The sequence below is a fragment of the Chelonia mydas genome, chromosome 9, assembly GCF_015237465.2.
Source record: "Chelonia mydas isolate rCheMyd1 chromosome 9, rCheMyd1.pri.v2, whole genome shotgun sequence".
In the NCBI taxonomy this organism is placed as follows: Eukaryota; Metazoa; Chordata; order Testudines; family Cheloniidae; genus Chelonia; species Chelonia mydas.
The window spans coordinates 18818491-18879438 of record NC_057855.1 but is presented as its reverse complement, the minus strand read 5'-3'; the positions used below and the strand labels follow the sequence as shown (position 1 = coordinate 18879438).

Below are 60948 nucleotides of genomic sequence, written 5' to 3'. Positions count from 1 at the left end.
CCATAGTTTACATTTAAATTTCATTTTCCAAATATGAATTGACACAGTGTTGTTTTAAGTATCAGAGGGGTAGCCGTGTTAGTGTTGTTTTACTAAGTCTGTTGATAGATAGAAACAATGACCCAAATTCTATCCGTTTATGTGTTTACAGAGCAACAATCACTTTGGTACCTAGGCCTGTGGCAACACCATGATGAAGTTAACCCAATTTCTCTGAGCTAGGTGTCAGCTGACCCCACTCAAGTCAGTGTGATGTTAACTCATAATCGCATTAATTTAAATGTCTGATGGCATTAATTTAAATGTCATCATTGTTAATTGCAGGGCTAACCATGTTTTCAGAAACTAAAAACCACTCAGGTATGGTAGTCTTTGGATCCTGAGAGGGTGTGTCAGTAGAGTAGCGGCACATCTTCCCCATCAACCCCTGGTTGCAAGCCCCCTTTGAGCCAATAAAAATATCATTAACCATAATACATACACAGTGAGATCTATATTAAGGTATCTGCCCAATAGGCAATGACTGTCTTAAGCAACTACTTTAAAATATCCTTATGCAATTTCTAGTACAATTTTGTTCAACATTTAGCTATAAAACCACCTACAGTGGGTGACTGATTTTTTGCTGTTCCCTTCATTAGTCACTTATGACAGCTTTTATTGTATTTGCATAAGTGTAGGATAGAGACATATGACTAAATGAAATCAGCACAGCATAGGAACGATGTAGTAATGGTATTTTACAAAATCCTTTTCCAGGGCAAGAAAAATGAAAGCATACAATATATTCACACCAACAAAGTCAGCAAGCCAACAAATGAATGGGTTTAAGTTTCATTTTATTCAGTTTTTCTTCCCCTCCCTTTCTCCAACTTCTGTTAGGGTTTCATGTTACAATGTCCAGCTACAAATTGTAAAAAGAGTTTTATTCTTCAGATACACTCATCCAGCCCCACGCTGTACAAACAGATGAAAAATACTACATATCTTTTAAATGCTTAATTTAAAAAAAAATTATGCTTGTTAGCCCTGAATTTTTTTAAAAAAAGTGTTGTTGCTTGTCTCATTTTCAGAAACAAACTGAAAAGGTTTGAAACAATGACACCAAGAATTTGGGTGTGATTTTTCAGAAGTACTTAGGGTTGACCTTACTTTGCTTCCTTTGAGATTCACTATTGACACTTTTGACAGCGTTAAGCCCACACTGAGCCCTTTTGAAAATCATACCAATTAAGTCAATAAAAAAGGACTGCCTTCTGAACCAAAAGAACCAGCTGGGTGATGCACAGAGACTCATAACCTTTTGGTAAATTTTTCCAGTGGTCTGAATAGCAGGGGATAGGCAGATAGCAGGTGCTAAACATTCAATACTCTGTACATCACCACAATCCTGCATGTTATAATATTATCATCAGTAACAATAGTAATTTATATAGTGCCATAAATGTGTATATACTATAAACATGATACACTATACACAGGGTTTTTGCAAAATATAGGGCTTGTCTACAGCTGCACCTCTGTAGCTCTTCAATGTAGACACTACCTACTCTATTAGTTAAAATGGTCAGGAAGGCAACCCCAACTTCTGGCTGCTAGAAGCTGGGACTGGATGACAGGCAATGGCTCACTCGATAAATTGTCCTCTTTTGCTCGCTCCTTCTGAAGAATCTGGCACCAGTCACTGTGGGAAGACAGGATACTGGGCTAGATGGACCATTGGTCTGACCATTCTTATATTCTTACACTAATGCGAGGGGTTCTCCCATTGGTGTAGGTAAGTCACCTTCCCGAGATGTGATGGTTAGGTTGACGGAAGAATTCTTCAGTAGACCTAGCACTGTCTACATCAGCGATTAGCTCGGGTTAATTACACCGCTCAAGGGAGTGGATATTTTAAAACCTGGAGGGCAATAGCTGAGTTGACCTAACTTTTTAGTGTAGACCAGGTCCTAGTTAAACATTTGCATTCCTTACTCTATGTATGGTAATTGCCTGGCCAAAAAAACTGATGGCCTTTTGATTGTGCAGGTTGTAATCCAGGAAACTGGTCTTCCAAGAAATTGTGATAAAAGTTCTGGTACTGACTTCCAAGAATTTGTATAAGAAATTTATATTCCCTTTTCAAAAGGGTGAACATATTTTATCAGCTAAAGTGCTTGTTGCAAAGGAAGCTGTCAGACCTTTCTCTTGGTGTTTACATCTTTATTTTCATCTGCTTCTCCATCATCTCAGTGTTATCCAGATCTCTTTAGTCTGCCAAAATGGACTATAAATTTCACCAAAGCCTGCTGTCTCAGGAAAATTCTGATAATACTTCCTTCTAGATTGGACCAACGATAGCATCTTACTGTGTTTTGCTTCACATTCAAGCCAGAACCAAGAAGTACAGATTAATGGAGAAATAGTTATCTACATTTTTGTTTTGAAGCCACAAAAAAGATTCCTTTGGAGTTTGTGGAAAACATTAGGGGGGATTTTATATGAACCAAATCTGGGGCTCAGTCCTACAAACCTAAGGGCCCACTTCTGCAAAATAGTGTTCTCCTTCAGCTCCCAATAACTTCACTGAGGGACTTGCCTGAATAATGACTACACACTACAGGATAGGGCCCATGATCTACAGATTGTAATTTTTCTACCTAATCAGGAAAACTGAGGTTATATTTCTGGTCTTTGGGAAACTGATTCGACTGACACTATGTCAAATCTAGTCACTTAGGAGTAAATCTGAATCCATCCTTCAATGTGCAGAGAGCTCCTCGCTACAGTGAATCTGGGCTGGTTCCATTGGGTGAAGAAGGACAGAATTATTCAAGGGTTGGGGTGCTCAGTGGGCATTTGCATCACCTATCCAGCTCCCACCTCTTGCACAGGGTAAAGAGGGAGAGATGAGCAGGGAAAGGCTGGCACTGGCTGTGGATCCATTACTTTGAGCCGTTGCTGCCTGATAAGCAGAGGTGCTACACAGACTGGCTGCACAGTGGTTCTATAACATAGGGGAAGGATTCTTTTTATCCTTGGCTCCTAGTAGGGAATATTAATTGTGAGAATACATGAGCTGTGTGGTGATTCCCAGGGACTGGGCCTTAAAGAAGCAATTATTCAAGGTTTAATAACTCTCTTAAAAACCCCTTTGCTTTAACAAGCAGTTAACATTTGTTGTGTCCAGAAAAGTTATCGTCTGTTTATGTCAACTAAATTACAACTGAAGCAAGGTTCATAATGCTGTGACATAATGCTTTAGCATAATGCTGCTAAAGATCTACATCGGCTGTGCTTTCCAGACAATATTATAAAATACTGATATTTCTATTTAAAAAATTACACTTTCTGTAATAGATTACAATGTTTCCTTGAAGTGAGACTTTAAGCCGCTAGTGTTTATGATAACATGTACATCATTAATCTTCATACTTTAATCTCTATAGTCCTATTTGACATACGCTGAAGGGTATGAGTGCCTTATATTGTTTATTGAGATACAAGAGAGAATATAAACTAAAAGATCTGGGGAATCAATATTATATTCATGACATTTTATTTAATTTACAAAATATGCTTTATTGCTAAACATGTTAGATAGTTCCTTGTATGTTTGCCTTGATCAATGGTAATATGGACATTCTCAAAAGGGTAAACCTATTAATTAGAGACCTGCACAGCTTTCCTTCTTGCTAGTGTAATCATTAAATTGATTTTTCCAGTCCATCATGTAATTGTTCCAGCGATGGAATCCTGCTTTCCATTCTCGTTCTGCTTCATCAATATTTCCTGTAAAACACATAATGGGTTGTATTAATCTAAATTTGAATCTTTTTTTACATTAATTGAAAAATAATGTTGATTACCAGTGCCATTTTCTCTAAATGGCACAACAGTTTCTCCTCCCTCTCTCTCATCCCTAACTATTGGAAATTTAGTGGCTAATATTTTAGCACTGCGTCAGAAAGTAGCGAGTTAAAATGAAGAACTATCATTCTGGCATAATCTTAGGTGTTATATATTGATGAAGATGAATTTGTTCTCTTTACATTGAATATATGTTTATCAAATAAACGTGTATTGTTTATCTCAGCTTTTAAAAGCAACCTCTGTTTATTTTCATCAAAATAGAATTATTTAATACGTAGTTTAGAGTACAGCCCAGAAGCCCCAATAAGGATTATATCTCCACTGTGCTAGGTGCTTGTGATGGAGTATATAAACCCTACAGTGGTATGGAAGGGGTTAAGGAGCTGCTTTGGGCTGGAGTGGCACTGCCCTCCTCACCTGCAAATCATTCCAAGACAGGAGGAGTTGTTAAAGGGAGGGAACTCCACTCAGATGGGGTGACACCCTGGGAAGGAAACAGACTGTTGAATTTCTCCAGCCCCAGGAGAGGTGACAGCCTGCAGAAAGAGGGCGCAGATCGCCTGAGCTAAAAGGGAGAGGGGGGAACTGAGACTTGCAGTGGAGACCAGGGAACTCTGAAGTGGACAGTAATTCTCCCAGGGCCCTCTGAAGTAACAACAGCCCATGTCCTGGAGGGAACTGCTGACAGATTTTTCTTTTCCTTTCTTTTGTTTAACCTCATTTGCTGTCTGAGGGCTGTTTTGTTGATTCACCTGAGACCCTGAGAGGGGATGAAACAACCAAGAGGCCTTGGTCGAAGAGATGAGCTAGAAAGATACACCTGCTAGAAAGATACACCTTGCAGCACCTGTTGGGGTGGGGGGCAATTTAACTCATGTCTGCACTCCCCACATAGCTCCTACAGGGGGCACTCTACCACCGACAGATTTATGGCAGTGCTGTACAAAAACTTATAGAGATGTGTGGTGGAATCATGGTTCCATTCAAGTTAAGGCTGTGGCAGAGAAGCTAAATGAAATATTTGCACCTGAGCCATTCTTTTTAGGTAACGTATCAAAGGAACTGTCCCAGATTGAGGTGTCAGTAGAGGAAGTTTTGGAACAAATTGATAAATTAAACAGTAACAATTCTCCAGGACTGGATGATATTCATCCAAAGATTGTGAATGAACTCAAATATTAAATTGAAGAACTACTAATTGTGGTATATTACCTACCACTTAAATCAGACTCCGTACCAGATGACTGGAGGATAGTTAATGTAACACCAATTTTTAAAAAAGGCTCCAAAGGTGATGGCAATTACATAGAATCATAGAATATCAGAGTTGGAAGGGACCTCAGGAGGTCATCTAGTACAACCTCCTGCTCAAAGCAGGACCAATCCCCAACTAAAGCATCCCAGCCAGGGCTTTGTCAAGCCTGACCTTAAAAACATCTAAGGAAGGAGATTCTACCACCTCCCTAGCTAACCCATTCCAGTGCTTCACCACCCTCTAGTGAAAAAGCTTCCTAATATCCAGCCTAAACCTCCCCCACTGCAGAATTACCAGACTGCAGAACAGACTGGGAACAGAATTACCAGACCCAGAGATGATCATGATAGGGAAGAGTCAAGATGGCTTTTGTAACGGGAAATCATGCGTCATCAATTTGTTAGAATTATTTGAAGGTGTCAACAAGCATGTGGACAAGAATGATCCTTGCAAGTTGATATAGTGTATCTGAACTTTCAGAAAGCCTTTGACATGGTCCCATACCAAAGGACCTTAATCAAAGTAACCAGTCCTGGGATAAGAGGAAAGGTCTTCTCATGGATCTGTAACTAGTTAAAAGTTGGGAAACAAAGGATAGGAACAATTGGTCAGTTTTCACAGTGGAGAGGGGTAAATAGTGGAGTCCTCCAAAGACCTGTGCTGGGATCTGCGCTGTTCAACATATTCATAATTTATCTGGGAAGTTTTCAGGCAATAATAAATTACTTAAGATAAATCCAAAGCTGACTGTGAAGAGTTACAGAGGGATCGCACAAAAGTGGGTGACTGGGCAAAAAAATGAAATTTTTTTAAGATGAAATTTAATGTTAAGAAGTGCAAAGTGATATACATTGGAAAACATAATCCCAACTATACATACCAAATGATAGGATCTAAATTAGCTGCTACCACTCAAGAAGATCTTGGAGTCATTGTCGATAGTTCTATGAAAATATCTGCTTAATGTTTTCATTAATGTACAGAATGTTAGCAACTATTAGGACAGGGATACATAATAAGACTGAAAATATTATAATGCTACTACATGATATGCCCATAGGTTGAATACTGAGTGCAGTTCTGGCCTCTCCATCTAAAAAAAAGAGATATATTAAAATGCAAGAGGTACAAACAAGGGAAACAAAAATGATTAGGGGCATGGAACAGCTTCCATAAAAGGCAGATTAAAAAGACTGGGATGGTTCATTTTAGAAATGAGATGACTAAGTGGGGATATGAGAGAGGTCTATAAAATCATGAATGGGGTGGAGAAAGTGAATAGGGAAGAGTTATTTACCCCTTAACACAAGAACCAGAAGTTACTCAATGAAATTAATAATTAGCAGGTTTAAAACAAACATAAGGAAGTACTTCACAGTCAACCTGTGGAACACTTTGCAAAGGGATGTTATGAAGGCCAAAAGTATAACTGGGCTGAAAAAAGAATTAGATAAGTTCATGGAGGATTGGTCCATTAATGGCTATTAGCCAAGATGGTCAGGAATACAACCTCATGCTTTGACTGCTAGCAGTTGGGAGTGGATGATAGCAAAGGGATCATTTGATAATTGCCCTGCTGTGTTCATTCTCTTTTAAGCGTCTGGCACTGGTTATTGTCAGAAGACAGGTTTCAGGACTAGATGGACCAACGGTCTAGCCCAGTATGGCCATTCTTATGTCAGAAGGGATAAAGTTTATTTATTTGCAGGTCAGCTGAATTTTTCCAAACCTGTTTGGTCTGCAAATCAGGTTGGTAATTTAATGATAAGAGACTTTTAAATAAGATTTTAATTCCTTCCTAGTTTCAGTTATAGCAAAAGTAATTCAGTACCTTTGCTTCCGGAACATAGTGAAGGCAAGAAGAATGAAGATGTGCAAAAAATAAAAAAAATAGATGAACCAAACTTTTTGTTTTCAAAGCTCCAAAATAGTTAGGGCTTCACTAGATTTGAGTTTTGGGAAAAGTTCAGGTAATTTCTTATTTTCTCCTGGCCAGTTTTCTCATTATCAAACCCCCCAAAGCTTGGGCTTTCCCAATATTGATAACATTAAAAACTTTTTTTGGTCAATAAACTATGTAAATATGACTCATAAGACCTATAAGGAGCAGATATACTCAATACTAAATGTTCTACTTTTACAGTCACTTTTTTCTAACCATAAAGTGCTGCTCTCTGTTTATATATATATTTTTTACTTTAAATAAGAAATCAGACTCTTAGATAAAGCCAGATTATTTGCAACTATGTCAAATGGATGGGTAATTTAGCTTTGGACCATTACTAGTACTATTTTGAGAAAAACACCTGGATCTTATTGCTTTTCTTAGGCTTGATTATGATTACCAGTCTCATTTATCCATGCAATGTTGCCCAATTATTGATTCAGACAACTGTTACATTTCTTCCTGAATATTTCAGGTACAGAGGCTCAGATATTTCTGAAGTCTTAATGACTGGAAAGTATTCATGCCCAAATTTTTTATAAAATTGAATACATCTCCTGTCCATACATCTCTAATCAGAAATAATTTATCTGGATCATAAATTATGAGACACTTCAGTGCTACCTAACGGACATTAATAAAAAGTGAGTGAGCTATAGAAAATGGAGAATGAGAAATTCAAACTAGCCACCATTATGAATCTAAAAAGGAAAGAGAGACACTAAAGCCCTGAAATAAGAACCTGGGTTCCCATTTGTTTGCTCTTTTTCAGTGATAAGATCAAAATTGAAGTCACAAGTCAATGCATCCCATTATCACCAACATCATCAATCTCTTTGAAGCAACCACCTGTGACTTAGATGGGCTGACAGAAAAAAGGCAAAAAGAGATTAGAGAATTCATCTTGACCAATAATTACAATTCAGAGCATGAGGTTACTTGAATTCACTACCATATAACAAAAGCCAACCAATGAAATAATTAAATACATTTTAACAGATGCAATAGCATAAATGCAGTTTTATATGGCCAAATCTCCTTATATTTGCAAATCTCGAAAAGTTTTGTAGTTGATTATCCAAAAAGATTTGCAGGACATGATTATAAATAAAAATAATAAATTATAAATTTAAAAAATAACAATAAATAATAATAATGAACAATAGATACATAATAATTAACGCGAAAGAGAATCTTTTTTGGATCAGGCCTTTAACACTCATGAAAGGGGCTGGTTTGACAAAGCAAGAAAACAAGGTGTTCAAGATACCCACAGATCAAACAGTTGGCAGCACATCCCTTCCCACATGGCTTTGGTGATGTTACAGTACCCTAATTTCAGTGGAGTTACATCAGAGATAAATTTGGCTCCATGCCCTTATTTGCCCCTCTGTTAAATCTGCCAAAAGGGCACCAGTTGTGAATGTATTTTTGTGTTATGGACACTAGGAGCTGGACAGAGGTCACGTAACAGTTATGATATAGTATAATTTACTAGGAAACATAAGGCAGGAGTAATATTTCCTTCCTACCCAGTTGCTATTAGGTACTGTACCCGCAAATATCTTCCTGACTCTTAGCTCTGATAAATATTAAGAACTGTCCAGGTACAAGGCTCTGCAGGATTAGGTGTATTTTGAAATCTCTCCTGGATATTCTTTAGTCATCCATACAATTTCGGGAGATCTGTGCAGCTTTAACCAACAAAGCAGGTTTTTTGTTTGCTTGTTTGTTTTTAAGGAAATCACCAGATTTTTATTTTCTTCTAACAGTAAGTAGAAATGTTCAGATGATACAATATTGTAAGAAGTTTTACCTCCCTTACTAACTAGGTTGGGGCTAGACAAATTAAATGAATGGACAAAGGACTTTAGGGGCCATATCCTACCTTATATTAAGTATTGCCTTACTCTGAGACTCGTCCCACTGGCATCAATGGGATTACTCAACATGAGTTATGGTTGCTGAATCTAACCCAAAGTAATATGGAAACTGGTTCTGATATTGAACTTTCTGACTTGTGGCATAAGAACATAAGAACATCTTCCTTTTGTTTGTTTTAAACTTGATGCCTATTAATTTTGTTTTGTGACCCCTAGTTCTTGTGTTATGAGAAGGCATTTTAATAATCTACATACAGCTGACTATTTGTCTAATGTATAATGCTTTTGGATACTATTTTTGTACATGTAAGATGTTCAAGCTTAATTCTTAGTTTTCTTAGGATATTTTTCTTAGCATATTCACAAAATCCACTGATAGGACTATTCTGACATTTTATCTTTGTTTTGTTACTTCATAGGTAATATATAATGACACAATCTCACTATAAATTAAATATATATATATTTTTAAAAAGACCAGAGGAAGTAATGGAGTGGAAACTGAAAGTTGTTCTACCTATAGCCAGCTCAAGGGGAAACAGACACAGTGGTAGTTAGGGCTCTGGATGCATTACAGGTTGTTGGAGTATTGGAAGGAACATTCATTTGGATACACAATATTCTGATCATTAAGGTCTTTTAGAACTGGAGGCTGCTAAAGAGTTAACAAACTTCTTTTGAGAAAATTAATCCATGATTCTAGTTCCTATTCCTTACAGTTAAGGACTAATGTCTTCTGGCTCTTAAACCTGATAACCCTTTTAGAATCTGTCATCAGGAGGACTACTGTGAATTGTGCCAGTGCTAGTACCCGCAGACTAATCTTTTTGCCTTTGTGCATGATGAATATTTAAGTCTGTTCCTCCCATGGTGTTGAGCACCCTGAGTTTTTCTTAAGGCCAGTGACAGTTGAGAGTTCTCAGTCCCCTGCTGGACATGTCAGCTCCCGGCAGGACTGCAACCTGAGGCAGCAAGAGTTCTGTCTTCTTCAGAATCAAGAGCACACACCCGACAATTCCAGGGCCCAATTTACCAGGCTACTTGTATTGTCAGAACAAAAATATATATATTGCAACTAAGGCCCTCAATGATAGTGTGGTAATCCACCCCAAAGTAAAGACACTAGAAAACCCACAAAACTGTACCAACAGTAAATACTTTAGAAATATTCAGAGACTGGCACTTCCATTTGTGTCTCTTCCTGCTATCTGGATATGTGAGATTTGTTTTTCTCTTATTAATTTTCTAAATCTGCAGCCATACTATAAGCTTTGCCAGCTCTGGGCATTTTACTTCTCTAGGAAACTGGAAAAGATCCACCCTTGCAGCCTGGAGTCACTAAACATTTTGCTGTCTCTTATATTTTACTTCTTTAGCCAACTGTCTGTCTTGCCTAGAGTGTGGTAGAGCCAGCTTCGCTTACGTATTGAGCAGCATTGGTGCTGGTCATTATGTAGATAGGAGACCTCAAAGTAATAAACAGAATAGCAAAGAAAGATGAGTTAGTGGGTGGCTCAGTACCAAACTGATTCCCCAGCATCGTGACACAGGACACATCATAGCTGGAGGTGCCATTTTTCAGATAAAACTGAGGCTCTGACCACTTGAGGTAATTAAAATATTCAACTGCACTTTTTGCAAGAGTAGACATGTCAGTTTGGGTGTCCTCTTCAGATTCCAGTGGGAATCATTACACTCCTGTCTACCTAAATTCCAGCTGCACTTTCAACTGGATATGATATTTTTCTTCACTTCTGTCCTAATGTTGTGCAGTGTTGCTGTACATTAAAGCAGTTGTGACTTTCCACCTAACAGGTGGCTGTGTTTCAGTGTTGGGTAAAGTGATCTGCAGATGTATCTCTGTCTATGGTATGTAAAGTGCTTTGAGTCCTTTGGGAACTAAAGAGATTTCAAAAATATTATTTTGTACTCAGTGGTTAATTGAAAGGAACCTTTGCAATGAAAAAAGAAAAGGAGTACTTGTGGCACCTTAGAGACTAACCAATTTATTTGAGCATGAGCTTTCGTGAGCTACAGCTCATTTCATCGGATGCATACTGTAGAAACTGCAGAAGACATTATATACATAGAGACCATGAAACAATACCTCCTCCCACCCCACTCTCCTGCTGGTAATAGCTTATCTAAAGTGATCATCAGGTTGGGCCATTTCCAGCACAAATCCAGGTTTTCTCACCCTCCGCCCCCCCACACACAAACTTACTCTCCTGCTGGTAATAGCCCATCCAAAGTGACCACTCTCTTCACCATGTGTATGATAATCAAGGTGGGCCATTTCCTGCTCATGCTCAAATAAATTGGTTAGTCTCTAAGGTGCCACAAGTACTCCTTTTCTTTTTGCGAATACAGACTAACACGGCTGTTACTCTGAAAGGATTTGTGCAGGAAATGGCCCACCTTGATTATCATACACATTGTGAAGAGAGTGGTCACTTTGGATGGGCTATTACCAGCAGGAGAGTAAGTTTGTGTGTGGGGGGGCGGAGGGTGAGAAAACCTGGATTTGTGCTGGAAATGGCCCAACCTGATGATCACTTTAGATAAGCTATTACCAGCAGGAGAGTGGGGTGGGAGGAGGTATTGTTTCATGGTCTCTATGTATATAATGTCTTCTGCAGTTTCCACAGTATGCATCCGATGAAGTGAGCTGGAGCTCACGAAAGCTCATGCTCAAATAAATTAGTTAGTCTCTAAGGTGCCACAAGTACTCCTTTTCTTTTTGCGAATACAGACTAACACGGCTGTTACTCTGAAACCTTTGCAATGAAAGTGCAGCCTAGGAAGTTTATCAGTGGAAACTAAAATGATTTTTTTCTCACAGCTGGAATAGGTTGTGTGTAGGAAACATAAATATACAAAGGTCTAACGTTTCTGTTCTAAAGACTGGCAGTGCCAAAACACCACCACCCACTAGCAACATTCAATCTCCTTCCTTTACTTTTGTCAAGAGTATGTTATGGAATCTTTCAAAAAATATTTTAAGCATGCATATTAAATTAGGGGTTAAAAGAAATGATTTATGGTAGATCAAGAAACATACTTTCATTTTTCTAGGCAGATTGCGAGAGGTGGTTTGTAATCCTTCCCAGCCCAAGGCCATGCAAGGCAACTCTGCTGGCCTGCCAAGAGATGCTGAAGCATGTGTGTTGATATAAATCGTGTCACAGAACATTTGGTATACACAGTACATTCGTATATCAATAACATCATCCAAACAGATGGAGTATACAATTATCATTTTTATGAGTAATGCCTGATGATCAAAACATGGATTAAACCAACTTTGTGTACATCTGAAATACCCACGTCTCACCTGAAAATGACCCAAATTCGCACACAAAAAAATATACTTGCTATTTTGTAAAATCTCCCACGTAGTCGCCAAATGGCGGGGTGTCGTGATAAGAGACACAGCAAAGCGTCACCCAATCAGCAAATAATACTTTGAATTGGTTACAAATGCTGCTTCCTTTCCCTTTTTTATTTAATAAAATGAGGTCTGATGCTGAGAGCTACTGAGCATCACCTACAACATACTGATGAGCCCAACCTACTTCTATTGAAGTGAATGGGAACGTTGCACTCAGATAATGTGGCATAGTTATAAGAACCTAAATAGATCAGAATAGATTAAAGCAAATGGTTTCAACAGACAATTTGAGACCATTCCCATGATCCAGTCCTATCCCTTTAGATTCTGTGATTTCAAGTCCAGTAAACTGCCGTGATATGATCTCAATCGAGTATAAAAATATTGATCTCATCGCACTCCCTTTGAAGTAAATGGGAAAAGTAATAATGACTTCAGTAGGAGCACGATCAGAGCTGTAACAGACCAAAGGGCACAAAATGGGAATGAATTAACCATTTCAGAAAAACAGAACAAAAACGAACTATTGCCGCCACGGACACTTACCCACTGCTAGAGCCAACCTTAAACTGAACTTTATGGAAGGGTGTGAAATTATGATTTAACCTTTCCAAACCCTGATTTGCTTTTCACACACTTCTTTCCTTCTAGGCTTAGATGAGGGTTGGAACTCTGACATTTTTTTATAAAGACTGTTCCTGAAGAACATCCAGAGGCTCACAACCCTAATCTGTACCATTGGCTCATTAAAATGCAAGCTACCAGAACCCTGACAGGAAAATCAGTTTTCAAGAGATATCTAGCCAGGTACTGAAGTCTGAATGGATTTGGATCACAGAGCAAAGTTTCCAAAATTTTCAGTCTTCATAACTAAGCCCAAACTCCAAACCTCCCTGAAACTATAACTCTAAACCTGGTGACAATTATCCATCACTAATAAAAATTTATGAAAAGTGATTTAGAAAAACACTCCTAAAGCACTATGCAGACAATCTTAATTAAAATCCAGTGGTATTTTGCATTGGCTAAACCCTGAGGTCTCTCCATTCTTTTTACACAGTCTTTATATAACTACTGCATGGTTGTCACCAGAGATTGAGCCCTGGAACTCCAGAAATAAATCACAAGCTTCTACAGCGTGGTCCTAAAGAACCAAATCCCCCAGCTGGCAGCAGCAGCAGTAAATTCACATCCTCTGTGGATTAGGTACAAAGGGTAGAGAAAACCCAGTCTAAGCATCTGCAGCCCGTGGCAGTTCAAATCCCAGACAAGCTCCCATTTTTGGCCATCATGGTCATCACTGAGGACCGAACTTGGTACTTCCAGCATTAACAGCCTGCTGCACTATAGCTTCACCAAAAGCCCCTCACATGGAAGCAGACAGACCTGTTCTCTATCAGACACATTTGGGTTTGCATAACACACTGAAGAGTAACAAGGCAAACTCCTGCTGAAGTGAATGAGAGTTTGCTTGAGAAAAGACATCAGGATTTGATTCCATTGAAATAACCTTTTCAAATATAAGCTTGGAGATTCAAATTGAAATACAGTGCTACTATCAGGAAAGTGAGCTTGTATTGAGCAGCATACCCTATGTATGCATATTTACCAAAAGTTTACCTGTTATCTCCAGGACTTTGGGAAAAAATACATTCCAGAATCGACACTGCTGGGCACGTAATTTTGTATATATCTTTGAAGCATCAGTGTTTAATGTTAAGTACTTTTGTTCAGTGGTAGTGAAGATTGGCCATCTGGTTCCATTAATCTGAGTCCCATTTGGAGTTCTAAATGATTAAAGAGAAATATTTCATTTCTCATGGGAAATTACCTGTGCACATCAATACAATAAAATTATACTATTGACAAGTTATTTTATTTCAGACATCAGCATGTTAGTTTGGAATTACTGGAGCACCTTTTGTACATGATAGAAATAAAGCCACTCCCCAAAACAGTAAAACTTTAAATTTTACATATCACTAAGGTTAATTAACAAAGTAAAACTAAATATATTCAGATTAGTTTTTGGTTTTTTCTTATCCTAATGGAAAAATGAAGTTAATAAAACCAACCTACATAAATTGCATATGTTGAACCCAGAAGGTCTGATAGAAGATACAATCTGTTACAGGTGACCCCAAAACAGTAAATTTAGGCGCTTGCATTACATATATTTTAATATAAATGCTAACGTCTAATTCTAATGAGTCCATTGGATTGCATTGTTCAGGTAGATCTGAAAGGTCTATAAGTAAAGGTTTGCATCTGTGTAAATGAAGTGACTGGAGTCCACCTTGGTTAAAGCAAGGTCGAAAAGAGGAAGATGATGTCTTTTGTATTAGAAGAAAAGGCTCTTAACTACAATGTGCTAAATACCCCCATTGTGTTACTGAGCACACTGAATCACAACTCATTCTGAATGCAAAGAGAGTTAAAATGTGCTCAGCATCTAGTACAGGGGCGAGCAAACTTTTTGGCCTGAGGGCCACATTGGGTTTCCGAAATTGTATGGTGGCCCGGCCCCCGACCCCTATCTGACCCCCCCTGCTTCTCTCCCCGGGACTCTTGCCCCATCCACCCCCTCCATCCCCTGACTGCCCCCCCACCCGATCCAACCCCTCCTGTCATTCCTGGCTGCCCCCCCCTCCCCCCCCGGGACCCCTGCCCCATCCACCTCCCCCGTTCCCTGACTGCCCCCAGAACTCCTGCCCCTGACTGCCCCCCCGCCACCCCATCCAACCCGCCCTTCCTGACTGCCCCCCTGGGATCCCTGCCCCCATTCAACCCCCCTGTTCCCTGCCCTCTGACCGCCTCGACCCCTATCCACACCACCGCCCCCTGACCACCACCCCGAACTCCCTGGTCCTTTATCCAAGACCCCCCGCTCCCTGCCCCCTTACCGTGCTGCCTGGAGCACTGGTGGCACCGCCCACAGTACCAGGACAGGCAGCCGTGCCGCGCAGCTGGAGCCAGCCCCGCCACCGTGCAGCACAGAGCACCGGGTCAGGCGGCGGCTCGGTAACTGCGCTGCCCGGCAGCAGCTCGCAGCTCTGCCGCCCAGAGCATTGTGCTGGTGGCGCAGTGAGCTGAGGTTGCAGGGGAGGGGGAACAGCAGGGGAAGGGCCAGGGGCTAGTCTCCCAAGCCAAGATCTCAGGGGCCGGGCAGGCAAGTCCCGCGGGCTGGATGTGGCCCACCGGCCGTAGTTTGCCCACCTCTGATCTAGTAGGATGCGATTAACTTCCAACCGGAACAGGGCCATGATTATTATTAGTTGTAGTGGTGGTAAATATTATAATAGGCCCAAGGGATAAACTGAATTTCAGATGGGGATGTGGTTTAAGGCCACAAAGATTTTTATTAATCTTTTTTTCCAGAGAGGGGTGAGTTTTATTGTGTAGGAACAGATAGGACTTGATGAAAAAGAAGTTGGTTTAAGTTGCAGAAGAGAGGAAGTCTTAAAATCATTTATTGGTGCAGGAGGCCTTTGAGATGGAGTATGATTTACATAAAGATGGATGATTTGTGACTATTAAAAGGCACGGCTATGGCAGCTTAGGGCTTGGCTACACTTGTGAGTGAGAATGCATTAAAGGAGCCCCGGGCGCACTAGCCCACTACCTGTCCACACTGGCAAGGCACGTAGAGCGCTCTGACTCCGTGGCTACAGCGCTGCTGGTACTCCACCTTGGCGAGTGGAATAATGTTTGCTGCGCCCCCGCTGGAGCACCGCGGCGCCAGTGTGGACGCCCTGGTCCTATAGTGCGCTCTGATCGGCCTCCAGAAGTGTCCCACAATGCCAGTGCTAGCCACTCGGGTCATCGCTTTGAACTCTACTGCCCTGCCCTCAGGTGACCAACCGTCAGACAGGCCTTTAAATTCGCTGGGAATTCTGAAAATCCCCTTCTTGTTTGCTCAGCCAGGCATGGAGTGCTCGCAGCGAATCTTTCCAGGTGACCATGCCTCCACGTGCCAGACAATCCCCAGTATGGAGCAATGGCAAGGTGCTGGACTTCATCAGTGTTTGCGGGGAGGAAGCTGTCCAGTCCCAGCTGCGCTCCAGCCGTAGGAATTACAGTACCTTCGGGCAGATATCAAGGGACATGATGGAAAGGGGCCATGACTGGGACGCACTGCAGTGCAGCATTAAAGTGAAGGAGCTGCAGAATGCCTACCGCAAAGCCCGCGAGGCAAAAAGCCGTTCCGGTGCTGCCCCTGAGACCTGCCATTTCTACAAAGAGCTGGACGCGATATTTGGGGCCGACCGCACCTGCACTCCGAGTACCACCATGGGCATCTCGGAGGCCAGTGCAACAAGGCAGGAGGAGGAGGAGCAAAATGGGAGCGAGGGTGCTGAGGTGGAGGAAGACACCCTGGAATCCCTAGATGCATGCAGCCAAGAGCTGTTCTCAAGCCCGGAGGAAGGTAGCCAGTCGTGGTGGCTGGTGCTTGGGGAAGGACAAACACCAGAGGAGGTTCCTGGTAAGTGGCTTTTATTTTGGGAAGGAAGTTATTTGGTGTGGGCTCTTGGGGTGAGGAGGATTAGGGCTGCATGCATGCCTAGATGCGGAATAGGGCGTTGATGTGCTCTCTCACATCGCGTTAATCAGCCTCAGTGATCTCTTCAAAGGTCTCATCCAGAGCATGGGCAATGTGCTTGCACAGGTTTCTCGGGAGAGCCACTGTGGTCCTTGTTCCAGTAGGAATAACTTGTCCATGCCACTGTGCCCTGAGGGGCAGGGGGACCATTGCTGCACACAGGCAAGCTGTATATGGGCCAGGGCGGAATCCGCATTGCAGTAGAAGACCCTCCCTTGCTTCCCAGGTAACCCTCAGCAGCGAGATATCTTCCACGATGAACCTCTGTGGAAAATGTGGGGACAGTGTTCGGTGTAGGGGCCCCCTGCCACTGTTGGCTCTCCCCAAGGCACAGAAACCCAGAGGACGGTACAGCCGTGAAACAGTCAGTCACGCTTGACCCTGTGCTTACTCACCATTTTGGGACTCCCGTGGGTTATGTGTGCTCTCTTTGGGACAGGCAAATTATGCTATTGTGCAGACTGTGTTTGCCCTTAAGTATGGGGGAATTATTGCTCTGTCTGGTGTGAACAATGCTGCCTCTGTTAAGTGTTGCATTTTGCCTTTACAGATGCAACCTTGAGATCTCAGCTGTACGTATTATCACTGGCCAAAAGACTCCAAAGAATCAGAAAGAGGCCACATAGAAGCAAGGAAGATGAAGTAATGCAGCATTCAAGTAATGAAAATCAAAAAGTGCAGGAGTGGCGGGACAGTGAAAGGAGGATCCACCAGCAGAATGAGGAGCGCCGGCACAAAAGCGCGGTGCTCTGGCAGCAAAGCACGGATCAGCTGATAGGTATAATGGAACGCCAAGACTTGATCCAGGCGCTCGTAGCCATGCAGGCAGAACACTAATGTGGGGCCCCCCTGCAGCCCTGGTCCCAAAACTCTTTCCCTTGTGCCCCCATGTCACCTCCAACCCACTTTCCCCAGCATCCAGGTTCTTACCACCACCAGCTGCCTCCAACACCTGTAGCTTCACCACCCAGCCCTGAAAACTACGACCCTTACCCTCTGCACTCAACTCCCATCACCATGCAGTATAGCCATCCTGAAGGCTAGGTGGGCTGGTGCCAGAATTGGAATGTGTGTGCCATCTATCGCCCCTCCACAGTTAGGGAAACTAATTTGTGCAAAGCCATCCACAATGTCATACATGTTACCCAGAGTCACAGTTCTTCTGAGCAGGATGCGATTAATGGCCTTGCCAGCTTGCATCAATACGATTCCAATGGTCGACTTCCCCATTCTAAACTGGTTAATGACCGATCGGTAGCTGTCTGGAGTTGCCAGCTTCCAGATTGCAATAGCCACCTGCTTCTCCACCATCGGGCAGCTCTCAATCTCGTGTCCTTGCACCGCAGGGTGGGGGTGAGCTCCTCACACAGTCCCATGAAAGTGGCTTTTCTCATCCGAAAGTTCTGCAGCCACTGCTCGTCATTCCAGACTTGCATGACGATGTGATCCCACCACTCGGGGCTTGTTTCCCGAGCCCAAAAGCGGCGTTCCGTGGTGGTGAGCATGTCCGTGAATGCCACAAGCAAACTTGTGTCATATGTGTTACTCGAGTCAATATCATTGTCGGAGCCCTCACTGTCACTTTGGATCATAAGGAATAACTCGACTGCCAAACATGACATGCTGGCGAGACTCGTCAGCATAGTCCTCAGCAGTTTGGGCTCCATCCCCGCAGACCAAAAGGGAAGACAGAGCGTGCAATACAAAAAGCATTGAAAGATGGCGCCAAATGTGGACGGAAGCACAGGGATTGCTGGGATGCGAACCGATGCATCACGGGGGGTTGGGACAGGACCCAGAATGCCCCGCACTCCCCGCCCCATTCCCACAAGCCACAGTGCCAGAATAAGAAGAGGTGGTCTGTGGGATAGCTGCCCATAATGCACTGCTCCCAATACTGCTGCAAGTGCCGCAAATGTGGCCACGCCAGTGCACTTGTTTCTGTCAGTGTGGACAGACTGCAGCGCTTTCCCTACTGCGCTCTCCGAAGGCCGGTTTAACTCAAAGCTCTCTACATCTGCAAGTGTAGCCATGCCCTTAGACAGGGTGGAAAAACGGGTAATTAAATATCCTACTTCAGTGCTTCAAGTAGGCAAACACTTTTGCTTTCCTTGCTGGAAACTGCTGCCTAGGAGTCTGGAGTGTCTTCACCTCAGATAGTCAGTACAATGGTGAACAATAGCTTTCCTACCCGGCTGATGCATTATGTACACAGGACAGTCCCCTGCCGCCACATCAGAAGTCTTTTTCATGGTATGAGGGCAATCCCAACCACATGCAGCTTCCTGAATAACTCCTTGAGGAGGAGGAGTGGCATTCAACATGGAAAAGTAAATAAGAGGAGTACATAGTTCAGGCCATAAGTGACCTCTTTCAGAGGACAAAAATAAGTAGAGAATCCCAAAGGGTATGGAATTCAGATGGGTTCTACTTTCCAGTGATGCGGGTGGGGGTGGTTGGAGGATAAGTAATATTCATATTCAGTTATCTAAATATTGATAGAACACCAGGCCTATTCTCTGTATTCTGAATGAATCTAGTTATTGGCCCATCTCTAGTGTTTTGTTTTATTTTAAAGCATCGGGTACTGGCCACTGGTGGAGTCAGGATATTAGACTAAAAGATCCATTAATCTGATCTGGCATGACAATTTCTATGTTCCTAACTTGCTCACTTCTTTACTAATTTTGCTCTTATTAACTTATGGAACCCTTTTAACTGCACATTTATTTGTGGCTTCTGAAGACAGTGACTTAAATAGAGTTGACTTGTACTTCAGTTCAAAATCAGAGAACTAATAGTGCTGTCAGTATTCATTTAATAGCTTTATGCTATAAAATAAATCATGACATTCCAAATTGTAATTTACAGATAATAAGGAGGTTTATGCCTATGAATGCAGATACATTTTACTAAAAATGATTGAAAACATGATCAGATTAATACAGTATATTGCCATACAAGAACATGCTGATTATAACATACTCTCTACATTGCTAGAGCACTTACCATCTTAACAAGAAATGTACTGTAACTCCCTTCTTACTGAAAACTTCCAAAGATTAAAAAACAGTTCCCAGATTCAACAATACAAAAAGACCACAGGATTATAATATTTTCAATCTGAAACAATTATTTAGGGTTGTAATCTATCTGCACACATCACACCTATTTTTCATTCCTTCTTGTTAATAATGTTGCCATGATCATTGTAACTCCCAATATAATCTGGAAAATTCCATGGTTTATGGAGTTAATACAGTTAATACAAATTAACTGTATTAAGATAATGTTATGATTGCATGGGCAAGAAATCAAGTGCCAAGCAATGACAAAGATGAGGTTGTATGCACTGCCTGAACTCTGCCCCCTTGTGGAAGCAGAGTTCCATGTAACTGGTGGGAGCCTGGTCCTGCTGAAAATTTTCTGTGTAGGGCTCATCATGATCCATGGAAACCTGACTCCAGTTTCAGTGGCTGCCTATCTCCAAAGTCTCCTCTTCACCATCTCCCCAAAACTCCCACTCCCTAGTCAATTTCTGATGCCTCTTCCCCAGGAAACGCCACAGTTTGCCCACATACTAAAGAGCAAAGGAAGGGAGACGCCACTCCTATGCTCATGGGCGGCAGGTGAACCACTGGCTCAGGGAGGCTAGCCCCCCAGGCCCGCCCCTTCTATGCCCAGAATCCCCCCCACTGCAGCTGCTGGCCCCCTCACCAGGCTAGTGCCCTCAGCCCCAGAGCACCTCCAGCCCCGGAGCGTCAGGAGGCCGGGCAGTGTGCCCCCAGCCCCCCTAACCCCAGAGTGCTGGGAGGCCAGGCAGCACAGTCCCAGCACCCCCAGCCCTAGAACGTGGCCCCAGCCTCCCCCATCTCAGCCCCAGAGTGCCAGGAGGCCAAGCAGCATGGCCCCAGCCCCTTCCGGCTTCAGAGCGCTGGGAGGCTGGGCAGCATGGCCCCAGCCCACTCCAGCCTTGGAGAGCTGGGAGGCTGGCCAGTGTGGCCGCAGCCCTGGAGCACTGGGTGGCCGGGCAGCACGGCCCCAGTGCTGGCCCCAGCTGGGGACATAGCACAAGAGAAGAGCCACCCACAGAGTGGGAAGCAGGACAGGACTGGGGGTGAAGTGTGGGCAGGGCCACACCTGGTTGTTTGGGGAGACTCAGCCTCCCCCAGCCTCTGATACTTGCCGCCCATGCCCTATGCTCCTTGCCAGGTCTACAGCTGGGGTAATGCTTGCAAGTAGAACGTAGATCTCCCCTGGAACATATCTTTTTAATAAGCTTTCTTCTTTTACAGTTGCTTCATCAGTGCTTGGGCATGTCCCTACACACTTGTCCCCAGTATCTTCCTACAAGCTCTGGTCAGCCACAGCCTCCAACTTTATTTTGGATGGAGAAAAGAGATCTTCTTATTGCACATCTTAGGAGGAGAGTAGCTCCCCTTCTGCACACCTCCTAATATCCACAGGAGCTTCTTTTGTGTACATTAGGAAATGCAGTTCTTTTGCATCGTTTCCCTATGAAGGGCAATTTTTCAATGTCAAAACCCACCTCAAACTTTGGAAAGTAACCAAACTTTGATACATTTCATCTATGGGAACAAAAGGGGAACAAAGAGTACCTGTGGAACCATAAAGACCAGTCAGCCTAATTTGATACCTGGAAAGATACTGGAACAAATTATTAAACAATAAATTTGTAACCACCTTGAGGATAAGAGGGTTATACATGATAGCCAACACGGATTTGTCCAGAACAAATCATGCGAGACCAACCAAATTTTTTTTTGGACAGGGTTACTGACTTTGTCGATAGGGGTGAAACTGTAAATTTGATAGATCTTGATTTTAGTCAGGCTTTTGACATGACATTCTCATAAGAAAACTAGAGAAATATGACCTAGGTGAAAATACTATAAGGTGTGTGCAAAACTGGTTTAAAGACCATACTCAAAGAGTAGTTATCAATGGTTTGTTGTCAGTCTAGTGGGCCATATCTAGTGGGGGCCTGCAGGGGTCAGTCCTGGGTCCGGTACTATAAAATATTTTCATTAATGACTTGGATAATGGAATGGAGAGTATTCTTATAAAATGTGTGGATGACACCAAGCTGGGTGGGGTTGCCAGCACTTTGGAATACAGGATTAGAATGCAAACCAACCTTGAGAAATTGGAGAATTAGTTTGAATTCAACAAAATGACATTCAGTAAAGACAAGTGCAAAGTACAGCACTATGCTTAGGAAGAAAAAATCAAATGCACAACTACAAAATGGGGAATAACTGACTAGTCAGAAGAAGATATGGGGGGTGTAGTGAATCAGAGGTTCAATATGAGTCAACAGTGTGATGCACTGCCAAAAAAGGCTAAATCATTCTGAAGTGTATTAATAGCAGTGTTGTAGGTAAGACATGGTAGGTAATTGTCCCATTCTATTCAACACTGGTGAGGCATCAGCTGGGGTACTGTGTCCAGTTCTGGGCGCCACACTTTAAGAAAGATGTGGACTAACTGGAGAGAGCCCAGAGGACAGCAACAAAAATGAGAAAAGGTTTTACAACCTGACCTATGAGGAAAGGTTAAAAAAACTGGGCATATTTAGTCTTGAGAAGAAGACTGAGGGGAGACTTAGTAACAGTCTTCAAATATGTGTTATAAAGAGGAAGATGATCAATTGTTCTCCATGCCCACTTTAAATAGAAAAAAAAAGTCATAGCCTTAATCTGCAGCAAGGGAGATTTAGGTTAGATATTAGGAAAAACTTTGTAATTATAAGGATATTTAAGCATGGAATAGGTTGTGGAATCCCCATCACTGGAGGTTTTTAAGAACAGGTTAGACAAACACATGTCAGGGATGGTCTAGGTGTACTTGGTCCTACCTTAGCACAGAGGGCTGACTAAATGTCTTCTTGAGGTCCCTTCCAGCCCTACATTTTCTATGATTTGGGGGAGGGATAGCACAGTGGTTTGAGCATTGGCCTGCTAAATCCAGGGTTATGAGTTCAATCCTTGAAGGGGCCATTTAGGAATCTGGGGCAAAAGTTGGGGCTTGGTCCTACTTTGAGCAGGGGGTTGGACTAGATGCTTCCAACCCTGATATTCTATTTTCCATTACATCTTTTTGTCTAAGAAAATGCCCTGAAACCATGCAGAGCTTCTCTGGATTCTGACTGTGGCACAGCATCCTGTCATTCACAGACACTCATATGTTTCATGATGATAAGTCCTTAAAAAACATGAGGCAGCCAAACTTATTTCCTGGTCTCCACAACACTACATTGATGACAGGGAAACTGTTCCTCTGATTTGATCTCCATCTTGAGTTGCATGACTGGAGCCAAGTAATTCAGGTATCTCATCCAACTTAGTAGGATCAGTTTCAGACAAAAATAGAGCCAAAATCTCATCAACATGTTGTATCCACCTCACACAATGTATGCGAACAACAGGGCAAAGCTAGATTGTATTAAAGTCACATTTCCATACTTCATATACAGGGTACACATACAGGCCCTATTCGATCTTTGAACATATACATGCTCCCACTGAAGTCTGTGGGCTTGATTTTAATCTCAGTCTCACTGGAGTAATAGCAGAATAGCTACATTGAAGTCACAGGAGCTAGACTAGAATTACATCAGTGTAACTGAGATCAGAATCTGACCCTTTGGACATTATTTATCCATTAACTGGTAGCAAAATTTGCCCCTCAGAGTTCATGCATCATAAAACATGGCAGATTTGGCTTACAGAGGGAACTTTTAGAAATCTATACAATTTTAACAGGGGTTGTTCATTGATAATTTCTGTATATTCCATGCTCATATATAGTAGTCCTAGCCAAATAATTCCTTTTTGCAACAAATTTTGAGGTTTCAGAATTGGTTTTCATTCTACTTAAAACCAAACAGGACACCTTTCAGAATTTTTGGAGAGGAAGAACTATACCCCAGAATAGCCAATACCCCACGGTTAGGCCAATGCATGGGATGTGGGAGGTCAAGGTTTAAGTTCCTGGTCTTCCTGATTCAGGGCAGGAACTTGAACCTAAATCTCCCACATCTCAAGGGAGAGCTCTAACCACACTCTCTCTGTGATTTTGATCAGATATTCCATCCTGGACTTGAGAAACCTTCCCAATAAAAGTTGCACCAAAACATCCAGGTTTCTGCAAAAAGTTTTGGTTGTGATGCATCAGCATTAAAAAAAAAAGTTTTGGCAAAAATTCCCAACCAGTTTTAATATTAACAACTTCTTTAGTAGAACAAAATTAACTTAGTTAAAATGGAAATTGTGACATCCTTGTACACAGAGCTTTATTAATCATAATAAATATATTTCCATTACCTTATTTTTCTCAGTAATATGACTGACACTATTTGAGAACACAATATAAGCATTCATTACATTTTTATTGGTATCTCCTCAGCATTACTTTTATGGATGATTTATCAATCACACACACAATTAGATACAGCTTAATCTAAGATGTGATGAATAGGGTTTGGTCATCATTTTGCAACAACTCATTACATTTTTTTACTAGCATTCAAGAAATGAATTCTCCAAGACCTGTAAATTAGTGCACTTAATTTCAGTGAAAGAGCTTCAGTTGGCTTTCTGCTTTGCCCCTTTACCAATCCCCAACACAAATGTGCTGTTGGATACTGAAATGCTCCAGAGGAAAGTTTTCTATGCTCAATTTTACAAATTTCTCAGGGGAAGATACAGATGAAAATGGCTTAGAAGTGTTTAGTTATCCTTTAACTTAAGAACATAAGAACAGCCATACTGGGTCAGACCAATGGTCCATCTACCCCAGCATCCTGTCTTCTGACAGTGACCAATACCAGGTGCCTCAGAGGGAATGAACAGAACAGGTAATCATCAAGTGATCTACCCCTGGGGCCCATTGCCAGCTTCTGGCAAACAGAGGCTCGGGACTCTTCAGAGCATGGTTTTGCATCCCTGCCCATTCTGGCTAATAGCCATTGATGGACCTATCCTCCAAGAACTTATCTAGTTCTTTTTTTAACCCTGTTGCTGTCTTGGCCTTCACAACATCCTCTTGCAGAAAGTTCCAGAGGTTAACTGTGTATTGCATGAATAAATACTTCCTTTTGTTTGTTGTAAACCCAATGCCTATTAATTTCATTTGGTGAGCCCTAGTTCTTGTGTTATGAGAAGGAGTAAATAACACTTCATTATTTACTTTTCTCCACACCAGTCATAATTTTATAGACCTCTATCATATCCTCCCCTTAATCATCTCTTTCCCAAGCTGGTAAGTCCCATTCTTATTAATCTCTCCTCATATGGAAGCTTTTTACTCATATGCTTTCAGCACTGGTAGTAGCACATAGTAAAATACATTTTCATAGCTTATACACACAGCTATTTGGATTTGTGTATGTGTTTACATGTGTATGGAATAAAACAGTAAGGAGAAACTTTTCCCTTCATATGCCGAACATGGGCAGAATATACAAGTATTTCTCTTTTAATAGGCTCATATGCTGAAACACTGCCCAATTCCTTATCTCTTCATCTATGCCCTGAATCAGTCACTGTCACATTTCTTACCATTCTATGAAACTGGGTGGGTAATTATTCAAGGCTTCAGTGGTGCTATAATAATAATAACAGTGACCATGCTAGCACTAGGTTCCAATTTGACCCCAATCTTTAAACAGTTTCTTTAAGGGAGGAGAAGGTGAGTGTGAATTTCTATTTTATGTCTAGTTTCCATGATTTACTCAACACCAGGCTGTTGTTCAGTGGGTCCTATTCTGCTGTATGGTATCATGACAATGGGAAGCAAGAATGACTTCTGTCTCTTACATTCCCTACAGTTGATTTTACAAAGGCTGTAAGAACTATGAAAGTAGCTAGGAGCAATAGTAAGGTTTGCTCTGTTTAGGTTCAGCGGTGAGTAAGGGTTGATAAACAAATACTTCACCCCAGGGGCAAGTTGTGGGAAGAAACTGACTCAGTGTCACAAAAGTGATTGTGTGGCTCTTGAATTAATATAGCTTATTTCCCATCTCAAGTAAGGTCCCACTCTCTTCCATCCCACCGTTTCAGAAAGAGGGACTGCCCTTCAGACAAGACGCAGGTAGGATGAGCAAAAGGATGAGGGATCTTTCACCCCTGCTCAGCCAATCTAGCCTACTGATTTCAGTGGGAATATTAATAGAATAGTGAATTACTTAGTGAGAGTAAGGACAGCAGACTCTGGCTCTTTAGAAATAAACAGACACAAAGAGCCAGACTTTAACAACCGGTCACTCTGGGGGAGTAGTTCAATTAATTTCAGTGTAGTCAGAGACTACTCGATGAGAGTCCTGCAGTTTGAGGAAGGAATTAAGGACCATGGGATTGGGACCCCCAGCAATACCTCTTAACACTCAGTTGTATGCTAATGATTAAGTTGCATTGCTGAGAGTTAACCATGCTGAGAGTTGAGCAAACTAGCCAAATAAAATATCTTTAATATCTTGACTAGGCTTTTGGGCAAGATGGATGAACAGTACATTTTATGGTCTGGAAGAGGTGGTTTTGCTGTTCTCTCTCTCTTCTGTTTGGACAGAAGGGCACTCTTAATTAGCTGGAGAGCTGAAGAGGAGCACCAGGCATGTTTATGGTGTTCCAGCCCTTCAAAATGTAACTAGCTGTATGGCGCACTAGATCATTTCAGAGAGTGGCAGGAAGTATTTGTTGCATTAGTCAGGCACATGTATCCAGATGTCTCACATAATTTCTAAAGGCCATGATGCATGATATTTATACCTATTTTCACTTTCTAGTCACAACATAACAACTGCTAGGCTAATAACAATTCAGGGCTGTGGTTTGATTCCCAGAGAGACTACAAACCTGTGACAGCTCACATTTGCATCATGCATATGGTATAACACTTACAAGCATTTTTTCTTAGACTGGAGGATGAGACTGGGAGCTAAATGGATATTTACCTGCTGGATCTTATTGAAAGGAGTTGCAGATTTGCTGTTAAACCTTGGTTCAATCTCCCCAAACCCTGCTGAAACAATTTGGCCTATCTTCTGTTTTCCTCAAACCCAGATATCAGGTTCACACTATTTCTTGTCAAGTAGGCACTGGGGAGTACCACAAATTTGATAGCTCAAACCCTCTCAGCTTGAGGAGCAATACTATTCAGTGTCAGAAAAAAATAGTTCTGGAAACTCTGCTTCATGGCAGCATAGACAGATGCTGAAGAATACTTCAAATGCTTGGAAAAATAAACACAAAATATCCCCAGAAGCTCTAATTATTGTGTAAACTTTTCATTCAAGAAGAGGGGTCTGCACAAATGTGAAAGGCTTTCACTGCATGAATAAATAGATTACATTTGATGCCAATATCACTACCAATTGGGGCCACCTATGTGTGATTCAGTATAATGAGTTGACTCTCCAGATTTTTTAAATTCAGACAGCTATTCAGCACATTTTCCCAAGTCAACTAATCATTTACCTTCTAATAAAATGATCTGATGGGCTCACTGGGTAAATACTTTCTACTGTGCCAAAATATTTTATACTAAAATGCCCTCTTCCATCTCACTGTTTTTTCAGTAACTCTGAGAGAAAAGACAAGATGACAGAAGCATTTTGCTACTCGGTCTATTATCCAAAGTTTGTGAATGTGCCATTTAGAATAACAAGACTGTGGGAAGCACCACTCCTGAATGAATAAAATGGTAATGTGACACACTCTCACTTCACAAATACATAGACTAGCTTTAATGTCAATATCATTACCAACTGGGGCTACCAGTATGTGAGTTGGCATAATGAGTGTATTCTCCAGATTTTTAGAATTAACACACTTCTTCAGAATATTCCCCCACATCAGCTAACCAAATGATCTGATGGACTCCCTGTGAAAATGCATCATATTTAAAATTTTATTCAAAAATGGTCTCTTTGGGGCTTTGATTCTCACAAGGCTAAAATAAAAGACACGATGAAGTGAAGCTGTAGCTCATGAAAGCTTATGCTCAAATAAATTGGTTAGTCTCTAAGGTGCCAAAAGTACTCCTTTTCTTTTTGTGAATACAGACTAACACGGCTGCTACTGTGATAACAGAAGTATTTCACTATTCTTTCTCTTATCCAAAGATTATGTGTGGTGCCCTTTACAATAGTGAGACTAAAGTAAGTACCCATTTGAAAAGTGGTAACTCCATTGGTGTCATTATCACCATGTGGAATATTTAGTGTGGATGGGAAAAGATGCAGTAATATTATTCTTAAAATCCAGTTCCCTTGCACTCTTTCCCACCTCAGCCACCTTTCAAACAACAAGCCACAATCTGACCCCAGGTTCCTATAGCACTAGGTACATGTATAATGCAGGCAGTTTTTAAAGGTATTAATGTACTTGTTGAATTTAATTTAATTTGATCTTTGTAAGAAGGGATTTCTGAAATTCTGCATTGTTCCTTAAGTGGAAGATGACACAAAAACACCAACCCTCTTAGGTCTTGATTCTGCAACCTTTACATTGAGTCTGACATAGGTGAGTATTCACATTGAACTGAGTAGAAAAAACATGTGAATGCTATTTGACTTGAGTAAGGGTTGCAGAATGAGGCTCTCGGTTACTTTCTATATTAAAAAGGTATTTATGGAAAGTTTGGCTTTTATTGCTGTACTCAGTCTTCTCCCCTCCCCCATCCCCAAACAAAATAGAGGTTGTAATCTAATGACCAGGAAGTGGCTCCATTGCCCTGTCGTAAGAAAACTGCAGTATAACTGAAAGAGGAATATCAAAAGCAAACATTATTTCTTCTGCTGATCCCTGGAGAAATCTGTGTGATCCAACTGGCTCTCATTTTAAGTTCCAGAAACTGGAGAAGGACCTGACGGCTAGGCTTTCTATCACTTATACATGCTAAATAAGGCTCAGGATATTCCTTCCAGATTCTTACTTGATGACAACAGTGGTGTGTATAAACATCTGAAGCCATAAATTATTGTGGTATGCAGCATTCCACAGAAGTAACATTCTGCTCCTTCTGTTTTTGTCTGATTCTGTTCTACTCTAGAAAAGACTTAAAAAGTGCAACAAGCCACAAAAGTTGAGATGGTTCTTGTGGGTGAATTGCGTGGGCCTCATTTGTCAAATTTTCTCACACATTAAATGTCCTCAAGACTGGTCTTCAAAATATTGGGACTAAAACAAATAAATAATGTATAGGGAAGTCAGCGTGTGCTGCCAAGTGCAAAACCCCCTTAATGGACAATTAATCACTTAAACAGCTTGAATCTCAGGGGTTATTTTGAATTAAACCAAACTCTGCTTTTTTTTTTTTTTAAGGTTTGTACTGGTTTAGAAAAAGTAGGGTGACCAGATGTCCTGATTTTATAGGGACAGTCACAATATTTGGGGCTTTGTCTTATATAGGCTCTTATCACCCCCCCAACCCCTGTCCCAATTTTTCACGCTTGCTGTCTGGTCACCCTATGAAAAAGAGTCCTTCCTCCCAATATGCTCCAGGCCCTCTTATTTCTCAGCTGGCAGAACCTTTCTGTTCATGACCTCCTAACACATTCTCATACCTCCCAATCCTTCTGTGCAACCCCTTACCACAGGCCCCTAACTCAGGGTCACTTTGGAGTGTCTTGGATAAGAAAGGCCTAGCATTGTGGAGGAGTAAGGAAAAGCAAGATTGACAGGAATGAATGAAATAATAATAATTTAAAAAAATAGATGGGACATTTGAGGGTGTGGGGAGAGACAACTTCAGTTTAGGTCAGCTTTAAGTAAACATCTGAACTTTGGGGTATTTATGCAAATTGAATTTCCAAACATTTTGAGGTTCGCTCACTGCTCTTTTAACAGACACTGTTATTAATTCACAGTTATGCTGAAGTGCTCCAATGTAAAGGACAGTTAACACAGGCTGTCTAACACATATAAGAATAATCACATGTGTATCTCAGACTGTATTTGTGAATATCTGCAAATAAAGAAGCAGACAATTTTTCATTCTGTATCGTCTTCCTCCGTCTTAATCTAAATGGAGCTGATATTGTTGTTTGAGATGGCATTTGAGGCCTGATCCAATTCCCGATAAAGTCAAGGAGTATCTTAGAAGCTGATCTCAATCAGACTGCCCTTGACTTCATTGTGTTTTGGAGCAGGCCCTTAATGCATAAATGTATAGAGCTGTATAGAAAACTCTCTTCTTCACTTGCAGATAGAATTTACAGTACTGGCATAACAACTTCTTTGTGGGTCTAGTCTCCACTTGCTGTATGCATAAACTCTAGTCACATTTATGAAATGCGTGGCCATCAATGAGCCTTTGTGGTTTGTCGACCTGAAAGCCCTTTCATGTGGTTCCAATTAAAGCTTTCAAGGACTACCTTTCAAACTTACTCTTCACACTCTTAGTTGCCATTAGAAATAAGATTAAACTATAAATCAGGATTACTTTGTAGCGGTCAAAGGGAGAGAAAAAAGTGTTAACTACTGTAGAAGTACTAAGAGTCTTTTAAATCCCCAGTGGCTTTGGTAAAATGTATTGGTGCCATTGGTTGTGAGAGAAGAGTAATACGGTACTCATATGCATATAATTACTGTATTTGGCTATCTGCTTCTCCACCATTAGTGGAGTACACTCCCAGTCACTCACAGACTGTCAGATAAATGGTTTCAGTGCTTTCCTGATCTCCAAAGATCAAACTTTCAAAAACAGCCTCTGTGCAGCAAATATGGCAGGATGTGATATCTGATATTTGGTTTTATACTAATACCTAATTATTATTTCTTCCTCAACTGGATACTCCATTCACAACTGAGTAAAATGGCTGAAATTTGTTGGTCCCCTGTGGCCTTGTCTACACGAGCATTTTTCTTGACATTTACCACTTTTGAAGTTCCACCAGTGGTAGGAATAGTGGGAGTGCGAGTGTGGTCCACCAGTGTCTAAATGCTGTGTTATCTAGACCTACTCTGAGCAGGGTTAGATATGCAGGATGACCAGTGGCAGGTTTACCCTAGAACTTCTAGTGATCTAGTGATTACCCTAGTGATCAATGGCTCCATGTCTAGTTGGCAGCCGGTGTCAAGTGGAGTGCCCCAGGGGTCGGTCCTGGGGCCGGTTTTGTTCAATATCTTCATAAATGATCTGGAGGATGGTGTGGATTGCACTCTCAGCAAATTTGCGGATGATACTAAACTGGGAGGAGTGGTAGATACGCTGGAGGGGAGGGATAGGATACAGAAGGACCTAGACAAATTGGAGGATTGGGCCAAAAGAAATCTGATGAGGTTTAATAAGGATAAGTGCAGGGTCCTGCACTTAGGATGGAAGAATCCAATGCACCGCTACAGACTAGGGACCGAATGGCTAGGCAGCAGTTCTGCGGAAAAGGACCTAGGGGTGACAGTGGACGAGAAGCTGGATATGAGTCAGCAGTGTGCCCTTGTTGCCAAGAAGGCCAATGGCATTTTGGGATGTATAAGTAGGGGCATTGCCAGCAGATCGAGGGACGTGATCGTTCCCCTCTATTCGACACTGGTGAGGCCTCATCTGGAGTACTGTGTCCAGTTTTGGGCCCCACACTACAAGAAGGATGTGGATAAATTGGAGAGAGTCCAGCGAAGGGCAACAAAAATGATTAGGGGTCTAGAGCACATGACTTATGAGGAGAGGCTGAGGGAGCTGGGATTGTTTAGTCTGCAGAAGAGAAGAATGAGGGGGGATTTGATAGCTGCTTTCAACTACCTGAAAGGGGGTTCCAAAGAGGATGGCTCTAGACTGTTCTCAATGGTAGCAGATGACAGAACGAGGAGTAATGGTCTCAAGTTGCAATGGGGGAGGTTTAGATTGGATATTAGGAAAAACTTTTTCACTAAGAGGGTGGTGAAACACTGGAATGCGTTACCTAGGGAGGTGGTAGAATCTCCTTCCTTAGAGGTTTTTAAGGTCAGGCTTGACACAGCCCTGGCTGGGATGATTTAACTGGGACTTGGTCCTGCTTCGAGCAGGGGGTTGGACTAGATGACCTTCTGGGGTCCCTTCCAACCCTGATATTCTATGATTCTATGATTCTATGATTCTACCTTTACTCCCACATATGGAGTTGCACTGGTGGTAATGCGACAATGGGAAATTTCAAGAAAAAATGCTTGTGTACTCATAGCCCAGGAAAGCAGAGCTGAGTAAAATGCTGGAACAAGCCACTTCAACCGGAGTAAAGTGATATCTAAGTCTTTCATGATCTCAAGGCTAAACCCATTGTGGAGCAATGAAGTAAGATGTCCACAAGAAGGCAGAATACAAACATCCCCTTAGGAATTTAAATTACATCTGGCACCATAAAATACATTAGATTTGAAAAGCTGAAGGGAAATCTTACCAGAGAAAGCAAGGGGGGAGGGGTAAGTTTGTGAGGACTAACAGAGGGAATGTGACATGAAGTGATGGTTTCCTTTTCCCACAGTCCAGATGCTATGAGAGCTTAGAAAAGAATGGGTTGTTATCATCTGTATACATCTTTAGCTTTCTTTTGTAATGACAGCAGAAATGATATGCTATGAATCTATTAATTTCTGTATAATCCATGTAATGTTCTAATGTTTTCTATCATGTTTTGGCCTTGTAGAAATATCATGTTATATCCACAATAACCTTTGAAGTACTGGGATTCCAGGAAGTTCATCCTTAGGCTGCCACCTTACCAAATCAGCTCCATCACAGAGAGATTTGTTAGACTCTGGTAATCGAGACAACGATCAGAGTATTTGTATAGCAGCCTCAGCCCCAAAAGGATCTCTTTGTTGTAAACTGGAGACAACAGACCTTGGAATTTTGAACTGCTGTGGTGTAACCATAGACAGTCTTTAAATGGTTCAGGCTTTGTCCTAGGGGCAAATGCTGAACAAACATGAGGGCTGAAGCATCTGGGAGAGAAGACTAACAGCTTCTAATTTTATGCCTACACTAAAATACAGTTTTGTGAGTTCAATCAACTGTGAGCATGAAATGACTGAATTTAGACATCAAACTTTCAGATTTGTGAGCCCAAAAAAACAACTGCTCCCACAAATCATGCAGCTAGATTGCTAACTGCTACCATTTTCACCCTTAATTGACTGCACCTGTGGCTGATGGGAACAAAACTGCAGGCACAGAATTAGACACCAGATTGAGGCCCCTGTGACAATTTGGCCTTAGATTCATAGCTATCTCTCTATCATTCCTCATTGCCACTTCTCTGACACAGATTACTCTCCATGGAAACCATTCTCTTGTGTTTGTGAGTGAATTGAAATGTGCAGGTTTCTGTTCCTCATGTTTCTCATCAGGATTTCAGTTAAAAATGCTAGGATTATCCAGAAAAATAATGGTTTGCAAAAAATTTCCTCTGCAGTTTCAGTCTCTTATGAGCTAAACTCACATGGCATTGTCCAGTCATACAAAAATGGAAAGCAGAACATTTTTGAACTTAAGCTGTGTCTATGGCAGGGTCTATAAAATTAGGATTTTACCCTCGATTAACACTGATTACAGGTAGATGTTCACACTAAAGAGCAACACAATTTGGTTCTTCTCTAAAAATGCTGTTGTAGAAAGTTATGGTCTAATGAAACTAAGTACTAATGTTGGACCCATGCTTTCCACTCCCTGGTACATCTCCAAAAGTGTATGTGAAAAACTTAAGTGTGCACCATCTTAGACATGCACAGATCTTAATGTGGTCACAATTTGCACATACACATAAATATATATTTATGCAATTCCCATCCTTCACAAATGCAAAGAGAAGTCAATCATGTGAAAAAGTGTGTCCCTCTGCCCCTGGGGCGTCCTTTACTTTGGGGCAAGTGGGGCAGTCACTCCCACCAACTTGATTCCCCCTTTGACTTTTCATGGGTCTATACTTTTTCCACATAGGCAAGATTAGTTGTGATGAATCCTGATGTCTTCCAAAGTGGTTCAGCATATTTACTATCTACTATCTACCTCTAAGTTTTATATAGCTCCCCTCATTTTGGTATCTGAACACCTGACAAACACTATTTTTTATGACAGGTTTCAGAGTAACAGCCGTGTTAGTCTGTATTCGCAAAAAGAAAAGGAGTACTTGTGGCACCTTAGAGACTAACCAATTTATTTGAGCATAAGCTCATGAAATGTAGCTCACGAAATGTAGCTCCCAAAAGCTTATGCTCAAATAAATTGGTTAGTCTCTAAGGTGCCACAAGTACTCCTTTTCTTTTTACTATTTTTTATAATCTTAGAGATGGGGAACAGAGGCACAGAGAGACAAAGTGATGTGCGCAAGGTCACACAAAGATCCCACAGCATAATCAAGAATGGAACCTACATCTCCTGAGTCTCAGTCCAATGCTTTAATCACAAGACCATCTTTGGCCTGTCTTCATTAGGGAGAGACTCTTTACTTACTGCAATGGGTTTTACATTTTGTTAGATGGGACCATCATATATACAGCACTGAGTGGCACAATTCAAGACAAATCGTTATATTGTATTTTTAGTTGCTAGTCTGTTACTTCATTTGATTGTTCACTATGATGTTTACACAGTTTTTAAATGAAGCTCTGATTTGCCATTTGGAAGTGTGCAAACTTTTTCAGCAATGATTTGACCCATCTCTTGTCAAGAACAAACTTCTATTTTCTGAGTCTGATTTTCTGTACATATGGGAAAAAAATGTGTACCTTTTATTTATGTTGGAGATGATATTAAGCTAGTCTAAACATTTTGTAACCCTGCCCCATTTGAAATAAAATGACTAAACCAAATATTCCTGTTTTCAGTTTTGAAATTCTATGACAGCTTGTCAGTTTGCAAGCCAGAACCTCAGATGACTGCCAAACGTGTGTCTCCAGTTATTGGCTTCATGCATGATGTACTAGAGCCGAACGTACCAAATAGGTAAACAGTGGTTCCCATTACTGCTTTTTAATATAACAATATGTGTGGACATCAGTACTGATGTTGAATGATGCCGAGTCATTTAAAAGACTCCTGAATAAAGTGGAACCAACTGTTTATAATAAACAATGTATTTGTTAGGCGTAGTCCATAGTTTTGTTTATGAACTATCTGTGAAGAAAGCATGATTTCCACAGATTTGTTCGGGGCTCTAAAATGAGTCACATGGAAAAAGAGACTGTATTATGGATGTTCCATAGCAAGGATGTGGTAGGGTGATCAGACAGCAAGTGTTAAAAATCGGGATGGGGATGGGGGGTAATAGGAGTCTATATAAGAAAAAGACCCCAAAATTGGACTATCCCTATAAAATCGGGTCATCTGGTCACCCTAGGATATGGAGAGGAGAGGGTAGGAATAAATTAGATTTTCCTCTTTGTGCTTCAGTACCTAATAAACATATTTATAAGGGCTTCCTCCTCCCATTCTCTTTCTGGAATTATAAAATGGCTCCAGTATGCCTCACATTGCCAGGGATTCCTCTCCCCTAAATCATGTTCCCTTCCAATCTGGCTTCTGCCCTCTTGACTTGACCAAAGCCACCTGACTAAGGTGACTAGTGTCTTGCACTAGCTAAATGATAGGGGTGATTCTGTGTCCTTATTATCTTTAATCTGTCTGCTGCTTGCAACACCACTGATCACTCTCCTCTTCCAGCTCCTTTTCCCTTACACTTTGGTGATACTGTGCTATCCTAGTTCTTGTCCTTCCTTTATGACTTAATGTGTCTTCTCATCCTCTCTGTCTCTTGGTATCCCACAGGGTTCTTTCTTCTGTCTCCTCCTTGCTGAACAATCTCTCTTTAGATCATCTCATTGACACCAAGAGTTTCAACCATATTATGAAGATGGTTGAAATATTGCTTTCCATTTCTGTCCAATCTCACACCTGCAGTCTGTCAGATAGCTCCTTCTGTATGTCCTTGTCTTTCCTTCTAACTCTTCTTCATTTCCTCTTTTCTCAACCCAGATGGACAGCTGTGCATTTCCCAAACTTATAGAGTCTCATCTTTTTAACTCTCACTCTCCTTCTGCTCCCACAATTTATATATAGATATAGATATGTATCTAATATTTCTTCTTGTATAATCTTGTCACAGTCTATCTTTTTGTCTCTCTTCCCATTACCAGAGTGGGTGAAATTTTTTCCTAATGGAATGTTTTTCTGATAGAAAATTCTTTTAGTTGAAACTGAAAATTTCCAAGGAAATGTGTCAATTTTAATGAAATTTCCTTTAAAAACACATTGAAATTAAGCTTTTTTGATAAGATTGAAATGAAACATTTCAAGTTTTTCATTTCAAAATGTTACTTTATATTATATTATAAATAATAATATAAAATAGTCAAACTCAGAACATTTCTACAGACCTGAAGCAAAATTAGTTTGGAAATTTCATTTCATGGGAAATTTTTAATTTTTTTGTTTTCTTTCCAATTTGGAATGAAAACTTAATTTTGAAATGTCAGACTTTCTTGAGGAAATTGAGGAAAGGAAATTTCCTAGTTTTGAACAACTTAACCCATTGCTAAAAGTCTTGCCCACACCTTAATCATCTTTTGTCTTAATTATTGTGGCCACGTCCTTTCTAGACTCCTTGCTTCCCTTCCTGCAGTAGTGTGAGGAGAGTTCAGTACCTCTCACATAAAAGTTGATCATGCCACTGACTCTCCTGGTGGCAAAACACTTCTTGACTGGACAAGTGCAGCCAATCCATTCTGCCTTTATGACCTCAAGCAGTCTCATACTTTCAGTCATCCCGCTGGGGTACTGAGTTATTGCCAGATCTTGTTTTCACCACTGTTGACGCTCCATTTTCCATTTCTCAGCATACATTTGTTAACCTCCCACACTCTCAGCAATGTCCTATTTTAATGGTGATAGCAGGGCTAAAGATTGCAGTGGCCAAATTAAAGAAATGGAAGAGATGGAACTTTTGGCATGCCATTTGGGACTGCTTCAGAGCAACCATATGAACCAAAAGATCCTTCTTCATTAAAACAGGATTCATTCTGGTCATGGGTGGTTTAACTTACATCTTTACCATTGCAGCTTCTTCATCTCCCTGTTCTGCCTCTGTGGAGCTCAAGAACAAACAGTATGCCATTTGGTTATGGACTGCTCTCTTTATCATCTTGATGATGGATGGATGTGATTTATGTCTCCGGGTGCTGCTGCTCTGATGGAGTGGCTGCATCACTTACCCAATATCTAATTAATTCTTTGTGCCATCAGAAGCCATACACTAGAAGAAGCTTCCCTACTCGCCTGCTAAAGGCATCTTTCTCTTCCGTGGCTCCAACAATGTGTCTTCCCATACATCCCTAAACACATGTGAATTACTCCATTGTCTTCCTACCATATTTTGCATTTAGTTCAAACTCCTTGATCTCACCTACATTTTTCTGTCATCTATATGGCAGAAAAAAGGCTACATGAGGGCTCGATCTGCCAATATGGACCATGCCATTTGTCTCTAGATCAGAAGGTGAAGGTTTCATGACAAGGCATGGGTTTCTTCTTTGAAAAGGGCTGAAACCATAAGCTCCAGTCCAACAATCTCTGGGCTACGTTTAAATATGCTTTGAATCCTGGGCCCATGCACCCCTGAATTTTGTGCAAATCCATATCTGAATCAGAGTTTTGTGGCTCATACGTCTATCTTTCTATGAATGTACGTAGCCCTCATTGCAGTAGTATCTATGGCCCATGCTTAGTTTGTTTCCACAAGCTAATTTCCTACTCTTTGTCCAAAGTGTTGGGAAGGTAAAAACTGAGTTTCTAAATTTTCTGTTTTCTACGATATATGTTACTTTCTACACAACTAAGTCTTGGATCTTTAGTTCAGTCTGCTGTCTAGACTCAAGATGAGGCTTCTGTTTTTGTTCTCACTGTTATGAAACTACTCCCTGTAAGTATAGTGTGATAAATTGGTAAGAAAAGCACTGACATTTGTCATATGTCCACCACAGGAACATCGGGGAAGACTATAATAACCATGTAAGATCCTTCACAGCTTTAACAATCAAAGCCACACAGGTTCCCCTAAAACATAGGGGTGAATATTTCAAAGGCTTGTTTTTTTTGTTTTGTTTTTAAAAAGCTTCAAAAGATTTGTTTAACCATTTGTGAAAACAGTGAGACAAATTTTGCAAGTTTCTTTTTATAGGGAGACATTTTTCACAAAGCGTTAAAATATTATATTTATATGTTCTACTACTTTCTTACTTGAGCTTTTGTCTCATCTGATTTCTGTCTCCTTGTCAATTTTCCTTCACTCGTGTCTAGAAAAATACACTGAATAAACATAATGAATAAAAGAATGCAAAAGACATAACCTAGCAACAACTGATTTGGGATGCCATATATTTTTTTCCATGATAAATAAAGCCTCATCTTACTAGAAAGTAGCAGAACATTCAGCTGACTATGATTAATAGTCCTAGTTAGTGTCACTCATTTGCTTCCAAAAGCTTTCTGAAGAGCAGCAAAAGTGGCAAAGAAAAATGAGAATAACAAATGTGTCTGTCATCATTGACCTCACTTAAAATAAAACATACAGGGAAAACTCCCAGGTAAAGCCCACCAAAAACCTCAATCCATATTGACTATGTCTTCATGTCTGAACACAGATAGATATACAGAGCCTAATATCCAGATCCCATCTTTTTCAAGGAGTCTTATTCCACTGGTGACTTGATTGGGTCTTCATCAAGCACAACTTGGCTGAATCCATTCTGCTGAGCTCTGCTAGGTGCAGGCCTGAAAGGAGTATCATAGAATCATAGAATATCAGGGTTGGAAGGGACCCCAGAAGGTCATCTAGTCCAACCCCCTGCTCGAAGCAGGACCAATTCCCAGTTAAATCATCCCAGCCAGGGCTTTGTCAAGCCTGACCTTAAAAACCTCTAAGGAAGGAGATTCTACCACCTCCCTAGGTAACGCATTCCAGTGTTTCACCACCCTCTTAGTGAAAAAGTTTTTCCTAATATCCAACCTAAACCTCCCCCACTCAAGTACCCACTCAAGTCTCAGGCTGGCTGAGGCCTGGTTCAGACCCTGGTCTTAGGGCTGCTCTAAACTAGGTCCAGCTGCAAATGGTCCCAAGTAACAACAGAAACAATAGCAACTGAGTCAGGATAAGTGAAATATTATTTAAAACAAAAATAAATGAATTATGATTTTGTTCTGGAGCTACCATCCTCCCCCAGTCCAGTTATTTTCTTATTTCTTTACAAAGAAGAAACAAAAGCTCTTTCTCTACTCCAGCCCGGAGAGTGGGCTTTTTTTTTTTAGGGAAACCAAAAACAATGTTGTCTCCTCCTTGCTCAAAGTTGTGGAGAAAGATATTCCCTAAAATTAAGTTTATGAAACTAGAAATGCTCTGAGTGAACTACAGCATTTGAAAAACATGGAAGAATCTGACCCAATGCTCCAGTTCAGCCTATTAAAAGCTGAAATGGCTAATGCAATAGCAAAAAGCTGCGGGTGACAGTGAATGTAAGTAGAAAATAGGTAGGGCTTTGACTTCCATTCACTGGAATCTTATTGACAGTTTAGTAATATTTACCTTTCTCTGCCCTTTAAAGAGCATTAGTTGTGAGCCTGGTGCTGCTGACATATTGTTCAACAGAGGCCACTCCTAAGTATCTGCACTTTCTGCTTCAATAAAAAGAATTCAGTTTGAAAGCAAAAAGGTTGCTGGAAAATACAACTGTTCACCTGTCAATAAACTTCAGATGAAAAAACATCAGAGATACAATAAAAGGCACATAGTTATTGAAGGATAAAAGCACTCGAGTTACATCATAAAGGCCAATAACTCTCTGGGTTTTCCAAGGAAACAAAAATGCTGAATATTAGAACGTGGCTCCTGTAGACAGAGTGTATATCAGACCATGTTATCTTTATTCATCACCAACATTTCCTTGTGGACCCTTGCCCAATTCATACCCTAGTCAGTGTTTTCCAAGGATCTTTATCTGGTCTCTTCTTGCTTTGGAGTGCTCAATGGGTTGGAGAGCCATAGCAGCCAGATAAAGGTGCTCTGATGTCATGTGCTTGCACTGACCAGAAGCAGGTAGAATAATTCAGGGAGTACTGAGGGAATGGATTATACAAAATAGCATTCCTTATCCCTGTTTTTTTCCCCCATAAGTATCATGCACTTTCCTCTCAGAGATCAGATGTTAGTAGGTATGCAATTGGTTGGTATCTTGTCCAGGTTGCTAATGCAACTGGCCACAACCCAGGATGGTAGGGTCTCTGTGCTGCATACTAGCCTGCTCCATGATCTTATTGCTCAGGATTGTATACTGCCTGGATTCTCCAGTTGGAGGAAAAGACCTTTTAAACCCTCATCCTACTCCTAGCATACTGCACAAAAGCAGTCATAATTTTGCCCTTAATCTTCATGCAAAGCACTTAGGAAAGATTTCCAGGGAAATGGTCACAACAACAGAACAATATTTGTATCAACAAAATGACAGAGAGCTATTGTTCTATTAAAAAAAATCCAGCTGTCAAAAGATTCTTTTCATCAGTAAAATTCAGTATCATCCTAGTATGAGAGGGTTAATCTCAAACTGTATCCTGCTCTCGAACTATTCACACAATCACCACTGATGTGGCTGAGTAGTAGGAAAAAGAAAATATAAAATGATACCTATTTTACCAACACAAGAGCAAAGAGGTCACTTTGTTATAAGATAGACTTTGGACTTAACTCTTTTTGGTAAAGAATGGTGGCTTCTGTTTGAACTACCATAGTGAAGATATCAGAAGTTGTGAGAAATCTTTTTCATTATCATGTGAGATAATTTAGAAATGTACTCAGATTACATGGAATCTATTCAAAGATGGATTTATTCTGAATTTTTAGCAAGATAGCAAATAAATATTTTCAAAATAACTCTTATTTTTAGCAAAATTGGGCTAAAGAGGAGGCATTTGGATTAGATCTGGATTAGCTCAGGCTAGGATTTGAGTACCAGGCTGAAGGCCAGATCAGAGTGTAGGTTTGGATTGCATTTGCAGTCCTGGAAGTCTTGCAAGATACCCTGGAGATTTTGTCCCAAAATGGAAGAAATCTAAGTAAATCAGCTGATAGCATGAGATTTCTATTTCCTTGAGTCAAGCAGCACTGGAAAATACAGATCCCTGGGTAATTGTTGAAAATTATGCAAATCTATGGTCTTGATGCAATTTTCAATGGAGGAGAGTTCACAAAGAGCTCACCCTATTGGACACCAATTATTGCCCTTCTTGGCAGACTCATAAGAGAGACCATGGACTGAACTACTTTCTCACTCTTAGAGATGTCCTTTCAGATCAGGGTTGAGGTACACTGGCATACAGTGTAGAGAAGTCTGCACTACAGTTGCTCATATTGCATCTGGGGATAAATAGAGGAGTTCAGTCTCCCGGGCAATCAATCCTGTACCACTCAAAAGCATGAAAGGCAAAACCGGGTGCCTAAAGATCAGTACCTCAACATATAATTTGCATCCTAAAATCAGGCCATTTCCTAAATAGGAATTTTGGTGTGTAGCTTTAGACATCCAACTTTGAATATTTTGGCCAAAATTATCTAACCGGTTTGTTTCTGGCTCTTAGTGTCTTACCATCGACAAGAGTACTGTTTTCTGCATCCTGATTAAAAAAAACAGAAAATCCTAATCCCTGAGAGTGTCTCCTGGCAAAGTGGCCAGTCATGATTGACACCTTTATTTTTAGTGAGGTTGCCAGATAAAAGTGCCTACAGACTTGGAAAATTGAAGCAACTGTCTTGTGTAAAACATTCATTGGTCTTGGAAAATGTCAGGCCAGTTGACAACCCTATTTTATTTAGCAAACAAAAGAATCAAGGATTTATATATCACTAGGGTACGTTTTGAAGGAATCATTTGTCTTTTGTTGATAACTTTTTTTTTCTGGTTTTACATGACATCAGGTATTTCTTGAGAATGGAAGACGGCTCCTTTAGGGTCATTGAACCTGCCTGTTTCATAATGAACACCCTTAATCCCAGCACTCATGTCTGGATGAAAAATATAGGGCCAAACTGCAAGCTCAAAGAGAACCCATGAGGAACATGCAGTTACAAGCCACAGCACTGAAGGCTAAATGAAGCACTCTGTCCTTTCTGAGGTAAATTGAGCCACCTCGAAATTACCTCCAAGTGTAAAGTCATTGAGACAAAAAAAAAAATCTTTCAGCTTTTGCTGAGTTTTTAATATCTCTTTTCATATGCAGGCTTCTGTTTCCTTCCTCATGCTTTGGTATTAGTGCACATTAGAATATTAGGTCAAACGCCCGCAGTAATAACTGTGCTGTATAATCGTTCTGATTTTCATCTTTTTGGCCCAGTTTTCTCCTCTGGTACTCAATGGCAAAGGCACTTTTGCCCCCTATATACTTACCCTTTTATTGCACTAGAATTTACTATGCACAATATGTCAAATGCAAGGAGTATTTGTATTTTTTATGAATCTGTAGCGTGTGTTCAGACGTGTCAGGAAGAGGGGAGGCATACTCTACTCCTGATAATTTTTAGAATCAATTTGATCCACTTATTCTAAACTATGGGCAGTGTACATTGGTTAGAGCCATGTGTTTGTTTATGAAGCGAGTGGCATCTAACAGATTAACTCAGTAGAAAACATACCAATGTGATTGTTTTGCTGGGGATTAGAATTGCATAGATGTATTATCTACCATAAATAGTCATGTTTTCATTACTTGTGGTAGAAGCAGATACTGAGTATTTTCTGTTTGCTGTGGAAACCACTTGAAATACTATCTACCAGCTAATCTAATTATAGTCCAAATGATAATCAGACTAGATGACAAGACTATTGGCTGACAGTCTTTCACAAATTTAAACTTGCACACACACACCTTAAGTTGCCTAATTTTAGCTTGCACTGTGCCCTTATCTCTGTAACTTCATCTTACCAAGCAGATATTGAGAAACAGGAAACTATGTATTATACCTCTGAAACTATGCTAATACCAAAAGCACACATCTAAATATTGCTCTTCAAAATCTCTATGAAAAGAGAAGCTCATTTTTAAAACAAATAAATGTTTCGATTTAAATTGAAACTTCTACACTTTTAGATATAGTTGTGGTGGCTACAGCATTGTCATTATCTGCAATTTCCGGCAGGATAGGTTTGTAAAAGCTGTAGAATCTAGTGGAGATCCCTAATTCTGTGCATTTTCTTAATTCCTGTTGAAAAGTCTGATCTCTACTGGTTTCAGAGTGCTATGGATATTGGATCTATCTTTAACCCTTAAGCAGAAAGGATTACCAAGTTTTAGCTGACCTCACTGTATAGGCTCCATAGCAGCAATTTATTGCAAAAAATTAATGCATAAATGACAGTAAAGCATCAAATGCATTCCTCTTCTAAAATGCAGCCCAACGTTAAAAAATTACTCAATGCAAGCACATTTTATTGCCTAAAATGCATGTAGCGTAGTGCCTCAATGCTAATGAAAAGAGTTCTTAGATTAAAATAATTTTTCAGTAATATAAAACTTAGATTAAAATACTATACATTTGAAGAGTTTATTTATCTGCGGTGTATGCTAGAATTCAGAGAGATGACAAATATGTAGTATCTTAATTCCTTTTATAATGCTCATCAAGTACCGTCAAGAAAGCCCCCACTCAAGCCTGCTAAAGGAATAGACTGGCTAAATGAATTATTTTTTCCATCTGTGTAGCCAAATAATTACACCTCTTAAACGGAAAATCTGTTAAAGGAATGATGCATTTAAACAGACTGTTAGTTCCCCTCAACATGTAATGTAAAATGAATACAAAACTAGGCCTATTAAATACAGTTCACCAAATCAATTTTTACCATTCTTATCATTCATGAAATAATACTGCCCTCTTAAATACCTTATAAACGCATAATCAACTCAAAAGAATAGTTTGGGTGAGAAATGTGAGGCAACAGTTTCTGAACATGAATTTGTTTCTAAGTAAGCAATATGACCAAAGAGGAAAGGTCCTAACAGTTTGCAGAGGACAAAGATTGGGGGAGTGGTAAATAATGAAGAAAGGTCCCAGATTGAATGTAAAGTCATACATACACCTTGGAACAAAGAATGCAGGCCTGTCTTGGGAAGCAGTGACTCTGAAAAGGACATGGGGTCATGGTGAATAATCAACTAAACATGAGCTCCCAATATGATGTTATGGCCAAAAGAGCTAATGTAATTCTTGACTATATAAACAATTCACAAAGGATGTTGCTAAGTAGGAGAGAGTTCAGAGAAGGGTCATTAGCATGATTAAAGGATTGGGAAAATATGCTATATTGTGAAAGACTCCATGAGCACAGCCTGTTTAGTTTAACAAAGAGAAGGTTAAGGGGTTAAGGGGATCATAGTCTATAGGTATTTAAATGGAGAACAGAAAATAGATAGTAAAAGGCTCTTCAGTTTAATAGATAAAGGTAAAACAAGACTCAATGGCTGGAAATTGAAACTAGACAAATTCAGACTAAAAATAAGGCAGACATTTTTAGAAGTGAGACTAATTTACCAACGGAACAACTTACCAAGGGTTGTGATGGGTTCTCCATCACTGACAATTTGAAAACAAGATTGGATAATTTTTCTAAATAATATGGTAATTAATTCATGGAAGTACTATGGCATCTGTTATGTATGAGATCAGACTAGATGACAAGAGTGGTCTACTCTGGCTTGTAAGCTATGAATCTATGAATGAAAAATGGTTAGGGCATGATCCAAAGTTGAAGTCAATGGGAATTTTTTTATTGACCTCAGTGTGTTTTGTATCGGGGCATAAATGAGTTTAAGGAAATAGCCATGTCAGAAGCCAGTTACTGTGAGGATAAAAAAATATAGATAAAGTGATTTCTTTTTAATGTGCGGATAAGTTAAATACTGAAGTGTGCATTGCCATGGATACAGTTTTCTATTTACAATATGGGTTTTTTTTCCTTAGTAGATATGGATAAAGTAACCAGAAGGAAGGTCAATTCTCAACATACCACTAAAGCAATGGTTTTCAAACTTTTTAGGCTGCATATCCCTTTCAAATAATGTAGTCTACCATATATACCCATCTGAGATAGGGTCATAATATACCTATGAAAACAGAAAAAAAGAAAGGTATGTAAGGCATGACGTGATCCATTGTCTGCCATTACAGAATTTTTCTCGCATACCCCTGATGAGAGCTCACATATCCCTAGTGGTATACATATCCAAGTCTGCAACTACTGCACTAGAGTTATAACATTAAGACTAACTCTGTACGGATCTACTAATCGCTATCGTTAGTGTAAATGTCTTCAAACCTAAAGAATATTTCTATGGTGACTGTAGAAGCCTTACACAGATCCACTAATACAGATACCTTTCCCCACCATATGGGGACAATAGGTGTTATAGCCACTATTCCAGTCTATATGCTGGAACAGAAGCTGGGTACACAGCTTGAGGGGGTTGGATTCCCTCCCCCACTCCCACTTAGTGCCGCACATAAAATTTTGTTCTTTGGGTTTTGTGGTAAATTTCAATCTCAAGTTGAGTCACACTTAAGTTAACCAGAGTTTTGCCATTGACCTCAATAAGGTCAGGGTTTCACCCATAGTGTGTATGAGGTGTATGTATTATGTTTTTGAAGCTTGAAATGCTTGCCTTCATTTGCAACAGCTGCTGCCATAAGTGGGCAGCAGATGATTAACAACTTTGAAGGGTACACAACATTTTCTTAAACTCATATGATATTGTCAGCTGCATTTCAACAGTTTATTTGACTGAGATGCTATTTTTTATCAATAATAAAAGAGAAGTCCCAGCTAGCTGGACAATTAATCCTTCGTCACAGTCCTCACTAGCCTCCGGAACACAATCAACAGAATCAGTATTTTTAGTTTGTGCATCTGACATAAAAATCAACGAGCAAAAGTTAAACTTACCCAGTTTTCGCAAAACTTGCCCAGTATCTCAATATGGATCTACTCAAGATTTGTTCAGCTTTGGTATAATTAACTCTTCTCTCTAGAGGTAATCCAAATACAAACTCAATCTCATAACCATGCATTACTCCCATCCATTCTGGCCAAGCAAGTTTTGAGGACCGATGTTCAAAGAAGTAGAAGAATACATTATTCCCTAGTTGAGCAAAAAAATTTGTGAACTCCATTACAGGACATATGATATTGTAATCCCCAATAATGTCATCCATAGCATCACGATAATTGTCAGGGTTCTGCTCATCTTCCCAGTCTGTGTAGTGAAAAATGATTGATTCCACCCCAAGTTCACTTGCTTCTGGAAAGGACAGACTTAAACCTACTTGAAATTCTGTTTTATTGATCAGGCTATCATTATCTTTGCTGAAACCAGGTGCCCCATACACTAGAAAAGCTGTCCCTTCATCTTTGTTAACTCCCACTAAGAGTTGGGTTTGTTTAAAGAGCCCATGCTGGATCAATGTTTGTGGCATTTCAGTGAGAAAGTCACCATCAACTATGGGACAGAAATACATTTTTAAAAGAGAGTTGTGTGTTAAAACAGAAACTTCATTCTCAAGGACATCATGGGGATCCTTGTTTCGGAGACAGAGAATTATGTCTGTCTCATTGCTACCAGAGCAGCTGAGTAATTTAGCTAAAGTCAAAGTTCTCTTCCTTGCCTCAGAATGTGTTAGTGTGGCCCAGGGGGCATTAGCAGAACCACTTTGCATGATGGCTCTTGTGAAAAGAGGATGGCTTTCGGAAGAAAGGATATGGTAGCTAACGGAAGCAGCCCCGGCACTCTCTCCAAATAAAGTCACACTTCTAGAATTGCCACCAAAGACGGCTATGTTCTCCTGGACCCACTGAAGTGCTAACCTTTGATCAAATAAACCTGCATTTCCTGGAGCTTCCTGGTTTCCTGGTAAAGCCAAGAATCCTAGTGCCCCTGTTCTATAGTTCACTGAAACTACAATGACTCTTTCAACACGTGCCAGAAATTTGCCATCATAGACAGGTAAAGAGGATGTCCCTGATTGAAATCCACCCCCATAAATCCATACCATGACAGTTGCATTTTTGGGTTTTGGAGAAGGAACCCATACATTGAGGTATAAGCAGTCTTCACTAAGGTTAGTGTTTGGATTCCACATCTCTGACCCGGGGAATCCAGGGAAAGTTTTATCTATATTCTGATAACAAGAGTTTGCATGTTTTGTGGCATCCCAAATCTCTGTCCACTTGTTGCGGGGCTCTGGTTTTTTGAATCGTAGTCTACCAAGTGGTGGCTCTCCATAAGGAATTCCCAGAAAGGCTGTCACAGTTCCCCCAAGTACAGGCAAGTGAATCCCTCTTACTTTTCCTTTCTTAGTGGTAACTATAACGTCGTCTTCAGGTAGCACCTTCCTGACAAACATATACAGTAGAAGAAACCACATCAGAAATCTTGTGCAGACACTTGTCCCATTGCTGCATGTCATCATTCCTGAAATAAAATAAAAATGAAGTTTAGGAGCATGCATTTTAATGTATCAGTACAAGGGCCAAACCTTGCTGCATGCAGAAGGCATGTGGAAGACCCCAAAGGCACTGAAACTGGGGTGGTTCTGCTGCACAGAGCAACAGAGCAGATTTTAGCCATGGCTTGTCCTTGGCTACGCTTGCTGCTGAATCATATTCAGTAACAATCTCCCTTCACCCCGTTCTGACATGGTTTTCCAGCAATGGGTAAATTTTATAGTCTAGAGTCAGACCATGCTTTTGGATCATAATCCTGCTTTCTCTCCTCACATTGGCACAGATGTCCCTATATACAGAGGGGATAGACATGGAGAGGATCCACAGGGACTTTGCTGCCCCTAACTGCTCCACAACAGTTCTGTCCACCACAGCATGGAAGGAGGTAGGAGGTTGAGGGCTAGGTAGGGGTGGGCGAAAGAGAGGAAAGTATATTGCCAGTGAGTTTGTGACTATATGAACCATTAGCCATATGCCCAATGCAGCAGGTGCCTTGTATGGCATCACAGTAAAAGTCACCAGAAGTAGCCATACATAGGTTGCTTTGCTAAGGAGTATCTGTTTTCGTCCCACACACAATCACTGAACAAACACTATTTCATTTGGTTTAGCACACAAAAATATGCTCTTCAGGCCTTTTCATAATATTTACCTTTGTAAATTGGTGCTAGTACATGAGAAGAACATCATGCAAAACATAATGCATGATTAGAAATTATTCTGGCGGTGGTTACTTTTCTAATTCATACTATCCCGTAAATAGAGAGAGCTAGTAACAATGTGCACAATCTTAAGGATATCGAGGAGACTCCTACTAGAACTATGGGACAAAATTCAGCCCATGTACCAATTTCTTCACAAATAAACAGACACATTATTAACCCCAAAAAAGCAGCTTCTCTCATTTGAATTAGAATTTTCTCCACTTGTGGGGGTGTTCAGATCTCTATTTTTGTTTCAGGGACCATGTGAAACTATAGATATTGAACCATGTATTTATGATACAGAACCCAAGTGGGTTGAAATGCAATAGCAAAACATCAAAATAACTTCGCTATAAACTGAACAGTACTGCCTGGGAATTGGAGGTGTTTTTCATAAGTCTGTACTTCAATTGATTTGTATGTCTGTAATACTCTATAACTTCAGTTCTTGTATGTATTCACATACATAGTTATGCCAAAATGATGAACAAATAAATGTTTTATAGACATTGTTCGCCATAACAATTAACATTATTGTTGTTGCTGAGATTGTATATTTATTTGGGCAGGGACTATATTTTTTCTTTATTTTTGCAGTGCTTGGTACAGTACTTGATTGGGGCCTCTAGGTGCTGGTAATTCTAGGCATTTAGACCCTGATTAGGTAAAGTACTTAATCATGTGCTTATGCATGTGTGTAGCCCCATTGATCTTAGTCATTTAAAGTTGGACTTACTAACTCTGTTATAAAAACATTCTCTTCCTCTCAAAAGGCAAATGTCAAAAAAGAAGAAAACCCTCATTTGGCCCAATCCTATAGTCTGTTTCAGTGAATATATTCAACAAAGCTTGTCTTCTCTTTTTGTTCTTCCTACCCCCCCCCCCCCCTTCCCCCCCCCCCCCCCCCCCCCCCCCCCCCCCCCCCCCCCCCCCGCTTCTGTCCTGTTGTAAGTAGCATATTCAGCACTGCCACTTTAAATAGTTCATTCTTTGTTAATGAGCAGCACTTCTCTCCTTACAAGGAGTGAGGCTAATTTCTGTGGAAAGTATAGCTGAATGCCTGATCTAAGAACACTTAATTTGTTTGTTTATTGTTGGAAAGTTGAGGGTGAATAGAAAAAATGGGGAAGTTTCTTGTTAAATGACAGGTTTCAGAGTAACAGCCGTGTTAATCGCAAAAAGAAAAGGAGTACTTGTGGCACCTTAGAGACTAACCAATTTATTTGAGCATAAGCTTTCGTGAGCTTCACAAGTACTCCTTTTCTTCTTTCTTGTTAAAGTGATTCCTAAATATGAGATAGAATCAAAGTAACTCAGAGAGATAAATTATCACAGACAATATTTCACACTTGCGTTAAACGCACGAGCAAATAAAAATCTATAGTACACAGATGATCTACTGTGGAAAAAGATGTAAAGCAATAGAATCTTTTATGTAGAAGCTTCTCAGTGTGATTCATAAAGATAAAGGGCTAAAGTGCTTTATCCAACAATAACCAAACCTTAAGATTTACTTACCTAGAATCCTGCAAACACACCCATGCTAAACTTTACTGGTGTGAGCAGCCTCAGACCAATAGAATTACTTCAAGTGTTTGCAGAATCAGGGATTTAGTGCACCAAGCTGCAGTCCTTAGGCAAAATAAAATCACTTACTGCTTTGTACATCAGTTTACCCACCCATTCAAAGGTTACAGTGAGAGCTCCTATCTTTGTAAAGCACTTTAAAGAGCTACAAATGAAAAATGTTCTATAGGGGTTAAGGATTATGCATGAGTCAAATCCTGGTTGTATTACTTTTAAGTTAATTCATGAATTAAGTGATCAGGAGATTGCATCGGTATTGGGCTAAGGACCTAGCAGCATAGGAGGTCAGCAATTATCCAATATACAGTAAACTGGATAAGGAGGGTAATTTTTAAAACAATCCAATATGTCACACTGAAAGCAAGCATTTAATGTAGCATTTAAAGTGCTATCTGGAACTGTAAAAGATTGAAATAATCAATGGTAATATTCATAAGAAAAGTGAAATTATAATAATAAATCATAAAGGGGAGATGTGAACATCAGGAATATGGGGTTCATGCAGAACCTTTAGACTCCATATATATATATATATATATATATACACATATATACACACACACACACACTAAAAAACTAATAGAGACAAAAGTAAAAATCCGCAAATATAAAACAGACCCTGAACTTTTGATCCACAATCCTAAAATGTTTTAGCTATTAATGCAAATGTTAAAGAAACAGTTAAAGTAAAAAATTCAACACTGTACATGTTATAATTGGCTCTCCAATGAACTATCTGATCATTTTAATGAGCAAATGAAATAAGTCAAACTTTGGGAAAAGTACAAAACTTCTACACTGTTAAATGAAAGCATGGTAGTTTCAAGTAATGTTTCCTGCTAATAGTGACAAAACTAGCAGTTGAAAGGTATGCTACTGCACTTGGTGGTGAAATATTACATTTTGTAATAATTTTAATGTTGCATTAAAACAAAGTCAGCAACATAAAACACACTGAGCTAAATAAATATGACTTGATTATTACTACAAGCATAAAAGAGGTCAGAAGATTGCTTTAGCCTGCCACCCTTAACCAAGTAGAGATATGTCATTTACTACATTTGTATATTTTAAAAAGTTGCTTCTGTATTTGTTTTATCCAATAAAAATTAAAAAGAATATACTTTTGTTTTCTTATTCAGTGAGGGAATATAATTTATTTCAAAGATTATTTTCTCTCCTTGCAAATCTTTACCCAACCAAGAAATCTATGCACAAGGCTACGTAATCTCTATTTAAATAGAAAAGATGGTTGAATTAATAAATGATTTATTGCTTAGTTCAATTTACTTAGCCCAGAATCCCTTGAATAATACCAAGGTCTGATACACATGCCTGCTTACTTGTTCCATCAGTTCCATTTGCAGAGCAGAGTGAGTATCTCCAACAGAGCAACAAATGGTCAGAGCATAACATTTTAAAAGATCAGAATCCCCATACAAATTGAGTTTAACTGGCATAGAAACATGCAAATAGAGAATCACTTACCCCAGTTTGTATAACAAAGACTACAAAGTTTTTAAAAGAGTCAAGATCTTTGTATACTTCAGTGAAAAGCAGTGTGCGGCTGCTACTTTAAGCCTGTAAATTGGACAGTACTGACATTATAATCAACTGTTTCTGTCAGAAAGCTCGCGAGAGTTGGCAACAGCAACTTGATCTGTAGGCAGCTGTTCTTTAGCATCTGACATCTGTTCAAAGGGTAATGGTATAGTTGTAGAAATGCTTCAGAATTATACCAGTTTTGATTAAATCAAGCATTAGATTGTATTGGAAAGAGAAAAATAAAATTATCCTTAATACAAGGCTACAACTTTATAACAAATCAGACTACAAAACACAACAGCAGAAGTATAAATCTTGCTTCTTTTTTGTTTTTCTTTCATGAAGAACTATTCCTACTTGTATTTTTTTCTCTTTTGCAAAAGTTCAAGATTTCTATAACGATCTGGCAAAATATTGAAAATATCTTTCCAGCCCAGGTCAATTGGCTATTTCCACTACAAATAGTGGAAGGAGAGAAAATGAGAACATTTTATACAGATATACCAGCAAGCAACAACAATCAATTGTATTAACTGAATTTGATTGTCTAATAGAGCTAGTCATAAAATTTTCTACAAAACAGTTTTCCATCAGAAAATGCAGTTTAATCAAAACCAAAATATTTCACAAAATTGTGTTTATTTTGACAAAAATGGAGTTAGACAAAATTGTTTCCATTCTGATTTGGAATACAAGCAAATTCTGAAATGCTGGAATTTCCTGTGAAATGGAAGTTCTGGGTTTGAGTGGCTCTGCTGTCAAATGCCCATTGTACAATACTGTATCTTCTCATTCTAATTTTGGTTTTTAAAAAAAGGTATACTTGCCTTTATTCTACACAGTATCACTGTTTCAACTGGAGAAATAAGACATTAACAGGACTGGGAGGTATTTATGGTGGGGCCATCTGTCTTTTGCTTGTTTGTCACTTTTAAATTTATTATTATTTATATTATGGACGGCACCTAGAAACATCAGCTGAGATCAGGAGTTTCAGGATCCTTTTGTGCTAGGCACTGTACAGACACAGAATAAGAGGCAGTCCCTATCTCAGTCTAAATAAATAAGACAGACACGGTGTGGGGAGAAGGAAGGATTATACATTATTAACCCCATTTTACAGATGGGAAACAGAGGCACACAGCGATTAAGGGATTTACCTAAGGTCACACAGTGAACCTATGGCAGAGCCAAAAATTAAAGCCAGATCTCCTGAGTACCACTCAAGTGCCTTAACCACAACACCATCCTTTGGCTCTGTGTCCATGCTACTATCTCACCCAACTTTCTCTGGTACTGCTCTGAAGGAAGACCTCAGACTTTTACATGCCGTCAACTACTACAAAGACAGCCAGCTTCATCCTGGACAGCACAGAACTTTGTTGCTTTTGAGAGCTCAAGGCAATACATTTCCCTGGATATAATGATCAAACTAGAGTTCTATTTTGATTAGAAAAAAATACAATATTGGCAATTACAGAACAGATAGAAAGCACAAATATAAAGTTAAAATATTAAGCTTATACTCTTTAATGTGAAGACAGAGAAAATTCTAGAAAAAAATCATGCTAAATGGGATTTTTCATAGTGAGGATTTACCATGTATCGTTCAGGTTCACATGTCTGTTAGGCATACTCTTGGGACGTGCCCTTGTGATAATGTATCATCAATCTGAACCCAAATCTCTGTTATACATCCCTGGAACTTTAGTTTGAAAGTGTCAAAGATGCACACTCATTTTCGATTAAAGCTTCTCAACCTAGATTCTGAGCTCAGTTACACAAGTATAAATCCCAAGTATTGCAATAGATTTACACTGGAGTAAGGGAGAGCGGATCGTAAACTTTTATTTTGAACATGCTGAAATAACAAGAAGATGGATTTATGCATTACTTCACATTCAGCTGCTTTGTAACTGATAGTTTTGAGGCCCAGCAAGATGGGTCACCACCATCCCGTAAACATCTGTCTCCTGGATCTGCTCTATCACTGGCTCTGACACAGAAAAACAGTAACATTTACACTTCACAAATAAAGTATACAACGCTAAGGTCAATCAAACACCCTTAATGTGCCCCAATGCGATCATCCTGAAAACAACTATCAATTCTGTCCAACACAGGGATTTATTAAACTCAAGGTATAAGGTCTTTGTGAACCTGTGTGACTGACAGATCAAGCTGTCTCAGAGGCTCTTAGTAGGAGTCACTGTGTGTGCTATGAGTAAGTCCTCCAGGAACTGTAGAGATGTCACACCTACTGTAGACTCTAGATGCTGTGATTTGTTTTTTTGGTGAGGCACTGTTTGCTGAGTAATAGAAATAAAGAAGAAGCACAGCACAGCCTGCTGCTTGAGATCATTAGGAAGTTAGGAACATTAGGAAGTGTTTTTTACCTTATTTCTGTGCAGTTTCCTTCCTAATAAGGAGATTATTTTAAGACCAGTCTTGTGTGTTGGTAAGTTACCTCAGGCACTATTAGGGCAGAATTAAGGTTTTTGAGTGATCTTACCTCTGTATCTAGACAGTCTCTAATGTAAATACCAAAATACTCAGAGGAACTACTTGAAGTATGCCAAGGACTTGGAGATCCTCAAAGGAAGATACTACAGGAGTGCAAAATATTATTATGTATTATTATTTCATAACTGAGGCCCCAGATCAGCAAATTACCTAAGCATATGTATAATTTTTAGCATGTGAGTAGCCTTAAATTATACATATGCTTGAATACCTGGATGAATCAGGGAGTAGCCCAGAGCTGCCAATATGCCAGTGGAAGTTATTATAAGTGATAGACTTGATTGTTTTACAACAGATATGACTATATCACACCGGTAAGAGTATTTCACTCACTAGGTGTTGCTCTGAACTTTAAGGATACTCTCTGACTTAAACACCCTCCTCCTTTCATCCCATCCCTGACTCAATCCTGCTTTTTGACTGCTCTGATCTATAGAACAATGGGGGTCATATTTTTTCAAGTCGCACTCATAGCCACCACCATCATCAATGGAAATATCACACAGAAAGTGTTTAGGGGTGGAAGAGAGGAGGAAACACATTTTACCTGACTTACATGCCTCCATGTCAAGATATTTCCTTACTCATAGGGTGTAAACAGTACAGCTTTAAGCAAAAATTGTTCTACTTCAACCATTTGCAGCTCTGTGAAAAATTACATGATGAAGGTAACAGGGTGGACAACATTTACTTAATTTTTTCAAAAGGCTTTTGATAAGGCCCTTCAAAAGAACCATATAGAAAGTGTTATTTTAATAAGTGCCTTATTTATGGAGAAATGTATACTGTAGTTAAAAAGTAGAAAACCTATATTCTCTCTCTTCATCTTACTTCATCAGTGAGGAACAAAAATGCACAGTAAATTATGACTGATTTGTATGAATTGTTGCCCTGGGTCTGAAGAAGTGAACATTTTGTTTAAATTCTCTAGCTCTTCTATTGCCTCTTCTGCCATACATTTTTTGGAATTCTCAGCATGTTGTATTTCATTTAAGGACTCTCATATGTTTAATTTAACTCTTCCACATTGCAGTGAATGTAAACCAATGTCCCTGCAGATACAGTTTTCCTTGAATAGAGTTTAAGGCTATAAAGGTGATTGGTGGCCAGTGGTTGGACCAACACTATGATAATTTTTCTCATTCCTTTTTCCTATTCCAAAGCTCTCCTAGTCCAATTCCAAAGCTATTCCTTTGATGGTGGTAATTCCAAGAATGATGAAATTTAAGAGGGCAGCCAGCAGTGTGAAAATAGATGGACTAGCCAACACACTCACAAAAATGACACTCACCATAGTAACTTACTCAATTGTAAATCTAGGATTCAAAACCTACAGCTCAAAATGTTCTCTATAGAATTATTTCTATAAATGGATTTCAGTGAGGCTTGGTGAGGATGCAGAAAATCTCTCAGTGTGATGCAGAACTGAGGCCTTATACTGAAGAGGATGTGGTGTGTATTGGTGACATTGATCATGTGGCTGTGTCCACCACATAATGAAAATTTTCCAGAGACAAATACCATTCCACTATTCAAATATTTTTGAATCTCAAATCAACCTAACAACATGTCTAGCACTTTTGGAATGTGACAACAATCTTAACACTGATCCTTCTTGCCCTGTCTACGTTATTTATTATTAGCTATTAATCAGTGAGAGCTGCTAAATAGAAATTCCCCAATAATATTTCCATTAATAAATGGTTTAAAAAGTCACAAGGAGCCACATTATCCTTGGAGAAATTGGCTAATATTAGAAAAGATACCTATGGTGAATATCTTGAAAATGGACGTCCCTGCACTTTATAAAAACCATTGCGTTCTTATTTGTTCTCATTATTAGTACAATTATATGGTGCTATAATTTTCTCCTTTTTACTCTAATTATAGGCTGCTATAATTTTCTCCTTGTTAGTACAATTATCGGTGGCTGTTTTACAAAAATTCTGGGGAAATCAGTGTAAATGAAAAAAAATATTGCTAATTGTAAGATACATTTATTATTTTTATTCATTTTGTTTGTTTATTTAGTCTTAGTTCCCGATGGTATCATTCAATAATCTAATCTTTTCTGTCTTTTTATGGGGACCTGTTTCAATAAACAGAATTTAAAACAAGATTAATATATACACAGAATGGCTTGCAAAACACTTTTACATTTCCCATCTTTGGCTTATAAGAAAACAGACAAAATTAAGCGTCAGCACATAGTTGAAATGTTATGTTAATGTGTTGGGGCTAATTAAATTATAGTCTAGGTTCCAGTGCATTCTGCAAGAGATTCAGTCTTTGCATAGATGTCACAGCTGTGCTGTTTTCCACTTCTACTAGTTAAGTTTTTGACCATCTGGGAAATAGATTTGTGTCCAACAGGTAGCAACCATTCCACTGGGTACGTATCCAAGCTGCTCTGACTTGGCACAAAAGTAGATCCAGGTGTTTGTTCAAAGATCACTTGTGAAAATAATTGATGTCCCGAATTATTTCAATTTTCTGACAATTTATAAGTACTACAAGCAAACAGACTCCTGAACAGACTCTGTGGTCAATGATAAGACCCTGACTGGGATACAGACAAGTAAGTATGTTTGGATCTAGTAGGGTGAGCATGGGGCTGGAAGCCAGGAACTCCTGAGACCTAATTCTGCTTCTCTCTGTGTGGTTTTAGCCAATTTGTGAACTAACCTCTCCATATTTCAGTTTCTCTAACAGTAAAAGAGATATAACAATTTTTAATGACCTATTTCATAGGGTTGTTGTAAGATTGAAGTAGTAAATTTTTGTACAGCACTTTGAAATATAAAGCACTGTGTAAATAAGTCACCTCTATCTACCTCGAATCAGTTGAATCCAATATTTTATCCACATTCTGAGTTACGTCTGACACTGGAACAGTGGAGAAACAGCAATTTTCAGATCTGGTTGGAAAGAGATGTGCAGCTAGATGACCTCGGAATTAAATGACATTGCATTTTTATAGCGTCTTCCCATCTCCCCCAAAGGTTTGACACAGGCTTTTAGAAGGAGGAGTGATAAGAGTAAATTTTTCAAAATAATTGAAATTTAAATGCTTGCCGAATAGAATCATGATCCTCTGGGATCTCTCTGGAGGAATAAGTAAAACCAGTTCAATCCAACTTAGTCCACTCCTGTAAGATCCAGTGAACAGGGCAGCATTACCTTGTGATGATGCTGAAAATTACTAATAACATTAGTTCAGATGTTTGTTCCTAGTCATGAGGTCTATTATCAGATCAACCGATACCATCTTATTGGTACAACCAAGTCAGAAGCTTGAACAAGAGAAGGTCTTAGTGACTAGCTATCTTCAACAGCATCTTAGTTCTACTATTTCCTCAGTAACCTTGCTCAAGAGATAGGAGGCCACAATGACATTAAATTGTTAGCATCAAGTGCAGGTTTCTTGAACACTGTCTGCACTAGGACAAAACTAAAAACTGTTCTTCAATCCATAGTCTGTTTTTATTTAGTTCCAATCATTCAAAACTGATTTAGCTCTTCCCCTCCACCAAATTTTATTAAATTGATTTCATTTTGTAAAAACAAGATTACTCTGAGCTGATTTGTTCTTTGTCCAGTTTCTACAAATAGGGAAAAATTACATTCATGTTTTGAACCACTGACATCAGACACTTATGTCGTCAAAAGCCTATCAGACCTCTGATGATAGAGGATGTTATAATGTAGTCATAAAAGCATAAAGGCAGTAGGAGAGCCTTTCGTAACAGAAGGTAGCGTCATTCTGTGAATGGGCAAGCAGTGTGTGACCATGAATATCTCATTATAAGCATCTGTGCAAATTTCCCAGAAACATGCCATCATTCCTACATATTAGGTAATTCATCACAGTACCATCTGTTTGAAAAACTGAGCTGTCTGGACAGGTGGTTTATTGGTAAAGTACAGTAAACTCCTTCAGGTTATATAAAGTACATATATAAAGTGCAGAACATTAAAATAAAAAGAATGTTAAAATAATACAATGAGGGGAATACAAATTGTAATATACAGAAGGTCAGACTAGATGATCTGGTGGTCCCTTCTGGCCTTAAACTCTATGATTATAACCCTACAAAGGGCATTTTGAGTTGCTGTCTCACAAAGACCTTAAACCATGAATCATTCCTAAATATTCCAACCTATTTTGCGTAGGGATAAAGGGATTGGTTCAGCCACTTTCATTAATTTCTTAAGCATATAACTTGCTAATGATCATTTTCCTTATATGGCTTCCTGACACATTAACTCACTCCATGAATGGTACACAGTTAGTTTTCTTTTTTTCCTCTCACTTTGACATGTGCTGATGAAATCATTCAAGCCTGAAATAACATTGCTATGGACGTGTTTTCCCCCTCCCTCTGTTTGCGTTTTTCTGTCAATTAACTCTAAAAATCCCAAGTTAATTTACTTTTAAGAAGTAGCATTCTCAGAAAGATGGTGGCATCGCTCCAAAATATACTCAGTACATAGGTACAAGAATAAAAATTAAGGATGGAATGCAGGCACTTAGCTCAATATTTCTTTACCCTGCATCACCGGCTGCTTGTTATTGTTTTATGGTAACACCTAGAGACCCCATCTGTGATTGGGGGTTATTAGTCGTTAAAATAGATTGAACAAGGAGGGGGAGCTCTTGTTGCATCAGCCAAGGAGGAAGGGGAGCACTAGGGGAGAACTGCCTAGCCAGGGAGAAGAGAGTAGCTCTCCCTCTGTTTTCAGCAATGAAGGGAGGCACTCCACCCATTCCCTTACTTTTGCCCTTGGGCCCCATTGGGTGGGGGTCTTTACAAACACACAGTGAGGACAGTCCCTGCCTGGAAGAAATTAGTGAGACAGACAAAGATTAGGGAAAGGGAGTACTATTATCCCCATTTTACAGATGGAGAACTGAGGCACAGAGGTGAAGAGACTTGCCCAAGGTCATTCAAGAAGTTTGACTTGTACTCAGATCTCCAGAGCTTTAATCACAAGACCATTGCTTATTTTAATTCCCTCTTAGTTCTGTAAATATAATAAAGAGGGTTGCATTTTTAATATGCCACATTAAAAATTTTTTTTTGGATTTGCAGTAACAGGCAATAGTGGTGTTTGCTCCTAATGACCACTGTCCATGGAGATCAAACTAGGGATATAGGGAATTGTGCTTGGTAAAAGTTTCCAAAAGCAGCAGCCAGGAGGAGCTATTATGTAATACATAATAGTTATTAATAAGAAGTGTAGTGAGAGCATGGCCTGAAAAATGAGCCCCCAGACCAAAGGGCCAAATGAGAAATGTTTGCACAATAATTTGCACATGAGTATGCTTGTACTACACAAATGCTGCCCCAACTGGCTTGCACTGCAGCCAGAGACAAATAGGCAGTCATTTTGCACCATTTGTTGCCGACTTTACACTTCAGCAGCTCAAGACTTGTGTTTCCCGTGTGAAAATGTGGGGGTAAGAATATTCTCTAATGTCATAGGAGGCACAAATAGGAATGGTTAAGGACTGAATGATAATGAGAACATTAGAGTGCTTCTAATTTTCATGTGCACACATAAAGCTGTGACACCAGCTGATGAAAGCGAACTAAGATTTTGACATGGACCACAAAGTAGTGCAAATGTAGTCTGAGTTTGTACTCTGGAGACACTTGTACTTCCAAACTGTCCTCCCCAATGAGAAAATATTTAACAGTGGTTAGCACTCAGCCATGTAAATCAGCAATTGCTTTGTGCTCACAGCCTCTTGCTCCTCCCTTGCATGAGGCCAAAGAGGTTCTCGTATTTAGTAGACGGCTCTTGGCACTGTTGAAAGTAAAACCAGTGTACAACTGCAGCCCTTGAATGCACACAAACCAGTGTGAAAAGAACAGGAGTACTTGTGGCACGTTAGAGACTAACAAATTTATTAGAGCATAAGCTTTCATGGGCTACAGCTCACTTCATCGGATGCATAGAATGGAACATTCTAACCAATGTGAGGAAGATAATTTTACCAGTAAATATTAACAAGAATAACAGCAGGAACAAGTATAAGAAAAACCACATAGTAAGAAAAACAATAAACAATACCTGAATAAATTTCTTACTAAGTAAATAGCATATAAAATATGGAGAAATATGTAGAAAATATAGACCCAGACAGACAGAGTTCACATTTACTTAATATGGTCCTGGCAGCTACCTCAAGATGCTGTGTTCAGTGATTGAAGCTGCAACTTAGTGTTATGAACTGGGTGAAACCTTGCTGTGGGTTGAGTTAAAACCTTGTTGAGTCTGACGGGTATGAACCCATCCTTCATTTACATAACTGTAGGTAAGTTAATCAAAATCCCTAACTTCAGACAAAAGGGCAATGTGAACCCAGGAGATTTGGACTGTGTAAGTGGATGCTTTTGCTGAGTATTGTTTTGGCTAATGGGATGTGTGTGTGCAGAACACAAACAACTGAGAGAGATGAGAGCAGAGGAAAAAATCCAAGCAGAAGCCTTAAGCACAACGTGACCCCAAGAGAAACTTAGAGAGAGGTTTTGGCTCAAGGGTTGGCTGAAAAGAAGCCTTGGGCTTGTAAGCTAAGAAACTACACCTTTTGTCTTTGGTTCTCTTGCATTTGGAAAAGCAGAACTTTATATGTTCCTGTGATGATCTGTACCGGTGTATTATGATAAAGGATTATGATAAATTTTGTACAAAGTATGACTTGTGAGTATGACTGAAAACTCAGAATTTGCTGACCATTATTGTCCTGGTAAAATACATGTGGCAACATTGTAAGGTTAGAAGATTCTACCATATGGTATTAGTAAGACATATTTCAAGTCTGGGGAGTTGCTATAAACCAGTTCCCCAGAAACAAAAGGCAAGCTGACACCTCAGACAGGTGTCATCAAATACAAATGGAGCATCACCTAAGTAAGTGGCCACTCTTTGGCAGGAAAGAGGATGTGGGTGAAAAATCTATATTTTGATAAAAGAAACAGTTTCGGGTTTCCGTCCACACAAACTTTCTGTCTCCTGAACCTCAGCTGGAGATGCTTCTCAAAGAAGAGAAAGACTGGGAGTAGTGTTGCTCTGTAATGTAATTCAAGACTGGCTGGCTGCAGCACTCATACAATATAACTAGGAGTGAA

The 60948-nt window shown here is 39.9% G+C and overlaps 1 protein-coding gene across 2 annotated transcripts; it reads right to left on the bottom strand.

The window, feature by feature from the left end:
* Positions 1-822: 822 nt before the first annotated feature.
* On the bottom strand, positions 823-51364 carry BCHE (butyrylcholinesterase). 2 transcript variants are annotated; one of them, XM_007055511.3, is made up of 4 exons: positions 51233-51364; positions 45897-47421; positions 13950-14116; positions 823-3774 (listed from the first exon to the last, which is right to left on the bottom strand). In XM_007055511.3, exons 2-4 carry the CDS (start codon positions 47417-47419, stop codon positions 3650-3652), a joined length of 1815 nt encoding a protein of 604 aa, XP_007055573.1. In that variant the 5' UTR covers positions 47420-47421; positions 51233-51364; the 3' UTR covers positions 823-3649. The 2 variants fall into 2 exon arrangements, with proteins under 2 accessions (XP_007055573.1, XP_043378725.1); XM_043522790.1 differs by lacking the exon at positions 13950-14116 and having other exon boundaries at positions 51233-51350.
* Between the last annotated feature and the right edge of the window lie 9584 nt (positions 51365-60948).

What these genes read in the sequence shown, in the direction of transcription:
- BCHE (XM_007055511.3), bottom strand. Translation starts at nt 47,419, where the DNA reads ATGATGACATGCAGCAATGGGACAAGTGTCTGCACAAGATTTCTGATG. An exon ending in GCAAGTTTTGCGAAAACTGG is followed by an intron (nt 14,117 to 45,896) that starts GTAAGTTTAACT and finishes TTAATCATTTAG; the next exon opens with AACTCCAAATGGGACTCAGA. An exon ending in CAAAGTCCTGGAGATAACAG is followed by an intron (nt 3,775 to 13,949) that starts GTAAACTTTTGG and finishes TGTGTTTTACAG; the next exon opens with GAAATATTGATGAAGCAGAA.